Genomic DNA, 62176 nt, shown 5'->3' on the forward strand with positions numbered 1-62176 from the left:
TTGCATTGTTTTTATAGCTTTATTTTGGTGATTTAGAAAACGTTTTGGTTTAGCCATATTTGTTTGTTGTAGTACAGAGTTAGCCTGATAACTTTAATCTAAGTTGTCTTATGGTTGTTATTGTTTAACTTGCATCCCACTGGGATTTTTGCACACAGAGTTGATGCACGTTGCTTTTTCTGGAAGACTTTGCTGTTTTTTCTTGGATTTTTCTGTTGCGCGTAGTCACTTTAAGATGTTTCTAGTTCATGTTTTTGTTTGTTGCGGTTGCACCCGAGTCAAGAGCCGCATGGCTCACAGGGCTGTACCTAATAAATGAAAACTGAAAAAAAACCTGAAGAGAGGGATCACGTGGCCCACGCCTCTACACGGGACTGTATTTTGCTTTGTGATGTCGGAGACTCACGACTCAATCCTGGCCTCTCGAGTCCTCCTCGCCTGGTGGAGCAAACAACTTAACCTGCTCGCAACTCGCCAACGCGTTGCGGAATTTTGTTCCGTGTTGCGTCTCGGTGTGCGTTTGCTTGTGTTAAGCAAGGCCGTAGCCATGGAGTCAACATTGGGGGGGACCAAATCTTCCAGCGGGTCTAGGGTCCCCCCCCCCCCACCAGAAAAATATCTAAATTTGAAAACGAATTTCCTGCCTAAAATATTAAAGAATTCACTGACACATGGGATGGCGTTTTTATTTATTTTTTACAATAATGTCTAATAGTGTATTGCATTACATTGCTCTGTTTTTTATTTTTAATATTTTCTTGTTTCATTGTATGTAATGGCAGAGATGAGGGATTAATAAAATACAACCATAACCACAATCATATAAACAGAAATCTATTTTATAGCAATATATTGGGGGGGATATTTTGAGCATATTTATTATAATTACGACCTTGGTGTAAAGTAAGGCACTTCTTGTGTATCAGCTGTGTGCTTTGTCGCTGTGGCGCTGACGTTCGCACGGTATTCACGCCCCGAGTCTGCGCTCCCCGTGATGGATGTTTTGTTTCATTTAGGGGCCGTCCATAAATGACGTCACGCACCTGGGGGGGGGGGGGGGGGTCAGAGATTTGTGACGATGTGTGACGAAGGGGGAGGGTTGAGAAATGAGACGTCACATCAAAATGCCCAACTTTAAATAAACATAGACAACACGTTCTACTTAAATTTTGATTTAAAGCGTTCGTGACTGCAGGGATTCATATTCTTGGTTCTTTCGGCAAAGTCACGTAGAAGGGAAATAATAAAATAATATAAATATAAAACAATCAAAATGCTCACGACGCTTCGACTGCAACACAAGCAATCATCATCAGTTGTGAAATCCACAGCAAGAAAATTTGAAAAAAGTGAAAAAAAATTCTTGCTGTGGATTTCACACCTGATGATGATTGCTTGTGTTGCAGCCGAAACGTCGCGATAATTTTTATTGTTTTATATTTGTATTATTTTATTCTTTCTCTTCTACGTGACTTTACCGAAAGAACCAAGAATACGTTCTACTTAATTAAATATACTTTTTAATGCATGTTTTCTCCTACAACATCAGAGTGCAGCGCCACATTAAATACGCACTACAATTACAATAGTTTAAAGCGATTTGAAGCATGTTTTTGTTGGGGAGGGGCAGAGCTTTGTGACGTTATATTTGAGGGGGGGTCTGACTTTTTGTGACGCCGTGTGACGAGGAGGGGTCAAAAAATCGTCCAAAATCGCGTGACGTCATTTATGGACAGCCCCTTATTTGGGAAAATCTAGAGGGGGGTGCGTGTCTGGTTCTTGTATCGTTACTGCAGCACCGTCTAGTGGCGGACAACGCTCCTGCATCCTAGCACTGCAAAGACAAAGCTCCCCCATGTAGCCTGCACGGACTGCTGGGGCAAGTGCTCTTAGCGAGAACCTAAGAAGGCCGTGGAGATGTTTACACACCGCCGCACCAGGTACTCATTCGAGGCGGAGACGACGTAGCGGATTCGAACTCGGGCCGCCAGGGTTCGTAGCGCAGTGCACGAACCACTACCCTGCCTTGGCCTCTCTTCTTTTTTACGATCAGAAGAAACAAGACGATGCTCGGTGTAATCGGCACGTTCATCATTTCGTGTTTCTTTGTTTTTTTTCCAATGCTTTGCTTCATGTGCTCCCTCCCCCCTCTTTTTTAAATGAAATATTTCACAAAAAATTTCCTTGCGGGTGCAAGGTAGACATGAGCCAAATGGCTCACAGGGCTACATCTAATAAATGAACTTTGAACTTTGAAGATGAGAGGCAGGAGAGTGCGTGGAGGGGTAGTGGAGGGGAGTAGAGTGAGATGAGAGGGGAGGGGTAGGAGAGTGCGTGGAGGGGAGTGGAGTGAGATGAGAGGCAGGAGAGTGCGTGGTGGGGGAGTGGAGTGAGATGAGAGGGGAGAGGCAGGAGAGTGCGTGGTGGGGTAGTGGAGGGGAGTAGAGTGAGATGAGAGGGGAGGGGTAGGAGAGTGCGTGGAGGGGAGTGGAGTGAGATGAGAGGCAGGAGAGTGCGTGGTGGGGGAGTGGAGTGAGATGAGAGGCAGGAGAGTGCGTGGTGGGGGAGTGGAGTGAGATGAGAGGGGAGGGGTAGGAGAGTGCGTGGTGGGGGAGTGGAGTGAGATGAGAGGTAGGAGAGTGCGTGGTGGGGGAGTGGAGTGAGATGAGAGGGGAGAGGTAGGAGAGTGCGTGGTGGGGGAGTGGAGTGAGATGAGAGAGGAGGGGTAGGAGAGTGCGTGGAGGGGAGTGGAGTGAGATGAGAGGCAGGAGAGTGCGTGGTGGGGGAGTGGAGTGAGATGAGAGGTAGGAGAGTGCGTGGTGGGGGAGTGGAGTGAGATGAGAGGGGAGAGGTAGGAGAGTGCGTGGTGGGGGAGTGGAGTGAGATGAGAGGGGAGGGGTAGGAGAGTGCGTGGAGGGGAGTGGAGTGAGATGAGAGGTAGGAGAGTGCGTGGTGGGGGAGTGGAGTGAGATGAGAGGGGAGGGGTAGGAGAGTGCGTGGTGGGGGAGTGGAGTGAGATGAGAGGGGTAGGAGAGTGCGTGGTGGGGGAGTGGAGTGAGATGAGATGGGAGGGGTAGGAGAGTGCGTGGTGGGGGAGTGGAGTGAGATGAGAGGGGTAGGAGAGTGCGTGGTGGGGGAGTGGAGTGAGATGAGAGGTAGGAGAGTGCGTGGTGGGGGAGTGGAGTGAGATGAGAGGTAGGAGAGTGCGTGGTGGGGGAGTGGAGTGAGATGAGAGGGGAGGGGTAGGAGAGTGCGTGGTGGGGGAGTGGAGTGAGATGAGAGGGGTAGGAGAGTGCGTGGTGGGGGAGTGGAGTTAGATGAGATGGGAGGGGTAGGAGAGTGCGTGGTGGGGGAGTGGAGTGAGATGAGAGGGGTAGGAGAGTGCGTGGTGGGGGAGTGGAGTGAGATGAGAGGGGAGGGGTAGGAGAGTGCGTGGTGGGGGAGTGGAGTGAGATGAGAGGGGTAGGAGAGTGCGTGGTGGGGGAGTGGAGTGAGATGAGAGGTAGGAGAGTGCGTGGTGGGGGAGTGGAGTGAGATGAGAGGGGTAGGAGAGTGCGTGGAGGGGAGTGGAGTGAGATGAGAGGGGAGGGGTAGGAGAGTGCGTGGTGGGGGAGTGGAGTGAGATGAGAGGTAGGAGAGTGCGTGGTGGGGGAGTGGAGTGAGATGAGAGGTAGGAGAGTGCGTGGTGGGGGAGTGGAGTGAGATGAGAGGGGAGAGGTAGGAGAGTGCGTGGTGGGGGAGAGGAGTGAGATGAGAGGTAGGAGAGTGCGTGGTGGGGGAGTGGAGTGAGATGAGAGGGGAGAGGTAGGAGAGTGCGTGGTGGGGGAGTGGAGTGAGATGAGAGGGGAGAGGTAGGAGAGTGCGTGGAGGGGGAGTGGAGTGAGATGAGAGGGGCAGGAGAGTGCGTGGAGGGGAGTGGAGTGAGATGAGAGGTAGGAGAGTGCGTGGTGGGGGAGTGGAGTGAGATGAGAGGGGTAGGAGAGTGCGTGGTGGGGGAGTGGAGTGAGATGAGAGGGGTAGGAGAGTGCGTGGTGGGGGAGTGGAGTGAGATGAGATGGGAGGGGTAGGAGAGTGCGTGGTGGGGGAGTGGAGTGAGATGAGAGGGGTAGGAGAGTGCGTGGTGGGGGAGTGGAGTGAGATGAGAGGTAGGAGAGTGCGTGGTGGGGGAGTGGAGTGAGATGAGAGGTAGGAGAGTGCGTGGTGGGGGAGTGGAGTGAGATGAGAGGGGAGGGGTAGGAGAGTGCGTGGTGGGGGAGTGGAGTGAGATGAGAGGGGTAGGAGAGTGCGTGGTGGGGGAGTGGAGTTAGATGAGATGGGAGGGGTAGGAGAGTGCGTGGTGGGGGAGTGGAGTGAGATGAGAGGGGTAGGAGAGTGCGTGGTGGGGGAGTGGAGTGAGATGAGAAGGGAGGGGTAGGAGAGTGCGTGGTGGGGGAGTGGAGTGAGATGAGAGGGGTAGGAGAGTGCGTGGTGGGGGAGTGGAGTGAGATGAGAGGTAGGAGAGTGCGTGGTGGGGGAGTGGAGTGAGATGAGAGGGGTAGGAGAGTGCGTGGAGGGGAGTGGAGTGAGATGAGAGGGGAGGGGTAGGAGAGTGCGTGGTGGGGGAGTGGAGTGAGATGAGAGGTAGGAGAGTGCGTGGTGGGGGAGTGGAGTGAGATGAGAGGTAGGAGAGTGCGTGGTGGGGGAGTGGAGTGAGATGAGAGGGGAGAGGTAGGAGAGTGCGTGGTGGGGGAGAGGAGTGAGATGAGAGGTAGGAGAGTGCGTGGTGGGGGAGTGGAGTGAGATGAGAGGGGAGAGGTAGGAGAGTGCGTGGTGGGGGAGTGGAGTGAGATGAGAGGGGAGAGGTAGGAGAGTGCGTGGAGGGGGAGTGGAGTGAGATGAGAGGGGCAGGAGAGTGCGTGGAGGGGGAGTGGAGTGAGATGAGAGGGGTAGGAGAGTGCGTGGTGGGGGAGTGGAGTGAGATGAGAGGGGTAGGAGAGTGCGTGGAGGGGAGTGGAGTGAGATGAGAGGGGTAGGAGAGTGCGTGGAGGGGAGTGGAGTGAGATGAGAGGGGTAGGAGAGTGCGTGGAGGGGAGTGGGTGAGATGAGAGGGGCAGGAGAGTGCGTGGAGGGGGAGTGGAGTGAGATGAGAGGTGCAGGAGAGTGCGTGGTGGGGGAGTGGAGTGAGATGAGAGGGGTAGGAGAGTGCGTGGTGGGGGAGTGGAGTGAGATGAGAGGGGCAGGAGAGTGCGTGGTGGGGGAGTGGAGTGAGATGAGAGGTAGGAGAGTGCGTGGAGGGGGAGTGGAGTGAGATGAGAGGTAGGAGAGTGCGTGGAGGGGGAGTGGAGTGAGATGAGAGGGGTAGGAGAGTGCGTGGTGGGGGAGTGGGGTGAGATGAGAGGGGCAGGAGAGTGCGTGGTGGGGGAGTGGAGTGAGATGAGAGGTAGGAGAGTGCGTGGAGGGGGAGTGGAGTGAGATGAGAGGGGTAGGAGAGTGCGTGGTGGGGAGTGGAGTGAGATGAGAGGTAGGAGAGTGCGTGGTGGGGGAGTGGAGTGAGATGAGAGGTAGGAGAGTGCGTGGTGGGGGAGTGGAGTGAGATGAGAGGTAGGAGAGTGCGTGGAGGGGAGTGGGGTGAGATGAGAGGGGAGAGGTAGGAGAGTGCGTGGTGGGGGAGTGGAGTGAGATGAGAGGTAGGAGAGTGCGTGGAGGGGAGTGGAGTGAGATGATAGGGGAGGGGTAGGAGAGTGCGTGGAGGGGAGTGGAGTGAGATGAGAGGGGAGAGGCAGGAGAGTGCGTGGTGGGGGAGTGGAGTGAGATGAGAGGTAGGAGAGTGCGTGGAGGGGAGTGGAGTGAGATGATAGGGGAGGGGTAGGAGAGTGCGTGGAGGGGAGTGGAGTGAGATGAGAGGGGAGGGGTAGGAGAGTGCGTGGAGGGGAGTGGAGTGAGATGAGAGGGGAGGGGTAGGAGAGTGCGTGGTGGGGAGTGGAGTGAGATGAGAGGGGAGGGGTAGGAGAGTGCGTGGAGGGGAGTGGAGTGAGATGATAGGGGAGGGGTAGGAGAGTGCGTGGTGGGGGAGTGGAGTGAGATGAGAGGGGCAGGAGAGTGCGTGGTGGGGGAGTGGAGTGAGATGAGAGGTAGGAGAGTGCGTGGAGGGGGAGTGGAGTGAGATGAGAGGTAGGAGAGTGCGTGGAGGGGGAGTGGAGTGAGATGAGAGGGGTAGGAGAGTGCGTGGTGGGGGAGTGGGGTGAGATGAGAGGGGCAGGAGAGTGCGTGGTGGGGGAGTGGAGTGAGATGAGAGGTAGGAGAGTGCGTGGAGGGGGAGTGGAGTGAGATGAGAGGGGTAGGAGAGTGCGTGGTGGGGAGTGGAGTGAGATGAGAGGTAGGAGAGTGCGTGGTGGGGGAGTGGAGTGAGATGAGAGGTAGGAGAGTGCGTGGTGGGGGAGTGGAGTGAGATGAGAGGTAGGAGAGTGCGTGGAGGGGAGTGGGGTGAGATGAGAGGGGAGAGGTAGGAGAGTGCGTGGTGGGGGAGTGGAGTGAGATGAGAGGTAGGAGAGTGCGTGGAGGGGAGTGGAGTGAGATGATAGGGGAGGGGTAGGAGAGTGCGTGGAGGGGAGTGGAGTGAGATGAGAGGGGAGAGGCAGGAGAGTGCGTGGTGGGGGAGTGGAGTGAGATGAGAGGTAGGAGAGTGCGTGGAGGGGAGTGGAGTGAGATGATAGGGGAGGGGTAGGAGAGTGCGTGGAGGGGAGTGGAGTGAGATGAGAGGGGAGGGGTAGGAGAGTGCGTGGAGGGGAGTGGAGTGAGATGAGAGGGGAGGGGTAGGAGAGTGCGTGGTGGGGAGTGGAGTGAGATGAGAGGGGAGGGGTAGGAGAGTGCGTGGAGGGGAGTGGAGTGAGATGATAGGGGAGGGGTAGGAGAGTGCGTGGTGGGGAGTGGAGTGAGATGAGAGGGGAGGGGTAGGAGAGTGCGTGGAGGGGAGTGGGGTGAGATGAGAGGGGAGGGGTAGGAGAGTGCGTGGTGGAGAGTGGAGTGAGATGAGAGGGGGGGGTAGGAGAGTGCGTGGAGGGGAGTGGAGTGAGATGAGAGGGGAGGGGCAGGAGAGTGCGTGGTGGGGGAGGGGAGTGGAGTGAGATGAGAGGGGAGGGGTAGGAGAGTGCGTGGTGGGGGAGGGGAGTGGAGTGAGATGAGAGGGGAGGGGTAGGAGAGTGCGTGGTGGGGGAGGGGAGTGGAGTGAGATGAGAGGGGAGGGGTAGGAGAGTGCGTGGAGGGGGAGTGGAGTTAGATGAGAGGGGAGGGGTAGGAAAGTGCGTGGTGGGGAGTGGAGTGAGATGAGAGGTAGGAAAGTGCGTGGAGGGGAGTGGAGTGAGATGAGAGGTAGGAGAGTGCGTGGAGGGGAGTGGAGTGAGATGAGAGGTAGGAGAGTGCGTGGAGGGGAGTGAAGTGAGATGAGAGGGGAGGGGTAGGAGAGTGCGTGGAGGGGAGTGGAGTGAGATGAGAGGGGAGGGGTAGGAGAGTGCGTGGTGGGGGAGTGGAGTGAGAGGGGAGGGGTAGGAGAGTGCGTGGAGGGGAGTGGAGTGAGATGAGAGGGGAGGGGTAGGAGAGTGCGTGGTGGGGGAGTGGAGTTAGATGAGAGGTAGGAGAGTGCGTGGAGGGGAGTGGAGTGAGATGAGAGGTAGGAGAGTGCGTGGAGGGGAGTGTAGTGAGATGAGAGGTAGGAGAGTGCGTGGAGGGGAGTGGAGTGAGATGAGAGGTAGGAGAGTGCGTGGAGGGGAGTGGAGTGAGATGAGAGGTAGGAGAGTGCGTGGAGGGGAGTGGAGTGAGATGAGAGGTAGGAGAGTGCGTGGAGGGGAGTGGAGTGAGATGAGAGGTAGGAGAGTGCGTGGATGGGAGTGGAGTGAGATGAGAGGTAGGAGAGTGCGTGGAGGGGAGTGGAGTGAGATGAGAGGTAGGAGAGTGCGTGGAGGGGAGTGGGGTGAGATGAGAGGTAGGAGAGTGCGTGGAGGGGAGTGGAGTGAGATGAGAGGTAGGAGAGTGCGTGGAGGGGAGTGGGGTGAGAGGGGAGGGGTAGGAGAGTGCGTGGAGGGGAGTGGGGTGAGATTAACGTGGGCAGGGAGCCGGCAGCACGGGTGACTTGGGGGGGGGGGGCGAGTTCCCGCATATGGGGGGGGGGCAGGGAACGAGGCATTCTTTAGAAGTCCCATCTCGATGTCCCTGTTTGTTTTGCGAGTTCGTTTTCGCCAGCACTGACATTTTCTGCTCTCAACCTTTGCACCGCAGATCGCCCCTGATATCAAGACATATTTGTCTTACAAGTGCCAACCCAATTGCGATCCCAATCCTCGCCCATGGTCTACCCACTGCTGAATGGTTTCGGCGTTCAAGCGAGAGCGGTGGGTGGTGTGTGTGTATATATCGGTTCATTGTGCGTGGCGGGGAATGGTGGTGCAGTGGTTAACGCACTACAGTGCTGACCTGACTTGCATGCCACTGGGATTTTTGCACACAGCGTTGGTGTACGGTGCTTTTTCTGGAATATTTTTGCTGTTTTTTCCTGGATTTTCTGTTTGCACATAGTCACTTTAAGATGTTTTCTTGTTCATGTTTTTGTCTTTTGTTTGTTGCGGTTGCACCCGATTCAAGAGCCGAATGGCTCACAGGGTTATACCTAATAAATAAAACTGAAAAACTGAAAAAAACTGATTCCCCGATTATGGGCACTGATTGCACATGGTCGAGACTAATAACGGAGCGGCAGGCCCAAGGGATGGAACGCGTCTGACAGCACGTCCACAGGGGAGGAGATGGAGCGTTGGTGATCGCTTCGTGGGCAAGGTGGAGGAAGGAATCCGATGAGCTATGAAGCTCTTTCACAGGTGTCCCGTAGCTACATTGCGGTGCAGGATTGTGAGAGGTCTCAACTGTCAGGTTTGTTTTGTTTAACCAGGCGGGGGGGGGGAGGGGGCGATCTTGAATTACTTCATCCAGCAGTGGATTGACCATGGGCATGTGTCGGCAAACCAACGTAATGGGAAGAGCCATTTCTTAGCATTCGGTATTTAAAAAAAAAAACTCAATACAGGGTGATTAAAAAACACGTGTTAACACTTCTGAGAATTTGCAACAACACCACAAGAAGTTTGCCTCCTGGCTCTGGAGACCACCTGGAGAAGATTCCAGGCACGCGTTGACAATTATGGCGAACATGTGGGAGACTTTTCGATTTAAAGCTTTCGTGACTGCAGGGATTCATCTTCTTGGTTCTTTCGGTAAAGTCACGTGGAATGAAAATAATAAAATAATAAAATGAAACATTATAAAATAATTCTCACGACGTTTCGGCCACAACGCAAGCAGCCGTCCTCAGGTGAAGACCAGGTCTGTCGGGGAGACAGCGTCTGAATGAAACAGCACCACGCTTGGAGCGTATATTTAAGCTGGGTTGGAAGGGGGGGAAGGGCGCCTTGACAAAATAATTTGCATATCAAGAATAGTATGTAGCTGCAGTAACTAAAACCACCACGTAAAACAACTAAAATATTTTTTTCCATTCTACGTGACTTTACCGAAAGAACCAAGAAGAAGTGGGAGACTTTTAGAAGATATTAACGTCACATTTGTTATCACGTTACAGTGTAGTATTATCCGTTTCTTTTTTTCCATTAAAAAAAACGATAGTCCCGTATGAGTGTTAACTTTTTTCTTTTAAGCAGCCTGTATTTAAAGTTCCGCAATAATTAGTGACGTCACTTAGCAAGGAGCCACAGGTTGCCCCAACCCCGTGGGCCGATGTCTGTCGATGACTCTTCTTCTTCCTAGCGTTGTTCCCGCTGTGGCGCAGGGTCCGCTTTTCGGCATTGTCTTCTCCATTTGGCTCGGTCCATGGCATCTTCGGGGGATGCGTTGACCGTCTTCATGTCTTCCTTTATTCGATCCATCCATCGCTTCTTCGGACGTCCGCGTGGACGGCGGCCCTCTGGCTCAATACGCATGGCAGTCTTGGCCACTGATGACTCTTCACTTCGCATCACGTGGCCGTACCACCGAAGCCTTGCCTCAAGCATCTTGTCCGCAATGGGGGCCACACCAAGTCGCTTCCGAACGTCTTCGTTCATGACACGATCCCATCGAGTGAGTCCGAGGCTCAATCTGAGCATCCTCATCTCCATGGTGTGGAGAGCTTGTTCGTGTACAGTTGTGGCTGGCCACAACTGTAGACTAGGGCCTTCAAAAGTCTCAAATGTGTGCACGTACTCGCAGTGCCGGATTATCCTAAGAGCAAAAGTAGCTACATATGATTTCGATGTAAAGCTTCTTTCGTGACTGCAGGGATTCATATTCTTGGTTCTTTCGGTAAAGTCACGTAGAAGGGAAATAATAAAATAATGAAAATTAAACATAATACAATTATCACGACGTTTCGGCCACAACGCAAGCAGCCGTCCTCAGGTGAAGAACAGAGTTGTCGGAAAGACAGCATCCTAATGAACACTGCTAAGACAATTTGAAAAAAAACGCCACTTTTTTCAAATGTTCTTGCTGTGGTGTTCACACCTGATGATGATTGCTTGTGTTGCAGTCGAAACGTGGTGAGTATTTTATTGCTTTATTTTTTATTATTTTATTATTTCCCTTCTACGTGACTTTACCGAAAGAACAAAGCATATATCTACATATGCTGCATGCCCATAACCGCGTTTACCCTTTAAGGTCGATAGGTGGCACCCTGTCATTGCATATGTTATAAAGGGCACTAAATACAAAAAAAACACGGAAATATTAAAACACATAAACTCTTAACTTGCACAGTAAAGTAATTGTATTTTTTAAATTTGCTATACAGCCAGATAATACGAAAAATCGCTAACCTTGAACACCCAGTCGTTCATAAAAGTTGAAGGCGGTATAGTACTATGGTAATAGAGCAAGTGCAGCATCACTGAAACGGAATTGATAGCTTGAAAGTGCGGGGCCCGTAGCTGCATATGTAGCAGCTACTTTTGCAATGCGGATAATCTGACACGGGATACAACGCTTGATGGAGAATAACTATTTTCTATTGAACTATTTTTATTTTACCAGGTAAGGCGCGCTGAGCTATACAGTAGCTTTTCTTTCAGAAGCGACCTTGCTATCACAAACGATAGCTCAACGAAGTGGGCGGGCTTACCGTGTGGACGTGTCTGGTAGTAGTCAAAATACTTTGAAACGCACTTTGATTCTAAAATCGTGGAGGCGGAAAAATATTCCATCGCGAGCAATTGGAATAAATTAACAAACAACACAAAACTCAACACATTCGTCAATATCAACACTATTCTGTGTGTGTGCGCTGGCGTGGCCTTAAAATGTAAAAAAAAAATTACAGGCGACGTTTCGGACCAACGGCCTTCTTCACAGGAGATATATTTAAGTCTATTTAACGTGGGCCTCTTTAGCTCGGTCGCTTGCCCCTGATTCTGTTTGCTTTTTGTTTCCTGCTTTTCAAGCATTGCGCATTGGGAAACCCTCGGATGGAATGCCGCATTAGACATCTCAATGATGAATTATCATCATCATCATAGGGGGCTGGGTGGATGCCACCGTTTTGCAGTCTATGCACGAATCTCAATGCGTCTCGTCGGCCCCAACCCTCCAACCCCCCCTCCCAAGCCCCGCCCCTCACGTGAGGTGGGGGGGGGAGTGTGGGGGGCGTGGCAGCAGCGCGCGGCGGTGTCTCCTGACGCGCGCCCATTGGCCGCCTCCGCCTCGCGCCATCGCACGGTGCCGTGGCGAGCCCCGCCGCAATTGGCTAAGCGCGCGTGACGTCACGGGATATCCCCTCCCCCCCCTCACACGTGTGAGCGCGCGGGAGAAACCACGTGGTGGTGGTAGGGGAAGTTGGGGGTGGTGGTCACCTCACCGTCAGTCTCCCTCAGCCACTCCGCCCTCACTCCTCACGGCGCTGGGCCCAGTCCCCCCCGCGCTCTTAGTGAAGTCGCCGGTCCTGTGCAGTGACAAGAGAGACGCGGGTTGGTTGCGGCGGTGCTGGTGGAAGTTACAAGAAGCCCAAAGGCAGTCGACTGGGTATCCCTCAGTGTGAAGACGAAGAGGCTGTTGGCTCATCATCATCATCCTCCTCATCATCCTCCTCATCCTCCCTCAAGCCGCCTCGCCGCCCTAGCAGGTAAACACAAATCTCCGAGCGCGGTCGTCTCCCTCTGTCTGTGCGGCGGTCCGCGTTCGCAGGCCCTGTGAAGGGATTTACACAGGCGGCAATTATTTCTGAGGTGATTTTAAAAAAAAAATTGGTTTACATTTATAAGGCGTCCCTTATAAGAATCATGGAGGCTGGGGGGTGGGTTTTCAAACCTTTTGGGGGATTTTGCCCAAGGGTCTTTTGGGGGTCGCAGTCCCGTTAGATGCGCGTGGGGGTTAAGGGCTTCAATGGGGGTGTGTGGGGGAGAGAGAGGTCGTAACTAGGGCGGGGGTCGTTGAGAGGACCTGGGATCTGGGGGTCGTTGAGGGGACCTGGGGATCATTGAGGGGATCTGGGGGTCGTTGAGAGGACCTGGGACCTGGGGGTCGTTGAGGGGACCTGGGGATCATTGAGGGGATCTGGGGATCATTGAGGGGATCTGGGACCTGGGGGTCGTTGAGGGGACCTGGGGATCATTGAGGGGACCTGGGGATCATTGAGGGGACCTGGGGATCATTGAGGGGACCTGGGGATCATTGAGGGGACCTGGGGATCATTGAGGGGACCTGGGGATCATTGAGGGGACCTGGGGATCATTGAGGGGACCTGGGGATCATTGAGGGGACCTGGGGATCATTGAGGGGACCTGGGGATCATTGAGGGGACCTGGGGATCATTGAGGGGACCTGGGGATCATTGAGGGGACCTGGGGATCATTGAGGGGACCTGGGAACTGGGGGCCGTTGAGGGGACCTGGATCTGGGGGTCGTTGAGGGGACCTGGGGGTCGTTGAGGGGACCTGGGACGTGGGGGTCGTTGAGGGGACCTGGGAACTGGGGGTCGTTGAGGGGACCTGGGAACTGGGGGTCGTTGAGGGGACCTGGGAACTGGGGGTCGTTGAGGGGACCTGGGACGTGGGGGTCGTTGAGGGGACCTGGGAACTGGGGGTCGTTGAGGGGACCTGGGAACTGGGGGTCGTTGAGGGGACCTGGGACGTGGGGGTCGTTGAGGGGACCTGGGAACTGGGGTCGTTGAGGGGACCTGGGAACTGGGGGTCGTTGAGGGGACCTGGGAACTGGGGATCGTTGAGGGGACCTGGGAACTGGGGTTCATTGAGGGGACCTGGGAACTGGAAGTCGTTGAGGGGACCTGGGGGTCGTTGAGGGGACCTGGGGGTCGTTGAGGGGACCTGGGGGTCGTTGAGGGGACCTGGGACCTGGGGGTCGTTGAGGGGACCTGGGGGTCGTTGAGGGGACCTGGGGGTCGTTGAGGGGACCTGGGGGTCGTTGAGGGGACCTGGGATCTGGGGGGGGGGGGGGTCCCGTGACCTGTGTCAGGGATTGGGGTGTCGCTGGGGAGTTGGCGGTTATGACTGGGATCACCTCGGGTGCCTGTGGTCAGGCATTGCGGGTCTGAGCTCATTGCTGGCGTTATTATTGGAGGTATTCGATGAGCAATAAAGCTATTTTTTATTCACAGATGTGCTGCCGTGGATGATGCTGATAGCATGCGGGGAAACCTTCATCCGGGAGTGGATAGACCGTGGGTGCATTGTTTAGAGTGACTTGCGCTCCGCAAACGAATGTCAAATTTGAAACCCTCACCGAGTCTCAAGTCTCCTTGCGCACGAGGGCCCTGCCACTTTGGGATGTTTGGGCCAGAATCCCGTGAATAATGCGACGAGTCGTTTGGCTTCGTGTGGGAGGAAAACGGAGAACCTGGAGAAAACCCCGTAACGTACACACAAAACCATTGCTCAGAATCAGAATATATTTATTTTCTATTTAGCCTCGAGGAGGAATCCGATGAGTTACGAAGCTTTTTTTTTCAGAAGATGTCCAGTATGGGCGCGTCAGCGAGTCACAGCGGCGAACAATGCACAATACACAATCGCAGTGCACGGTAGGGGAAATGGCAAGTCGCTAAATAATGCACGATCCGAGCCCTCGCGTGAGTGCCTCGTCCAGTCTTGTCAGATCTCGGAAAGCTAAGCACGTTTGAGCCCGGTTAGTGACCGGATGAGTAGCTGCGGATGCTCGCCAGCTATTGGTCAGTGGTGGTGGCGGCTACTCTGCACGTGTGCTGCAGTCCAGCATCGTGGAGGCAGCTAGGTTAGGGGTGGTGGATCGCAAACAGATGGCGGCACAGCAAAGATGCGGACTCCCACCTGTTTCGTCCGTATGGGTATTGAAGCAGAGGTCGGACTGCACTTGTTGTTGGTACGGCTCATCGCGTGGCTGCTGCCTTCCCCGCTCGTCTTGTGGCTCATCCCCTGAGTCGCGCGCTCTCTGTGCAGCGGCGCCGGCTGCCAGCGCGTCACGGGTTAAAATGACTGCAGGCGTTGGGCTCTTGAGGCCTGTGCGAGGTAACAGGAGATGACAGCACAGCCAATGGGTGTGGTTCACAGGTAGATTTCCACTCGCTGAATTGTACGTACGAATGTTGAGCTTCTTTCGCGCACCGCACGTAGCCAATCGGAGGGATTGAATCGCATCTATGTGGAGCTTTGAGTGTCGCTGTCGTATTACGATGTGGTGGGGATTCCTGGAAAAGCCAAAATCCCATTCGTGCCATTTGCCACACATCCAAATGTAGCAGGATCCTCTTGAGATTCCCCGGATAATTTTGGGTGACTTAGTATTTAGCTCACCGCGCTGTGAATCCAGCGTGCTCGATTCGATTCCCGCCCATGGCTAACATTGGTGGCTAAGCGATATCCGAATCGGTCTCGGGTGCACCTCCTCCTCCTCCCACTTTTTCACCGACACACGATGGCCAGCACGGTGAAGTATGGTCATATGGCCCGCACGACCCGCATGCCGTAGAAAGTCCCCTCATTCATCTATCCGCGCGGTAACGAGAAGACTAAAACGCACGTGTGACTAAATCGTCGCTCCTCCCCCACCCCTTCCCGTCTCTAATCTCCTCCATTACCGCCCGCCCGTTTGCTGTCGCCGCGTCAGCATGCCCAGCACGATGGAGACCGGAGCACAGGGAGGGGGCAGCTGGCCCCGGGACGTCGGCATCCTGGCGCTGGAGGTGTACCTGCCGGCGCAGTGCGTGGACCAGGCGGAGCTGGAGAGCTACGACGGGGTGCCGGCCGGCAAGTACACGGTGGGCCTGGGCCAGACGCGAATGGGCTTCTGCACCGACCGCGAGGACATCAACTCGCTGTGCCTCACGGTGACGCAGCGGCTCATGGAGCGCGCGGGCCTCAGCTACGGCAGCATCGGCCGGCTCGAGGTGACGTGCGCGCACACACAATGACGTGTGTTTGTGTGCACGTACACAAGCACTTATGTACGCGTGCACAAGCATGTACACACGCCCGCGTGCACACATACACAAGCACGTACACAAGCATGTACAGAGGCATACGCACATACACACAAGCGTGCGCAGATATACATACGAGCTCGCACAACCCGTAAGGCTCGCAGAAACCCACAGATGCGCATGGCGACCCGTAGACTTACAGAGACAGCCACAGACTTGCAGAGATCCACAGTCGTACAGATTCATATCGAGACCCATAGATAGAGACCCCATGGACTCGCATAGAGACGCGTGTACGCAAGAGGGGAGAGGTAGGAGGGCGGGCACGGGGAATCGGTGAGAGAAGGTGGGAGAGGTAGGTAGTGACGGGGGTGGTGGGGGCAGTGAGTGACGGGGGTGGTGGGGGCAGTGAGTGACGGGGGTGGTGGGGGCAGTGAGTGACGGGGGTGGTGGAGGCAGTGAGTGACGGGGGTGGTGGGGGCAGTGAGTGACGGGGGTGGTGGAGGCAGTGAGTGACGGGGGTGGTGGAGGCAGTGAGTGACGGGGGTGGTGGGGGCAGTGAGTGACGGGGGTGGTGGGGGCAGTGAGTGACGGGGTTGGTGGAGGCAGTGAGTGACGGGGGTGGTGGGGGCAGTGAGTGACGGGGGTGGTGGGGGCAGTGAGTGACGGGGGTGGTGGGGGCAGTGAGTGACGGGGGTGGTGGAGGCAGTGAGTGACGGGGGTGGTGGGGGCAGTGAGTGACGGGGGTGGTGGGGGCAGTGAGTGACGGGGGTGGTGGGGGCAGTGAGTGACGGGGGTGGTGGAGGCAGTGAGTGACGGGGGTGGTGGAGGCAGTGAGTGACGGGGGTGGTGGGGGCAGTGAGTGACGGGGGTGGTGGGGGCAGTGAGTGACGGGGTTGGTGGAGGCAGTGAGTGACGGGGGTGGTGGGGGCAGTGAGTGACGGGGGTGGTGGGGGCAGTGAGTGACGGGGGTGGTGGAGGCAGTGAGTGACGGGGGTGGTGGGGGCAGTGAGTGACGGGGGTGGTGGGGGCAGTGAGTGACGGGGGTGGTGGGGGCAGTGAGTGACGGGGGTGGTGGGGGCAGTGAGTGACGGGGGTGGTGGGGGCAGTGAGTGACGGGGGTGGTGGGGGCAGTGAGTGACGGGGGTGGTGGGGGCAGTGAGTGACGGTAGGTGGTGGGGGCAGTGAGTGACGGGGGTGGTGGGGGCAGTGAGTGACGGGGGTGGTGGGGGCAGTGAGTGACGGGGGTGGTGGGGGCAGTGAGTGACGGGGGTGGTGGGGGCAGTGAGTGACGGGGTGGTGGGGGCAGTGAGTGACGGGGGTGGTTGGGGCAGTGAGTGACGGGGGTGGTGGGGGCAGTGAGTGACGGGGGTGGTGGGGGCAGTGAGTGACGGGGGTGGTGGGGGCAGTGAGTGACGGGGGTGGTGGGGGCTGCGAGTGACGACGGCGTGCGGTCATGCCGGCGGCGCAGGTGGGCACGGAGACGCTGGTCGACAAGTCCAAGTCGGTGAAGACCGTTCTCATGCAGCTCTTCGAGGAGTCGGGCAACACCGACGTGGAGGGCATCGACACGACCAACGCTTGCTATGGCGGCACAGCCGCCCTCTTCAACGCCGCCAACTGGGTCGAATCCAGCGCCTGGGATGGTAAGGGGCGCGTACCCCCCCCCCCCGTCCCCATATTTACCTATTGTATGCAGCCCCCCCAATCGCCACTTTAAATTCCTAAAAAAAACACACACACAAGTTACTGATTTCCTGCGCGAATGGAACATTGGAAGCAGAGGGCATTTACTCAGCGAGTGGAGGAAAGTCCACGTTGCTATGACGGGGGCGGGGGGGGGATGAGATGCGTGGGAAGTCCCACGCATGTCATCAAGTACAACCACTCGCTGTTGAATTCTCCACAAAGTGGTACTCGCTCTTCACTTTACTGACACCGGAGGGATGATGGCCCTTATCGACACCCTAACCGGGATTTGAACTTGCAACCTTCTGATTGCGAGCCACTCCCTCTACGGCTGAGGTCAAATTTCAACCTGGGAGGCTCAACTGGGACGCATGGTGAGCTTGGCATAGTCCCGTCCGTGCATCCACGAGCACCGCCCACTCGACCACTAGCACCGCCCTCTGCTCTGCTGGCCCCGCCCACTGCTCAGGTAGCCCCGCCTACTCAGTCGCTATCTCCTCCCTCTGCCAGCAACATGGGTTCAACATGAGGCCAGAACGTTTTAAACTGGAGACAAAATCCCAATTGACAGTCAAAGTTCCCGGGGGGTTGGGGCGGGGTGACACCGGGACAGGCTTTCTGAAACTTCTGGGGACTGTCCCGGCCTAAACCCGGGACTGTTTGGCAGCCTCAACCTTGAAACCCACCGCCCACCCCCAGCCAGGGTCACTGGGGGGGGTAGGGGTGACATGGGGATATGGAGAGGAGCAGGGTCCGGGTGGGTCCGGTTGCTGTCGCGTGCGTTGCGATGTTGGTCGGGGTGATTGAAGAGGTGGTTGTGTGCGTGCCGGAAAATTATCACCGCCGGGCAGTCGTGTGTGCGGTGGTATGCGGTGTTGGGTGGTGGTGGTGCGAGACTTTGAGCGGTGGGAGCGTCGAGGTTGAGTGGTTGGTATTGAGTGGTTGGTGTTCAGTGGTGTTGAGCGGTGTGCAGTGTTGTCGAGTGATGGTGGGCACTATGCACGGATAGATGTACACCCTCGCCCAACAGATGGACCAATTGTCTTGAATCCAGATCACGAGTCTTGCGTTGACCCGACGCCCGTGCACCGCAGGTCGCTTTGCCCTGGTGGTGGCCGGAGACATCGCAGTGTACGCGACGGGCAGCGCACGCCCCACCGGCGGCGCCGGCGCTGTCGCCATGCTGGTGGGCCCCAATGCCCCGCTGGTCATCGAGAGAGGTGAGGAGCGCCGCGCCTCCACTCACGTCGTAACGAATGTCACGGTGACCCTAACGAGCGTCACGGTCAGCAAAAGGCCACTCTGTGAATATCGGTCTCTGTGTGAGTCTATGTGACTGTGGGTCTCTGTGAGTCTGTGTGACTATGGGTCTCTGTGCGAGTCTGTGGGTCTCTGTGTCTGGGTTTGTATTTCTAAAAATCACAACAAAGACAAAATCTTCGATGTAGCCTCAACAGACGTTTGGTGCAAGTGCTGATAGCGAGCACCAATTAAGGCCGGTACTGCACACGAGGGGGTGGGTGACCAACACCATGCCCGATCACCTTTGTCTCCCCAGTGGCAATGTTTACACGCCACACCAGATACTTATTTGAAACGGAGTTGATCTAGAGGAGGCCCAGGACCGATTCAGATAATCATCACTGCTGTTGCCGTGAGCCTGAATTCAGCTTATGCAGCACGCTCACCGCAACACTACCGCTCCCCACAAAGGCACTCAAATAGACGCTTAATTTAATTACCTCTAATCAGAATCTAAATCTCCTCCCCAGCACCCCCTGTCCACCCACCCAGTGGGACAAACGGCTCGTCATGTGTTGCGGGTGGGGTCAAGTGTGGGTAACACTGTCAGGCCTGGGCACGTCGCATGTACAGCACGCACAGCGCGCGCACGGCTCGCGATGACGCCACTTGCCGCCAACAGTGTTGTGAAGGTTCGGATGTGGAACCTTTGACCCGTGTTGTTGCGTCTCTTCACTCCCGCGTCCCCCTCTCCGTCGTCCTCGTGACGGCGCCGCCAGGCCTGCGCGCGACGCACATGCAGCACGCGTACGACTTCTACAAGCCGGACATGCTGTCCGAGTACCCGGTGGTGGACGGCAAGCTGTCCATCCAGTGCTACCTCAACGCCCTAGACCGCTGCTACCACACGTACCGCCGCAAGGCGCAGGCGCAGTGGCAGAAAGGTGAGAACCCCTCCCTGCCCCCCACTCCTTGCCCTCCATGCCACCCCCCCCCCCCCCGGTTCTGGCCGCCTTCCCACACACAGAGCGAACCTGCGCACGCGACGAACGATCCCGGCAGCGATTTGAGACGAGGGCGCCACGGTGGCCGGGAGATGTTATCTCCCTGGCCGGGTATGCAGGAAGTTGCGGATTCAATCCCGACCCTGACGCCTGCTGCTGTATATTTGGAGTTTGCGTGTCTCTCTCTCATCATCATCACGGTGGCTAGGAGATGTTAACTACCTCGCCTGGTGTACAGGAGGTCGTGGGTTCGATCCCGACCCTGACGCCTGTTGCTGTATATTTGGAGGTTGTGTGTCACTCTCTCTGCCCATGGTCGCGTGGCGTTTTCTTCGGGTCCTCCGATTTTTCCCTCCACATTTAGACTCAACGTCACGCGTTTCGAGTATTTTGGCTGCTATATATTTCCACACGAAAGGCCACTTCGTTGAGCTACATAGCTCAATGGGGCCTTACGTGGTAAAATAGAAATGGTTCGTAGTTTAGTTGAAAGTTTTATCGTCGTCGTTGTTTTGTCTCCGTGGGCCGCAAGACGGGGAAGAACGGCACTTCACTCTGGCCGACTTTGACCACATGGTGTTCCACTCGCCCTACTGCAAGCTCGTGCAGAAGTCGGTCGCTCGCCTCGCCCTCAACGACTTCCTGTCGGAGCCGAGCTCCGACATGGAGCAGGGCCCGTACGCCGGCCTCGACGCCTTCAGGTGGATGCCCCCACGGTAGCCGGGAAATGTTAACTACCTCGCCTGGTATACAGGAGGTCGTGGGTTTGATCCCAACCCTGACGCCTGCTGCTGTATATTTAGAGTTTACGTCTCTCTCTAATCATCATCATCACGGTAGCCGGGAGATGTTAACTACCTCGCCTGGACGGCAGGAGGTCGTGGGTTCGATCCCGACCCTGACGCCTGCTGTATATTTGAAGTTTGCGTGTCTCTCTCATCATCATCACGGTGGCCGGGAAATGTTAACTACCTCACCTGGAATGCAGGAGGTCGTGGGTTCGATCCCAACCCTGACGCCTGCTGCTGTATATTTGGAGTTTGCGTCTCTCTCTCATCATTATCACGGTAGCCGGGAAATGTTAACTACCTCACCTGGTATACAGGAGGTCGTGGGTTCGATCCCGACCCTGACGCCTGCTGTATATTTGGAGTTTGCGTCTCTCTCTCTCTAATCATCATCATCACGGTAGCCGGAAATGTTAACTACCTCGCCTGGTATGCAGGAGGTCGTGGGTTCGATCCCGACCCTAACGCCTGCTGTATATTTGGAGTTTGCGTGTTCTCCCCGTGGTCGCGTGGATTTTTATCCTGGTCCTCCGGTTTTTCTCTCCACATTTAGAATCAACATAATGCATTTAGAACATTTGGCCGCTGAAAATTTCCACGTGATAAGCCACTTCGTTGATTATATTGTTTGTGGTCATCAGGTCGCTTATGAATAAGAAGCTAATAGCTCAGTGGGCTTTACCTGGTAAAATACAAAAATAGTGAAATTATTTTTGTGATTTGCTTACCTTTTGTATACTTTGCACTCCGATTGTGTTTTTGAATTGTTTGTTATTGTTCATTTTTGACCCGCACCTACTGGACATGTGTGAAACAGAGCTTCATAGCTCACCCATGTCTCCTCACCAATGTCTCCTCGGCCTGCAATCTCACCCGTGTCTCTTTCTCACCCTCTCTTCGCTCTCCCGCGTCTCTCCACCTCCGTGCCGGCAGGACGGTGAAGCTGGAGGACACGTACTTCGACCGCGACGTTGAGAAGGCCTTCATGAAGGCCAGCTCCGAGACGTTTGTCCAGAAGACGCAGCCTTCGCTGCTTGTCTCCAACCTCAACGGGAACATGTACACGCCCTCCGTCTACGGGTGCCTGGCCTCGCTGCTAGCGCAGTACGTTCCGTGACCATCGCCGTCACCATCATCACCATTGTCATCGTCATCATTACCATCGTTACCGTCGTCATCACCATCATCATCACCATCGTCATCACCATCGTCATCACCATAGTCATCATCATAATCGTTGTCATCTTCACCACCCCCTAACACCACCTCATCCCCCGCACCCCCCAACCCAGAAATTGGTCGGGCGATCTCTTGTTGTTTAACTTCATTTGTTTTGTTTGAAGGGACAGATACGTGAAGGAGGCATCTTGTCCGCTTGTTCATTCGGTTACTTCTTCTCGTGTTTAGTTAGTTGTCCTTCCCCCGCACCTCCGATTAGCACGGGTGGCTACGTGCGGTGTGAAAGAAGTTCAAAATATATACATACATCATCATCACCATCATCAAGTAACACAGTCGTCAGCCGGGCAGTGGTGGCGCACGCACGACTGTGATCCAGGCGAGGGTTGGTGGATCACCGCGCAGGTTCTATGAAACTCCCCTCGGTGTGGGGGGACGTCAGGCAAACTGCAGGGGGGCGACACCTTGACCCGCGTCTTCACAGTCCAACGCAAATACTCGCCAACGCAAATACTCGCCAACGCAAATACTCCAGTGCAAATACTCGTCAACGAATCGACGCTTCGCGAACAATAATGCCGCCACACACGCCTTACGATTGGTTAACGGCGGATGCCGGCGGGGGTTGGCAGAGAGTGGGGTAGGTGGTGGGGGGGGGGGGGCGTTGAAGGGTATTGAGCGGTGGTGCAGTGGTTGGCGCGCAACGCCACGAAACCCAAAAGTTAGATTCCCGCTCGCGGCCACCAACATCGGCGACGAATTCCTGAACCGGTCCTGGGCCTCCCCTAGGTCGACCCGGCCTTCATTGCGTACCCGGTGCGGTGTGCGTAATAGCAATGGAGAGAGACAAAGGCGGCCGGGCGTGGTGCTGGCCACCCACCCCCTCGTGTGCTGTGCCTGCCTTGTTGTTAGGTGCCACTCGCTAACAGCACTTGCCCCAACAGAGGCTACACGGGCGGGGGGGGTGGGAGGGGGACCTTTGTCTTTGTGCGACGTACGTGGCAGATATCCGATGCTGTGCCAGGAAGAATGAAAAAAAACAACAAAAAATCGCGAGCACCCTTTCACCTAATTCTCCCAGACCGCGGGCAGATTAGCGAGAAAGGAAAACGTAAACCACCGGCACCACATGCATTGCACAACTTGGGCCGCCCCCCCCCCCCCATCGGCTTGTTGTTGCAGTAACCTGATGCGTGGGAGAACCTCAAAAATTGGCGGGGGGGGGGGTAGTTGGGAGGATGCCCCCCACGCCGTCTCCAAGTGCAGCAGCTTAGGCAGGATCGCTCCGGGTCGATATTAACGAGGGGGGGCCCGCCCCCCCCCACCCCGTCCCACCGCGTGGAAACTATTTGGCGCCGCCGCGTTTGTTGCAGGAGGCTCGCGGTTCGGATCAAGGCGGGCCGCCCCGGTTATTACCGCGGCGTGTGCGCGCTTATTAGCCTTCTCTGGATGGCGTACGCGGACGATGATGAGCACGCGACGTCGCCGGATGTCCGTTCTGAAAGTGGGGAGCGGTGGCGGCTAAGTGGTCAGCGCCGCGCTTCGAATCCGACGACCCGAGTTCGCTTCCCGCTCTCGGACCAATAACAGTGTGATGGCTAATGTCTGGGCCTCCCCTAGGTCGACTCAAATCGGTGCGGTGGTGTGTAAACGTCCCCATTGGGGAGACAAAGGTGGCCGGGCGTGGTGCCAACCACGCCACTCCCTTGTGCGCCGTGCCGACTTTCATCAGTGCTGCTCGCTGACAGCACTTGTCTGAACGGTCTGTTAAAGGCTACACGGGGGATCTTTGTCTTTGGTGGCGGCAGGAACTGTGCGCAGGCGTTGGCGGGGTCTCGTGTGGGCGTCTTCTCCTACGGATCCGGCCTCGCCGCCTCCATGTACTCGCTGCGAGTATCGTCGGATGCCACGCCAGGTACCGCCAGCACCGCCACCACGACCACCGCACAACCGCTACCACCACCAAAGCACCGCCGCCACGCTCACACAAACACCACTCGCGATCTTGCCACCGCGGCGATCACACAAACACTACCACCGCCGCACAACCATCGCCGCCACCACCACCAGCAAAAGTACCGCTGCCAGTCGCACAAACACCACTGTCTTAGTACCGCAACTATCACACAAACACCACCACCACCGCACAACCGCCACCACCATCACAGTCACGTTCACGTTGCCACGGGCACACAAATACCACTACGTTCACGGTCACACAACCATGACCATACAACCACACCACCTCCCACCATCACCGAGATCACACCCCCATCACACCCCCATCACGACCGCCGTACCGCCATCACCACACGACTATGATCACACAACCAACACAACCACCACTACACAACCATACAACCACCACAGCCACCAGAACCACCCCACTCCTACCACACCACCACCACCAGGCTTGCCCACACCACCTTCACGCGACAGAGACGTTCGCAGTTCGAGCCCAGCGGCCACCCTGGTTAATAGCGCGGAGTCTGTGAGGGAGTAGGTCAGAGCCAAGCTCACAGCCAATGGGTGTGCTTGTGTACTTACTCAAACACGCACACGTATGTTGGGGCGTACTCGCTCGCTCACGCGCAACTGCGTTGGTGTGTACTCGCTCACGTGCACGTGTGTGTGTGTGTACTGTACGGGGAGCAGTAGTGTATCAGTTCCGAACCAGGCGACCCATGTTCGATACACGCTCACGGTCACCAACGCCAGAGACGATTATCTGAAACGGTCTTGGGCCTCACCGAGGCCGATTTGGCCTCAAATGAGTACTTCAAATGAGTGCGATGTGGAAAACCTCGCCACTGGCCGGACGTGGTGCCGGCCACCCCAGCCCCCCTCGTGTGCCGTGCCGTGCTGGCCCTTACAGCCGCTGCTCGTTAACAGCCCTTGCTCACCAACAGTCTGTTGAAAGGCAACACGGGGGATCTGTGTGTGTGGTGGTGGTGGTGGTGGTGCAGGCTCGAGTCTGGAGCGCCTGCTGTGCTCCCTGTCGGACCTGCCCGCGCGCCTCTCCGCGCGCACCTGCGTGCCACCCCAGGACTTCGCTTCCGCCATGAAGCTCCGCGAGGAGACGCACCACCTGGGTAAGCGAACTCGCGCACACAAACACAAAGCTCCCCACCCCCCCCCTTGCCACCGGCACCGGGGCAAGTGCCGTTCACGAACACCGACGAAGGCCCAACAACACGGCACTGATGCCGGTCCGTGCAAATTTGTGAAGGTGGGGGGGGGTGGGGGGGGTGGGAGGGCGAGGGGGGTGGCGGGGGGTGGAGGACAGAACTCGTTTCAATGCAGCGAGCCAACTGATGTAAGTTGCTGCGTCTGGGAAATCAACTCGGGTCACTGGGATCATAGCGCAGTGCACTAACCGCCGTGCCAGTTACCACTCAAAAGACAAAGACCCCCCCCCCCCATATAGCCTTAACAGACTATAGGAGCAAGTGCTGTTTGCGAGCACCTATGAAGGCCGGCACCGGTACACGATGGGGTGGGAGGGCAGGACTATGCCTGGGACTACGCCTGGCCACCTTTGTCTCCCCGGTGGTGATGATTACACGCCACGCAAGGTACCCATTTAAGGCCGAGTCGATCTATGGGAGGCCCAGGATAATTGGTAATAATAACCGCTGATTTGAAACGTTCCCGGGATCTTTTTCTTTGTGCTTTTTTGTGTTAGTAACAAAACCAACCCAACACGTTCGTCAGTAACTCTGCGTGTGGCCTTACAAAGATAGAAGTAGACAATAGGCGACAATTCAGGCAATGGCCCTTCAGAGCAAACAGGGAGGCGTAGAGTCTGGCAGCGGCAGCAGCAGCAATAGCCGAGTAATTTGTGGTTGGCGTAATTAGGGTGTTTACAATCGTTCAATTTACAAAACCGGTTTGCCGCACATGTGGAAAAGTTTATAGCAGTAAACGTCTCCAGTTTAGTTTTTGGTTATTATCATTGTCACAACTCCAGCTCCGCTCGTTTCGCTGGGAGAGGTCACTCGCCGAGTCTCTCGATGAGCGGAGGGAGGTGTGGAGCCTGGGACAAACGCGGGCGGGGAGTGGGCAGCACGGATCGCTGGATGAGGATGGTATTGACGAGTGCACGGAGGGGAGTAGAGTGAGATGAGGGGTAGGAGAGTGCGTGGAGGGGAGTAGAGTGAGATGAGAGGGGAGAGGTAGGAGAGTGCGTGGAGGGGAGTAGAGTGAGATGAGAGGGGAGAGGTAGGAGAGTGCGTGGAGGGGAGTAGAGTGAGATGAGAGGTAGGAGAGTGCATGGAGGGGAGTAGTGAGATGAGAGGGGAGAGGTAGGAGAGTGCGTGGAGGGGAGTGGAGTGAGATGAGAGGGGAGAGGTAGGAGAGTGCGTGGAGGGGAGTGGAGTGAGATGAGAGATGAGAGGTAGGAGAGTGCGTGGAGGGGAGTGGAGTGAGATGAGAGAGGAGAGGCAGGAGAGTGCGTGGAGTGGAGTGAGATGAGAGGGGAGAGGTAGGAGAGTGCGTGGAGGGGAGTGGAGTGAGATGGGAGGGGAGAGGTAGGAGAGTGCGTGGAGGGGAGTAGAGTGAGATGAGAGGTAGGAGAGTGCATGGAGGGGAGTAGAGTGAGATGAGAGGGGAGAGGTAGGAGAGTGCGTGGAGGGGAGTAGAGTGAGATGAGAGGTAGGAGAGTGCGTGGAGGGGAGTAGAGTGAGATGAGAGGTAGGAGAGTGCGTGGAGGGGAGTAGAGTGAGATGAGAGGTAGGAGAGTGCATGGAGGGGAGTAGTGAGATGAGAGGGGAGAGGTAGGAGAGTGCGTGGAGGGGAGTGGAGTGAGATGAGAGGGGAGAGGTAGGAGAGTGCGTGGAGGGGAGTGGAGTGAGATGGGAGGGGAGAGGTAGGAGAGTGCGTGGAGGGGAGTGGAGTGAGATGAGAGGGGAGAGGTAGGAGAGTGCGTGGAGGGGAGTGGAGTGAGATGATAGGGGAGGGGTAGGAGAGTGCGTGGAGGGGAGTGGAGTGAGATGAGAGGGGAGAGGTAGGAGAGTGCGTGGAGGGGAGTGGAGTGAGATGAGAGGGGAGAGGTAGGAGAGTGCGTGGAGGGGAGTGGAGTGAGATGGGAGGGGAGAGGTAGGAGAGTGCGTGGAGGGGAGTGGAGTGAGATGATAGGGGAGGGGTAGGAGAGTGCGTGGAGGGGAGTGGAGTGAGATGAGAGGGGAGAGGTAGGAGAGTGCGTGGAGGGGAGTGGAGTGAGATGAGAGGGGAGAGGTAGGATAGTGCGTGGAGGGGAGTGGAGTGAGATGAGAGGGGAGAGGTAGGAGAGTGCGTGGAGTGAGATGAGAGGGGAGAGGTAGGAGAGTGCGTGGAGGGGAGTGGAGTGAGATGGGAGGGGAGAGGTAGGAGAGTGCGTGGAGGGGAGTGGAGTGAGATGATAGGGGAGGGGTAGGAGAGTGCGTGGAGGGGAGTGGAGTGAGATGAGAGGGGAGAGGTAGGAGAGTGCGTGGAGGGGAGTGGAGTGAGATGAGAGGGGAGAGGTAGGAGAGTGCGTGGAGGGGAGTGGAGTGAGATGAGAGGGGAGAGGTAGGAGAGTGCGTGGAGGGGAGTGGAGTGAGATGAGAGGGGATAGGTAGGAGAGTGCGTAGTGGGGGGGGGGCCGCCCCCGCTGGTGGGGGGGGGGCCGCCCCCGCTGGTGGGGGGGGGGACACGTGAGTTGTGCGCTGTAGGTGGCGCCCAGCGCCGCTGCGCTGTAAACTCCGCAAACCATCTGTCGTCAGCGATATCTTATCCTCCAATCGCGTCCTTCACAAACCTCCTCCACACACCCTCTGGCACACACACGCGCGCGTCACCAACCCCCGTCACCAACCCCCCCCGTCCGCCCTCGTCGTCCCTCCCCCCAGCCCCCTACACCCCCCAGGGCGCGCAGGAGGGGCTCTTCCCCGGCACGTGGTTCCTGGTGTACGTGGACGACAAGCACCGGCGGCGGTACGAGCGGCGGGCGCTCGCCCAGGACGGGCCCCTCGACCTGTCGCCCGTCGCCAGCGCCACGCCCGTGCCGCCCGAGGTGCGGGGGGGGGGGTGTGTCAGTGAGTCGGTCAACCGATGGCACCTGAGTCTGTCTCGTCACCTCCTGCCAGCGAGCATTCGACACTTGACGTGGCCTTAAAGTGCACCTGGCCTGGCACGGGTGCCGTGGTGACATCGCCGTCGCTTGGTGACGAATGGCGGGTATTGGTTTTGGTGTGGAGCGGCGGTGTCGCGGTTAGTGCCCTGCGCTATGAACCCGGCGACCCGAATTCGATTCCCGTTCACGGTCACCAACACCAGTGGCGATTATCTGAGCCGCTGCGGGGCCTCCCCTTGGTCGACTCGGCCTCAAATGAGTACCTGGTGCGGTGTGTAAACATCGCCACTGGTGAGACAAAGGTTGCCGGGCGTGGTGTTGGCCACCCCGCCCACTTTTCAGTGCTCACGAACAGCACTTCCCCCAACCGGTTTTAAGGCTACACTGGGGATACCTTGTCTTTGCGCGGGGTAGTGCGAGTGAGAGCGTGAGAGCGTGTGTCTGGGAGAGTATGTGTGTGTAGCTGTGTGTGTAGCTGTGTGACGTCACCCGGCTGTCGGTGCGTGTGTGCGGCAGTGGTCTGTGCGCCACGCCTCGGACCCAGTGAGCCGAGATCAACGCCCCCCCCCCCCCCCCCCGTGTCGCATGGTGGAGCAGGTGTCCAGCAGTCCGCTCAAGAAGGTCCCGCGCACGCCGAGCGCCGGAGGCGAGGGAGCCGCAGTGGAGAGCAACGGAGAGCACTAAGGGGGGCGAGTAGAACGGCGAACTCCCCTCGCTCACCGATCTCCGCTCGCCTCGCCCTGTCCAATCGCTTCACCTGTACGTGTCGCGTTAGGCCTGTAACAATTCCCCACCCTCCCGCCCCCCCCCACCCTCCCGCCCGGGTTCGTGTGTTTTAACGTCGTCGCGCGACGGGTCGCGGCCCGGTATTTACACGGCAAGCCGGTCGAGCCTCGAACTGCAAGTCGGTTTGAAATCGACCGCCCGGTCCGCTCCGTCTCCTGACCCCCGCCGCCTTTCTTTCCCCACTCTTCCCTTGCCTGCGTCATCTACTCCCCCACCACCTCACCCCTACCCCCCCTCGTCATCTTTCACCCCGTCCCCTCACCCGCTCGCCTCTCTGCTTATCTGCCATGGTCGCCCTGCTGCTGCTTGTTTAGAGAAACCCACGTTCCCGCCGTCCCGTGCGGTTTACCCCGCTGCCCGCTGCTGATGCCAGGCCCCGTCAAAAAACAAAAAGGCCAGGCTGTGACTGCAGGCGGTGCAGACGCACGTGCCCAGTCATCACGGATCAATTGCTACCGAGGTTAGAGAGGGGGGGAAAAGAGCGCTTTTACCGTTGGAAGCATGAAGCTGCATTTCATTTGTACTGTATAGCACAAACGTATCTTGTGATTACCACGCGCACGTGATGAACTTGTATATATTATAATAGTAGTAATATCTCTTTGGTTGCTGTTGATGTGCGTGCCGATTGCCACCACCCCCCCCCCGTCCTGTGTTTGTGACGTCTCTCCCGACTGTTCCTCTGCCCCGGAGAGTGCGGCGCGTGGTACTGTCGGCTGCGGATAGCAAAGTCTGGTCCACCACAGTAAAATCCCATTTACTCTCGATCTGAGCTGCCTCTGTGTGATGTGTCCCCTGTGTGTGTGGCTCCCCTGTGTGTGTGTGGGGCGTCCATGTGTGTGTGTGGGGCGTCCTTGTGTGTGTGTGGGGCGTCCGTGTGTGGGGAGGGTTGCTGGCTACACCACCCCCTCGTGCGCCATGCCGGCCTTTACAGCTGCCGATGCTCTCTACAACACGGCCTGTGGCAAGGCTGCACGGGGGGGGGGGGGGGTGGGAAATATTTTTGTGCGTGGGGAGTGGTGGCGATATAACATGCCGCGCGACAAATCCCAGGCAGCCACAGTTCAATTCCCGCTCGTGCCCAATAAGTGGCGAATATTTCAAATGTGTAACTGGTGGTGGTGTGCAAACATCTGCCCCTCCTGTGCCCTGCCGGCCTTCACAGGGTGCTGGCCAACAGCACTTGGTCCAACAGCCTGCGCAGGCTACACAGGGGACCTTAGTCTTTGTCGTGTAAACCACACAGACTTTACACCGTAACACGAAAAAATCAAGCGGCACTGATACAGCAAAATCCTATCGATATGTTTATTTACGGTTACAACTTTGCACAAAAAATGGTGGGGTGCGGGGGGTGGATGCCCCCGCTCCAAAGGAGTGGATTTGGTGGCTTGCTGTACAGATGGTGCTTTTATGGGTGGAAGGGGGCGGGGGGTCATCTCCAGAGTCATGTCGCGTGTGTAAATGTACAACGGGGGGGTGGGTTGACGTGTGACGTCACAACTAAACCGTGCACCCAACGCGACACGGAGCAGCGGCTGCTGCATGAGCCACGCGGCGCGTGCCAAACTATGATAAATGCTGCGCCACGAGTGGGGGGAGGGTGATATTGCTCACTACTTTGATTAAAAGAGTAGTATTATTAATAAGTCGGACGTCCACCACCACCGGCAGCCGCGAGATTTCGCGGGCGGACGCGAAAATGTGCTCTCGGCGAGCGGAGAAACTGGCGGAACGCCGAGCAGTTATTACTAAAATCGATATCCCGCCGTTACATTTTGCATAATATATCCTGCAATACGATCTCGGTTTCACTTCACAGGGTGGTTAGTGCACCCGATTTCTACATATACGGGCTTGTGCGTGCGTGTGTGTGTGCGCGTGTGTACGACACGACCGCCTACAGCAGTATAAAAGCGTAACACCTTGAGCGGTAATTCACATTGAGAGAAAGCGCTCGCGCGGATACAGCGGCTGCCACCTCCGAATAATACGCACAAAAAAACACACGGACGGTAAGAAGACTGATGATCCTCTCTCGGTGCCCAGCAGAGAGGAATCCCGAACAACCGGCGGTGTGCCGGTCGTAGGCACCACAGACAAAACACCAGGGACACGGTCAACATACATCGGAAGACTTCGGGACAGATTTCCCCCCACGGGACAGCTGCCGCGGGCAGAAGAGGATCCTGGGAAAACCAAAGGATGGGTGGCAACCTGACTGCTCGCCGCTGCTGCTTTGACAGGAATGCCGGCGTGCGAGCCGAAGCCACACGATCGAGCGTGGCAGCGGGGTTTCGGAGCACACCGGCGTGGCACACCGCGGCGTGTGATTAAAAGTTTTACCATAAAAAAAGGTGATGCACCCCCCCTGTAACTGGCTCATGGAAAAGCACCTACCCCACGCCCCCTCCGCCGACTCTGCAGTTTTTTTGGGAGGGGGGTTGTGGGGTAGGTCTATGGTAACGCTGCGTCCATGACCGCGACCCCGGTTTGATGTGCCGCGTGGGCGGCTGCGTGTGGCTCCTCATGGCTCCTCACACCTGCTGCATGGGCTTCAGGTCCGGAGAAACCTGTGCAAGGGGAGGGGACGACGTCCGTTAGCAACCGAACCACCCGACGCAATGACGACGATGCGGAGTTGTTGTTTTTTGTTCATTTTTTTTTGCACGAGGCCACGTAACCGTCTGGTCGGATCGATCGTATACGAGAGCCCTCCACCACCCGACGTTGGGTTACGTCAGGCGGTGGAGGGTCGGCCAGAAAGCGGTGCCAACAATTGCCCGACGCTCTGCGTTCCTATATTGGCTGGACGTTTGGCCGACTCCACAGGAACATCGTAGGAGCACCGCTGCCCCGGCCGCTTCCAAACTCAATATTCACGGTCGTTCAAATCCGAGTCATTAAAGTGCAAAAATAAAGTGGCCAATCGGACAATCCCGTTGCATCGACATGGCGCGCCGCCAAAGTTTTTGAGACGCGTTGGGCACAACGGCACCACGGGTGTCCGCGCCACGAGCTTCTTTGCACCGACGTTGAACAACATCCCCTTCACTCTGGCGCCCTCTAGGAACAAACACGTTCCTTCGCAGTGGGCAGGTAGGAACTTGGTTGGACAGCGCATTCGTGCGATCAGTGTCACGCGGCGCAAGCTGCGTGGGGCGGCGCGTCACGTGGTGCTGAGCCCGCCCGAAGCGCTCTATGAAATACAAATCGAGGGCGTGGCTGTGCACGACAGACAGACAGACAAATAATCCCTGGCGGGCAGTGTGGAACTGTTGTTCCTACCTGTAAAACTAAAACGTAACCTGGAAATCAATCGTTTGTGCAAGTTCAGGCAAAGGCAACCACTCACGCCCCCCCTACGACGCCTCGGGAACCGCCCCCTGCTCGACGGTGTCTACGGGTCGTGCCACGCGCCGCTGAACACGATGTCCAAAGACGTTTCGCTATCGCGGTGGGCCGAGCCAGCTTTCTGCAAAATCGGATCCTGAAGATGGTCTCCGAGTCACGGCGTGAAACGTCGGGTGCCAGGGCGACAAGATGTGACCTACCTCGCCTGGTATACAGGAGGTTGTGGGTTCAATCCCGACCCTGACGCCTGCTGTATATTGGGAGTTTGCGTGTCTCTCTCCCTGTGGTCGCGTGGATTTGTCTCCGGGTCCTCCGGTTTTTCCCTCCACATTTAGAATCAACATGCATTTAGAGTATTTGGCTGCTGTACATTTCCACGTGAAAAGCCCCCTTCGTTGAGCTATCGTTTGTGATAGCCAGGTCGCTTCTGAATAAGAGTTACATAGCTCAGTGGGCCTTACCTGCTAACATTTTAATGAAAAGTTTTAGTAATTGTGCCCAACCGAATGCTGCTGATCAACCACAGCCCCCGCTTCTCCCACCCACTGCTCCCACCCACCGCTTCCACCCACCGCTCCCACCCACCGCTCCGCCAAAGCACACCGCAACGCTACGAGAAAGCATCCTTTTTATCCGTGACCGCCAGGAACAATCCTCGGGGTGACACGTGTCGCGTGTCTCGTGTAAATGGCTGCCACCGCTGCTTCTGTTACGCGACGTTACATGGACGTTACACAATGCTATCGTGACGAGCGACGACGCCCGCCTGCCAAGTCAACAGGCAGCTGGGGAGGTGAGCCCAACGTTGCGTTCAAATCCGAGCGCCGGGGTTTCTTTTCAGGGATGGTGGAGATAGGGAGAGGTGGGTGGGGGGGTGATTAATGGAACTCCTCTACCGGTGTAATCTGGCACTGATGCCTCTGCTGTCGTGTAGCTGCACAAGCGAGTCGTGGTGATGGGGAGCGGTGGTGTAGCGGTTAGCGCGCCGCGGTGCGAACCCGGCAACCCGTGTTCGAGTCCCGCTCACGGCCAACACCAGTGATGATTATCTGAACCGGTCCTGGGCCTCCCCTAGGTCGACTCGGCTTCAAATTAGTACCTGGTGCGGTGTGTAAACATCGCCACTAGGGAGACAAAGGCGTGTCCGGCCTTCATAGGTGCTTGCTAAACAGCACTTGCCCCAACAGGCTGTTAAGGCTATACAGGGGATCTTTGTCTTTGGTGGTTGTTTTTGTCTGGTAGTGGGTGACTCAACAGGAATGCAATTGCGGCAGCCAAGTCGGGCCACACCAGTGAGCATTTCATGAACGCTGTCCAACTAAGGTTGAAAGCGTTCGTGTATTAGCTGTGTCCGTCTGTAACGTGGGGGGAGGGGGTGGCGTGGGGGGAGGGGGGTACGATGTCTCCATCCGAAACCGTAATAGAAACTTCGTGTTGCCATTTGGAACTCGCCCGACAGAAAACCGGCCACGTTAATCGTAGAGTGTATAAAAATAAGAGTGTACACTTCTGAAGCGCTTTTCACCCATAGCTCACAAGGCGCCGTACAAAACACGCACGCACGCACACACGCAGGCTCACACAAATCGGATCCAACCCCAAAACGAGCGGGGTATCAACGCGAGTCACCCGCTTGTTCCCCGTTGGGAAAGCCGCTATCTGACGCCCAACGTCTCACGGCGACCTACAGTCGGTACTGCTCCAGAACTACGCCCCGTGACCTCCCGTCCAGCGACATATATTTACACGGATGACCTCGTCGCGTGGCCGTAGGCAGGGGTGGGGGGGTGGGAGAGGGACGGGGTTGGGGGAGGGCAACTGACCTGGAAGCCGCTGCCAGTGCAGGCCTTGATGTCCTCGACGGAGAAGCCATTCCACACCTCGGTCAGAGTCAGGCCCTGGTCCTTGTCCACGTCAAACACCGCCTGGGGCAGCCGCAGCAGGAACAGCGTCGCATCGTGAAGAGGGGCAGCACAACAATGACGACAACAAGAGGTGTGTTGCTGCTGCACCAGGAGCACATCCGAGCACGAGATGCTTAGCTTCCGGGATGCGGTGGAGACTCGAGGGCATTCTGGGCCTCGACTCACAGATGCACCTACAACAACCATAAGTGGCGGTGACGTCACCATGTCGCGTGTGGCAGGCTAGGTGCACGTTGAGGCCACGTGGATAGATGCACAACCAGACTCGCTCGCAGCGACAGCCAAACGGACACCCAACGGGGCGTCCCCCACGCAGCACAAACCTCCGTCACACGTCCGTCACACAAACGTCATTACGCGTCACCAGTGCATCATCACTCATCACTACACCTCATCACTAATTACCGTACGCCGTCACACGTCACAGGTACATGCGGTGGTCACCTTCTCCGTGATGATGCGGTCCACGCAGTTCTTGCCAGTCAGGGGCAACTTGCACTCCTCCAGGATCTTGAAACCACCACCCTGCAAAGAATAAAAGATCCCCCGTGTCGCCTTAACAGGCTTGCCAGACCCATTCAGCCGTTTGTCATAACTTGAGACCGGCCTCCATTGCTCGAGCGGCTCACCGGTCAATAATTCAGTGGACACGCCACGCACACAAACACACAAAGCCTCGATAGCAAACAAGCGGCTGTGCTTACGATCGAGGCCGCTCACAAACGAGCAGGCGAGCGGGTGGCGGGCCGCACGACGGGCCAACTTCTACACTCGCCGGCCAATGGCCTGGCCCCCAGCGGACCGGACAACGCACGGTCCATTGCAGAGGTCTTTACCAACGGGCTTTGTCGCCCCGCACCCCAAAACGGCTGTTGACCGACCAGGGCCGACTCTTTTCGTCCAAGTCATTTGCAGGGCGCGTGCCAATATGCCGCTCGCTGGAACAAAAGGCCATCGATCGCCGTGTACAACATCACCCGCAAGGCAGGCGGAACGGGTGGAGCGGCAGAACCAGCACCGTCACGCCGTGCTGCGTCACGCCACGGAGAACGAGTGCCCGGCATCGAGGGGGGGGGGGGGGGGGAGGGACTACGGCTGGTGGGCGACTCGTGGCGACGCGGAGCAGCTTTTGCGGTTCCCAGGATATCGGCACACAACTTCCAAGGACTTCCTGAGCAACACGGCCACCCCTGCCACCGCCCCCCCCCACCGCCCCCGTCTTCCCCCCCCCCCACCCCGCCCCACCCTGCCCCCCCACCCCGCCCCACCCTGCCCCCCCACCCCGCCCCACCCTGCCCCCCCACCCCGCCCCACCCTGCCCCCCCACCCCGCCCCACCCTGCCCCCCCCACCACCGTGGAGGTGGAGGAGGATAATGATGCTGCTTGTGTGTTTTTATGGAGTTTCCGAATGAAAGGCCCAGTGATAACACCTTGTGCCGGGCACACAGCTCGGATTTACACGGGGCATACGTACGGCGCACGCGCGTGTGTGTGTGTGTGTGTGCGTATGTGCGCGTGCGTGTGCGTTCTCGTGTGTGTGTGCTCATGCGTGTGTGTGTGCGCACCTGTGAATGTGTGATTATCTGTGTGTTGAATGACATAGGGTGGCCCTACCTTGGCGTTGTGTTCCATCGTGATGACCACCTTTGTGCCAGCGCTGGCCACCAGATCCATAGCACCACCCATGCCCTTCACCATTTTACCCTGCACAAATACAAAGACCACCCATATAGCCTTCACATACTGTTGGGGCAAGTGCCGTTAGAGAGTGCCACTTATGAAGGCCGGCATGGCACACAATGGGGTGGGGGTGGCCAGCTCTATGCCCAGCCACCTTTGTCTCCCTAGTGGCGATGTTTACACATCGAGTCAAGGGAGGCCCAGGACCAGTTCAGATAATCGTCACTGGTATTGGCCACGAGCGGGAATCAAACTCGGGTCGCCGGGTTCAGAGTGCAGTGCGCTAACCGCTCCGCTAACGTTCCCACACTCGTACAGACAAAGGCAAAACTTCCCCCACCCTTGACGCAAGCCACACGTAGCATCGTACATTTATTTTCGTAACCCCCGAACAAAGCCAAGCAGAGAGGCAGAGCCCATCCCTCGCAGCCAGTCCCCCAACAGCGCTTGGCAACTTCCTTCATTTCTCAAAACCGAATGAAGCTGCCTGGGTTGTGGAGCGGCGTGTCGGGCGTCTAGGCGAGCGACGCCTTGCGGCACGGCCAAACAGCGCGTCGGACAGATGCGCAACCCTCCCTACTCTCCCCCTAATGAAGTGGCTGCTCCTGCTTGTGTGTGTGTGCGTGCGTGCGTTGATGCAAGGCGGCACAGCTCCAGCTCCTACCGGAATCATCCAGTTTGCCAGGTCACCGTACCGCGACACCTGCATGGCGCCCAGCATCGTGAGGTTCACGTGGCCCCTGCGGTCCGCACACGCCGGCATGTCAACGCCCCGCACAGCACACAAGGGCTCCTCCCCTTGACCCTGCTTAGCCTTTCGCAAGGGGTATTGGGGGCAGGAGGGGGGGGCGAGTGCTGTTCGCGAGCACCTATTAAAAGGCGGGAGCGGCGTGCGCGTGGTTTATACTGTTAAACTAAACCGTTTCTCCACGCAGAATAAACGGATTTTTGATTTCTCCCCTCTACTTAACATCTGCCGACATCGTCCCAAGCAATGTCCCCTGCATCCCCCCCCCCCTATTTTGTCACGTGACTTCATTTAACCCCCCCCCCCCACCACACAACTTGGAGGGGTGGTAGTAGTAGGTGGGGGGCGCGGCACGTTCCACGAGAACTGACCCGCGGATCATGGCGAAGGACTCGTCGCTGGAGAAGTAGGACGACCCGGGGATGACAGTCACCGTCTCCTTGCCTGGGGAACCGCGACACACACACACCGCAGGGTCAAGGTCAAGGTCACGGCGCCGTTGCACCGAGGTGGGAGAGAGCTCCAGAGAGCAGGGAGTGTCCCACCGGCAACAGCGAGCGATACGACATCGAAATAAAGTACGGCAATGAAGAAAATAGCAATCGGAGCAACAGCAAAACACAACCGAATAGAGATTCTCACTCGCCAACACTTGGTCCTGCCCACTGCTCAGGTAGTTCCAGCTGCACCCCCACTCGTTAGCACTGGAGAGGGTACAGCCAGTGCCGGATTAAGCTAGTGCGAGGCCTGTAGCATATGTTATAAAGGGGCCCGAAATAATAAAAACATGTAAATATTAAAATACAAATTGTTCACTTGAACAGTAAAGTTATTGTATTTTGTCATTTGCTTTACAGCCAGATAATACGACAAATCGCTAACCTTAAACACCCAGTCGTTCATAAAAGTTGAAGGCGGTGTAGTACTATGGTAATAGAGCAAGTGCAGAATCACTGAACCGGAATTGATAGCTTGAAAGCATTTAGCGCGGGGCCCTTGAAAGTGCGGGGCCCGTAGCATTTGAAGCTACTTTTGCTACTAGGATAATCCGGCACTGGGTACAGCTGGTGGTGCATACCCCAGTCAGCCAACCCATGGCACCTGCTGGGTCTGTCCAGTGACCTCCTGTCAGCGAGCCTTCGACATTTCACGTGGCCTCAAAGTGCACCAGGCCTGGCACAGGCGCTGTGATGACGTCACCGCCACTTCGTGGACGAATGGTGGGTCTTGGAATTGGTAGTCCCACCCACTACCCAAGCGGCCTCGCCCATTTATCAGGTAGCCCCACCCACTATTTACCCATCGTTCAGTTAACTCCGCCCATTGTTCTGGCAGCTCCGCCCACTACTCCAGTAGCCCCGCCCACTGCCCACATCACGAGGCCAGAACCATTTTTGAAAACCCAACCGAACCCAGCGGCTCCGTTCCCCCGTCCCTCCACCGCGACGGCATCGCACGCGTTGCCACCGCATTTCCAGGTCCTCCTTCTCCAGATGGCAAGGGCAGGTGCTCGCGATCGCCCTCCATATACGGGAGTCAGAGAACGCACGCGTGGTCACCGTTCGTCTGACTTGTCTCTAGCAATGTGCGTGTGCGGCTTGGCTGAGGGTGTCGTACCTGCATTGATGAGGTCAGGGTCCTGCTCCCCCTCCAGCGGGTACGGGCCCTGCACCGGACAACGGCGACAACATCAACACCCTCTCTCCCTACACCCGCGGCAAGTTCTGTACGTGCGTGTACGTTGAACGTCTTTGGCACCGTACGTAGCCAGCCGTGCTAATCGGAGGTTCTGTAACCAATGTTCAGGGGCCGCAACTAATGGCCTCCAGGGGCCTCCAGTGGCCCACGGGCCTTGCAAGGAAGAACACTGCCCGATATGGTTGCCATCACGTGGCCTCAAACGGCACCAAGCATGGCACAAGCGCCGTGGCGACGTCACCGCCACTCGGTGGCGAACGACTGTTGTTGTGCGAGTGTGTGCGTCTAAAGTGTGGCGAGCGGTGGGCTAGCGTGCAGAGTTCGATTCTCGCTCACGGCCACCGACACCAGTGACGATTATCTGAGCCGGTCCTGGGCCTCCTCTAGGTTGGCGTGAGCGTGCGTGTGTGAGCGTGCGTGTGAGCGTGCGAGCGTGTGAGCGTGCGTGCGAGCGAGTGTACGAGACAGTGTGTGTGCGAGCATGTGTGAAGGCGCGAGCACGCGCGTGCGGTGCTCACAAGTCCCAGCACGCCATTCTCGCTCTGCAAGTTGACCGTGATGTTGGCGGGGATGTAGTTGCTGGCGAGCATGGGGATGCCGATCCCCAGGTTGGCTGGGCGGCAGCAGGGCGGGCGGCGCCACCGTCGTCAAGGCCCATCAACGCTCGCTCCCACGCCACGCGACGATTTCACGCGGAACGCAAAAAAAACCGCCCGCGCCGAGTAACGGAACCGCCACAAACACCGGCGGCCCCCCCACCCCACCCACTCCACCCCCCCCCCCCCACCGAATTCGATTGCCGATTGTGATCGCCAAACGTCGGTGGCGGATATCTGAAACCCGTCGCAGCAACCCGAGTTGCATTCTCAATATCGGTGGCGAGTGGTATCCCAATTTCTGAACCGATCCTGACCGGCTTGGCCCAGCGGCTGAGCGAGCCCGCTCAGCCCGCTCAGCCCCCTTTAAAAGTGTGTGGCCTCCCTAACATCTTCCCCCACGCGATCACCCCTCTGAAGGTGAGAAACCCCCCCCCCCCCCCCCAAGGGGACCCAGGCCCAGCGAGACACGGCCGACGACGCAGATGACGTCACCAATCCCCGTCCAAGGGCACACACACGTGGGGACGGAGGTGACACCGATTCCCCCCCCCCCCCCCGCCAGGTATTTCCGCGTTACCCAATTCCTCGCCGAGCAATCGAACCGATAATCGGTGGGGGTAATTGATCGAAACACAGATAATTAATCGGATCGCAGCTCAGCTGTACACTGAAGCCAACGGCATTTTTGCAGGAAATCTTCAAAACTGCTTTCTGTGTTAAGTTTGTTGTCCTTCCCCCCGCACCTCCGATTAGCATGGTTGGCTACGCACAGTGAGAAAGAAGGTCACTCACATTCATTCATTACTCTCGTGGGTCGGGCAACCTAGCCTGGCGCGGTGAGGATACCGTACATGCCGTCCTCAAACTCCAGTGCGGCACGACGGATGATTCGCTCGCGGATGATGTCGGCTTCCTTGGTGGGGCGGGGAGAATCCTCCCCTTTTTTCCGCAGGGTCAGCCGCTGTGTGGGGGGGGGGGGCCGGGGAGAGAGCGGGGGGGCAGGGGATCAACGTAGCAGGTGGTGTCAGCCCGGTCAGTCACCAATGGACTCGCACCGAGATCCAGAGACCCAAAGATTCACGCGGAGGCCACGGACTCGCGGAGACTCAATTGTGATTAGAAGCCGGGTTCCCGTGCGTAGCGAGTCGCTGGTCTGGTCACCAACGACTGCACGCACTAAACAAACAAACAAAAAAATCCATCGCTAAATTCCATCTCTGAGTAGTTATAATATCGGTTTGACTACTTTGTGGGCCGGTCACTAAAAGAAAAAATACATTTTAGAAGTGGCTCAACAATATCCGCTTCTGCGGGCCGTTCCCCAACACGCCGCTGCGCCCGGGTTCCCGCTGGATTTTTTCGCCAGCAGCAGCACAGTCGCGGCGAAAGAAGATTTACAATTTTTGTCTCAAGTGGGGCGGCGCTTCACGCCTGCCTGCCTGCCTGCCCCCTCAAATGTAAATATAGCAATGAGGCAAACAGAAGCCCTGCCCACCATTACCCTCCAAAGAGCAGTCACGCACGTGGAAAACTTTAAATTTAGCCCGGTAGCATTTCTTTGCAACGTCCTTCCCCCGAATCGTTCGTCAGGGCCACCGCGCTGACGGCCACCACGGATTAGCCGGGCAACCCGGAGCAGCCATGCGGTGGAGCGTTGTGGTGCAGAGGTCAGCACGCCGAACTCTGAACCTAGCCACCCGAGTTGCATTCTAGGTCACGGCTCCACGTCGGTGGCAAGCGATGTCCGACTATATCCGAACCGGCCCTGGCCGGGCTGCCGTAGCGGTAGAGCGGGCGGGCTCCTCGCGACCGGAAGTCGAGAGTTCAAATCCTCGTCGGGGTGGGGCATTGACTTAGCCCCATCATCCCTCCAGGGTCGATACAACTGCATTTGCAAATGTCATTTTGTATCTAATCACCCTTACCCCGTGCAGCGATTGTTCAATGTTAAATGTGCAATTTTATTGAGGGAGTGTGTGTGTGTGTTGTTGTCGTGGTGTGGTCTGGGACTGTTCTTGCTGTTGTTTTGCTGGCTTGCCCAAGCTTGGGAATTGGTGGTGTACCTTATGCAATTTGAACTTATATACTTTATCTATTTTACGTATTTATTTTTAGCGATTCGCTTACCATTCCTATACTTTGCACTCCTAGAATTGTTAGTATTGTTTATTATTGTGACTTTCTGACCCGTGCCCCTACTGGAAAAATGCGACATAAAGAACTTCATAGCTCATCGGATTCCTCCTGCAGTCTAAATAAACATTCTGATTCTGAAAATTCGTACTCTACCACTTTGCGGTGAAATCAACCGTGGGGGGATGTCATTCGAACAGACTCGCCCCCGCCATAGCAACGTGAAGTTTCCACCACTCGCTCTGCGGGGCTGTGAACAGGAGGGCGAGCGCCAACCGTTGCCTCAACGCCAACCGGAGGAAGAAAATCGATTCCATTTCACCAAACCCGCAACCGACCAGCGTGGTGAAGTACGGTCAAACGCAACCCACCCCCCCCCCGCCCCCACAGCCGGCACGGCGTGTGGGAGGCTTCCGTCAAGCGGGGGACCGACACAGGCCGTGCCAATCGCCGGGGGAGTTTTACTTCACCGTTAAGCAATTGACGAGTTTGGGAAATGCGCGCACAAGGCAACCCGCGCGCCCGTCCCCACCACCCCGTCTCTGCGTGGTTGTGCAAAGGATCCCGCTACTTGTATATTCTGTTCTCGAATTACCATGGGCAGAGAAATGCCCCGCATATATCGGTGGGGAGGAGGGGAGGAGGGGGGGGGGCTTTTGCTTGAGTTGGGGGAGGGCTCCTGAAAGAATATTATAAACTATACTAAGTATGAAAAAATAAGAATAGGGTTTAATCTTTCTGGCAATGGTGGTCAGATGTTCAAACACCAAACAGACACCTTTTTAAAGGACTCAAGCCCGCATTAACCACAGACAGCAGCTGTGGTGAACATGTTGGGGGTGAGGTGGTGTTGGTGAGGGGTGGGCAGTGCGGTGGGATGAGGTGGTGTTGGTGGGGGGGGGGGCGGTGCGGGGGATGAAGTGGTGTTGGTGGGGGGGGGGGGGCAGTGCGGGGGATGAAGTGGTGTTGGTGGGGGGGGGGCGGTGCGGGGGATGAGGTGGTGTTGGTGGGGGGGGGGCGGTGCGGGGGATGAGGTGGTGTTGGTGGGGGGGGGGCGGTGCGGGGGATGAAGTGGTGTTGGTGGGGGGGGGGGGCGGTGCGGGGATAAGGTGGTGTTGGTGTGGGGGGGGGCGGTGTGGGGGATGAGGTAGTGTTGGTGTGGGGGGGGGGCGGTGTGGGGGATGAGGTGGTGTTAGGGGGGGCACCTCAATCCTCTTCTGGTACGATTTTCCCTTGATGACGCGCTTGACGAAGATGCCGGGAATGTGGACGTCCTCGGGGACAAAGGATCCCACGTCGACGATCTCCTCCACCTGGTGACCGCCCACAGTGGGGGGGGGGGGGGGGGGGGGGGTGAGGTGAGTGGGGGGCACAGCCCCAGAGGTTCACACAGCAGCAGCTCGGGAACGGAACCCCCCCCCCCCACGCCAAGGCCGTCGCTCGCGACGAGGCCGTCAAAACGGGGGCAAGTGGAAGGATGCAGAGCTGCTCGTGGTGACTATACATCCGCAGTAGATTTCTGGGTTTGGCAAAGCGACGATCTGGCCACATTTCTGGACAGCGGCGTGCGACCGCGGGTCTTCAATCATCCCGGCCACCACCAATCCCCCTCCCCCCCCCCCCCCCCCCGATTGAAACGCGACGACGCAACAACCGTAGAGGGCGGTCGTCACCTCGGCGATGGTGCACTTGGCAGCCTTGCACATGGGCTGGTTGAAGTTTCTGGCCGTCTTCCTGCAACACAAATGAATGGAAAAATGTAAACACGTAGAAAAGTGATGACACACTCGCAAATGCACGCGCGGATCGCGTCGTCGTTACGCCCGTAGCAGAGACCACACAGGCCGGGCAGTCTAGTCACCGATCTGTGTGCAGATTTCAGTTTTAACCCCCCACCCTCCCCACCCTCGTTTAATAGCGTAGTAGGTTTTATCAGGGTTCTCCGGTTTCCTCGCAGACCAGACCAAACCAAACTCTCACTACTCATGGAATTCTTGGCCAAACATCCCAATGTAGCGGCACCTTCCAGAAACACAGCCTGATCAGAGCCCTGCAGTGCAGTTTCCAACTATTCACTCCATCCCTGGGTGTCTGTGCGTGCGTGTGTGCATGTCAGTTGTGTGTGTGTCCGCGTGTGCGTGCGGTAATGTAACGGTCAGCGCGCTGCGTCACGAACCCGGCGACCCGGGTTTGACTCCTGCTCAAGGCCAACCAGTCCTGGGCCTCCCCTTGCTCAATTGAACTGAGTACCTGGTGCAGTGTGTAAACATCGCCACTAGGCGGTCGGGCGTGGTGCTTGCCACCCCCCCCCCCCGTTCCGGCCTTCATAGGTGCTCGCTAACAGCACTTGCCCCAACAGTCTGTTGAAGGCTATTCGGGGAATCATTGTCTATGTATGTCAGGTATATGCGTGCGCGTGTGAGGGCCCGACCGGAAGATAAGGTTGCCAGCACGGTCGGCCTTCCACGCCTTGACCAGCGCGTAGTCGCCGACGATCGATTTCTCCAGGATGTAGTTCCTTCCGTTGAACTGGGCAGCCTGCGCGCGGAGAGGGAACGTGAGAACTTTAGTTCGGTGGGAGAAGTAAAAATCACCGAATGATCACGCGCACGCATTTCACTGCCGACAATAACGACGACAATTCCACCACTCGACTATTGGTGGAGCCGGATCACCGCCTGGCTGGATTCCTTTCCTCTTCCTGCCTCCAAGTCTCCCTCCCTCCCTCCCTGGCTCCCTCCCTGGCTCCCTCCACCGTTGTTTTGTGCCCAATCGTCCCCCACCCACTCCCCCCCCCCCCACAACTCAACCAACGGTGCCTCTCGTGACGACAGCAAAATTAATTCCACTCGAGTAGTTTGACGCGAGCGTGTCGATGACCCGCTGGGTCAGCCACTTAGGGGGTATCCAGGGGGGAGGGGCCACTTACAGTGAGGTAGGCACTTCACGCGCGTTGCCGAGCAACCGCGGGCCACTTGACCGTGATGCTGGCTGTGCTTACGGTGGATTCGCGTCGTTACCCACACCGCACGGTTAATCCGTTTCGACGCTAACTAAATGGTCGCATATCTCTCATCGCCGCTTCCATCCGATACACGCGGCGCGAGGTGCTGTAGCAGCATCGGTGTAATGGTCAGGCTGGCACCTGTGTGGTACCGGTGTTAACGCTGGAGCTAGTGTGGGTACTTGTGTTGCGGCTGGAGCTAGTGTCAGTACTGGTGTTACAGCCGTCACTGTTGTGAATGCTAAGGCTGGCGCTAGTGTCAGTACTGGTGTTACAGCCGTCACTGTTGTGAATGCTAAGGCTGGCGCTAGTGCGGCTGCTGGTGTTGCAGTTGGAGCTAGTGTCAGTACTGATGTTACAGCTGTCACTGTTGTGAATGCTAAGGCTGGCGCTAGTGTCAGTACTGGTGTTGCGGCTGGAGCTAGTGTCAGTACTGATGTTACAGCTGTCACTGTTGTGAATGCTAAGGCTGGCGCTAGTGTCAGTACTGATGTTACAGCTGTCACTGTTGTGAATGCTAAGGCTGGCGCTAGTGTCAGCACTGGTGTTACAGCCGTCACTGTTGTGAATGCTAAGGCTGGCGCTAGTGCGGGTACTTGTGTTGCGGCTGGCGCCGGTGGTGTGGCGCGGTACCGGGCGCGGCTCGCTGGCGATGGCGACGGTGCCGTCGGCGCGGTACTTGATGGGCGCGCCGCCCTGGTGGAGCAGCGTGCCGTAGCCCGTGGCCGTGTAGAACGCCGGGATGCCGGCGCCGCCGGCGCGGATTCGCTCCGCGAGCGTGCCCTGGACACAAAAGACAAAGGTCCCCCGTGTAGCCTCTTAATGCGTCAAACAACCCCCACGACCGACACGGGGGAGGGAAGAGGGCCTTCATCCGCCCAGCAGTGGATTGACAAAGCGGGACCGATGCCGTTGTATGATGTACAAGTCCGCCACCAGCAGTCTCAACAGACTGAGAAATGTTCCTACGTTGAACTTCTTTTGCACCGTACGTAGCCAAACTGTGCTAATTCGGAGTCTGTTGGTCCAAGGAGTAAATACCTCTGCGCTTTGTGCAGGTTTCTTCTCTGCTAGGGTCACTTCCGGCCTTACTTATGGCGCACCAACAACACAAATATCCTCTCATCCACGCTGTTTTAGATCCTCGACAAAGTATCCGCAGTAAATTCCAAAGAGTTTGCAAATTCAGAGTCCCCGTACCTGACCAGCAAAGCCACAAAGTAGACGGAGGGGAGATGATCGGGAGACTCGGAAACAGAGAGAGAGAGACAGATATAGAGTGAGAAAGACAACAAGATAGACACGTGGAGAAAGAAACCCAGAGACACACAGGCTAGACAGACATTTAAAGACAAAGATCCCCCGTGTAGCCTTAACAAACTGTTGTGGCAAATGCTGTTAGAGAGACACACCTATGAAGGCCGTCACGGCACACGAGGGGGTGGGTGGCCAACACCACGCACGGCCGCCTTTGTCTCCCCAGCGGCGATGTTTACGCATGACACCAGGTACTCATTTAAGGCTGAGTCGACCTAGGGGAGACCCAGGACCGGTTCAAATAATTGTCACTGGTGTTGGCCATGAGCGGGAATCGAACTCGGGTTGCCGGGTTCGTAGTGCAGCACGCTAACCACTACACTACCGCTCCCCACTACACATAAAGACAAACACAAAGATCCCCTGTGTAGCCTTAACAGACTGTTGTGGCAAGTGCTTTTAGTGAGTAGCACCTATGAACGCCGGCACGACACACAAGGGGGCGAGTGGCCAACACTACGCACGGCCGACAAAGACCCACCCACACACACACTCCCTCCCCCCTATCTTCTTCCAGTCTCACGACCTCTCACCTTGTTTTTTTTTTACTTTAGATCTTGGATAGGGGGGAGTAGGTGGTTGGCGGGGGGGTGGGGGGGTGGAGGGGTGGAGGCGGCGAGTTACCTGGGGGGTGAGCTCCACCTCCAGCTCTCCAGACAGGTACTGGCGCTCAAACTCGGCGTTCTCGCCCACGTACGAGGACACCATCCGCTTGATCTGCCGCGTGTTCAGCAGCTTCCCCAGCCCAAATCCATCCACTCTGGAGGGGGGCGGCGGGGGGGGGGGGGGAGAGGGGGGGGGGGCACAATGTTAATTCTGTGCCTTTTGGCGTCATCTGGTCGAACACCATATGAGACTAGGCTCTAAAGAAAGCTGTCTCTGGTGTGGACCAATCAGTTTCAAAGACAATGCATAAATTATCAGAGTATTGTGTTTTGTTTGCATTTGACTGCAAGTATTGTGGTTAAACATTATTCCTTGCAAAAGGTGTCAGTTTTGTTGCCAGAAAAAAGGGGAAAAACCCTATTAGTAATGTTAATTCTGTTGCACGAAACCAGTTGGCGAAGGCGTTTTGCCAAAAATCTCATCGCGAGTACGTTTGGTATTTGCGCCGTCCCATTCTTATCGCGACGTTTTCACAGGCGGGTTTCAGTCTGCCGCGGTGGTTTCGCAGTAAGGGGGTGGATGCTATTGCACGCCTTTACCCAATTTAGTAATTTGCAAGTTAAACATATTTTTTTTGCGTGGTCAATTTGGAAGCAAGCTGGCCGAATGTTTTACGATTAACTCTGCAGGATTTTTGACGTCCACTTTGTAGCAGACGCAGACTGCGAATGGTTCACAAATCCGCATTGTTCACCAGCGCCAAGTGCAATCATCGTATTTTAGTCGACCATGACTGCAGCTGCTGCCCACCAATACCACCACCACCACAACTTTCCCTCACAGCAACATCTAACAACCAAACAGCGTCCGCCTGCATGTGCGACAGCTCCAGCCGCGTAGACTGAGGGGGCAACTGCGCGAGACATCCACACACCGAAAATCGACTGGAAAAACCACAGGCCGTCGTCAACTGGGTCAAAGACCACGGTGCCGGGTTACAGGCAGGCGGGCGCTGGCAGTACAGAAAGTGGGTTCATTTGACATCCGTACGACGGGGAGTGAGCGTTACACCCCACCCCCCCTCCGCCCTTCACCACGCACACGTGGGTTTTCGCCGGCTACTCTGGTTTCCTTCCTACATGTCTAAAAACCACTCAATGAAATTGTGCCAAACATCCCAAAATAGGATGGCAGAGCTTGGGCAACTGTGGGCGGTGCCGGTTCCAGGCGCCCCGGCTCTCATCTGTGTCCCCCCCCCCCCCCCCCGTGCAAACCGCACCGCCGTGTAGCACGGTTGGCTAGGCGCGGTGCGAAAGAAGTTGAACACACGTACGTACACAAAAACATTGCCGCGTTACGAACTCTACAGCAGGAGTCTTGAGATCCAAATCGATTCCTTTTCGCTCGCGAATAAGTCCACGATGAAGTGAGCTGCCGTGATCATCGGCCTGCCGACATATTATTATTGTCGACCGACTGGCCATTATGACGGCCACGATCCATCATCATCAGCCGTGATCGATCTGCTGCTGGATCAATCACGACTGACGATGACGATGACAGACGGTTGATGATAGATTTAAACGAGCGCTCAATTTCAGCTAAAACAGCCCGGCCGTCGACTAAACTCAGCGTTCCAGAAAACAACTCGTGAGAAATTAATCCCCGACTCAAAACTGAGCAGTGCCCAGGAGATTAAACGCCCCACAAGCAAACTTGGCCGCTTCTCATAGCCCAACGCTGGCGCGGTTGCTTGCAAGCGGCGTAGTCAATGATTTGCCCAACTCCCACTCGGGGAGGTTATCTGGATTGCACTGCTACCGGAGGCACTGTTGGCAAAGTCGTCACACTCGGGTTCACAAAAATAAAAACACATGAATGTAAACAGAGCCTATATCAAACTCCAGTTTGTCTACTTTTATTGCCAATCACCGCTGCCAAGTGCCCCCGGCAGCCGGAAGCAATAACCAAATGGATTGGTTCATCGTCGTAAATTCCCCATTTTTTTGTTGTCAATTTACACAAGTGATGTAATCCAGATTCGCATCGTCAACCCGTCCGTCATCGTTATCGTCAGCCGTGATTGATCCGGCAGTAGATCGATCACGGCTGATGATGATGTTGATGGATCGTGGCCGTCATAATGGGCAGTCGGTCGACAATAATACGTCGGCAGGTCGATGATCACGGCAGCGAACTTTATGCCGGACTTATTCGCGAGCGGAAAGGAATCAATAAAAAAAATGAAGGACGCTGCGGTTGGCCAGTGGTCGTGCACGCGCTGATAAATCGACAGCCTCCGTCTAATCTTTGCCACTGTTACTTCCTTACAGTGCGGGAACGATGCGACGGCGGCGAATAACATTTTTGCCAAAACTTTCAAGAGAATTCGATTTTCCATTCAATTTTGGGCGGGGAAGGTGGGGGTGGGGGAGGGGACGCAGCCGATTCCAGTGGCTGTAGGGGGGAGATCACACGAACCCCACCGAACATCCCTACCCTTCGTAGCACATCACCAGCGCTCCTATCGTGTGCCACGAAGCAGATCGCGTGCAATGTGCGAGTGCCATCGCCCCAAAACGTCGCCTGTTATGGATTTGTTTTCTCTCGCCAATTTTAAGGCCGCACATTGTTGTTGTTGTTGTTGACGAACGTGTCGAATAACTAATAGGGGTTTTCCCCTTTTTTCTGGCAACAAACCTGACACCTTTTGCAAGGAATAATGTTTAACCACAATACTTGCAGTCAAATGCAAACAAAAAACAATCTCTGATAATTTATGCATTGTCCTTGAAACTGCGTTGTCTTTGAACTGTGCTCCTTTTGGCGTCATCTGGTCGAACACCATATGAGACTAGGCTCTAAAGAAAGCTGTCTCTGGTGTAGACCAATCAGTTTCAAGGACAGTGCATAAATTATCAGAGTATTTTGTTTGGATTTGACTGCAAGTATTGTGGTTAACATTAACATGATTCCTTGCAAAAGGTGTCAGTTTTGTTGCCAGAAAAAAGGGGGAAAACCCTATTAGTATATTTTGGTACTGGCAAAGGAGGTCCCATGATGTGTCGAAGAACGTTGCCCAATTGCGCTTGTGCACCGCCACTGCCAATGCGTCAGCAGCAGTGTCACCAAATAACTTATCTCATTCAGGGCAAGGTCGGGGGAGCGGGAGCAGAGGGGATGGGGGGGGGTCATGCTGCTGCGAGGCATCGCGAAAGGCGCCGAGGTAATTCATAATTGACCCCCGGCCGCATGCCACATCGTGTCGTCGCCAATTTGTCGGGTGCGTCTTAACGAGTGCATCAGCTAATCGGCAGGATTAGCCGATGCGCCTCCTGCTGATTAGCCGATGCGCGTCTCCTCCCGGAGCCGAAATTCAAACCGTGAACGCCTCAAACCAGACGAAGCAGCGGACACGGAAGACAAGCAGAGCTCCGTCCCGTGTCTCCACGTACGAATAATAATAAAAAACAAAAAGTTTTAGTCCATCGGCCTACGGTAGTGGCTTTCCAGGAGCAGCGTTATCCAGCAGCGTTTTAAGAGAGAAAACTCTGGACCGGTTTCGACATTCTGGGTCTCATCAGCAGAGCGAGGATTATAAAACAAACGCTGCTGGACGACCAGACTGTTCTTGACAAGAGTATTCCATGTAAAAAAGATTGGGTACCTTATCAAGGCAAGCCAACAGGATGATGGGATACAAACAGAACTTATGTTTTCTTATATCCATGGTGCTTTAAGCCATCACAACATGAGTTTGCGTACGCGGTATTGCTTTAACACGAAGGCTTTCCCGGCCAATATTACCCATAATCGAGGTTTTTTGGGTTAGATCGCGTAAATCTACGTGTCAATTTGTAACGAATTGGCATGTTCTGTTTACGTGACAACCCTCGCTAATTGGCTGCGTCGGGTGGTGGCGGGTTTAACGACACATTTATATTTACGCGATCTAACCCAAAACACCTCTATTATGGTGTTGCTTTGAAGGGACGAACAGGATGGGGGGGGGGGCATGGTTTATACAGCTGCGTTTGTTTGACAAGCCCAACTGTTGTTGAGGCCAAGGTTTCTTAAACTCGCGCTGCTTGATGTTGGTTCTGGAAAGCCAATCGGTTGCCGACGGACAGAAACAAATGTTGTTATTTCTCTGTGGAAACACAGAATGTAACGGGATCCGACACGGAACCAAGTGGAAGGACAGGAGGTACCCCCCCCACACCACTTGCTTCATCATTAACTACAACCATCGGAGAGAGAGTCCTTTAGCTCGTTAATTATTTGCGTCGTTTAGAGAGCATTCAAGCAGACAATTACACAAGGCTCCGTTTGATATCGGCTGCCAAGACGCATGCGATCGGCCCAAGCTCGTTGGCGCGAATCGGTTAATTAGCCAAATTAGGGTTCAATTAAAATACCTGGAACTGAATAAATGGACACACGTGTACGCACACACACACACACGGCGAGACAGATTAACCCAGTCACCCACAGCCTGCTGGGAGACCCGTCACTGAAAACGCAGCAGTCCAGACTAAAGCTTATTATATTTCGATTTAAAGCTTTCGTGACGGCACGGAATCATCTTCTTGGTTCTTTCGGTAAAGTCACGTAGAAGGGAAATAATAAAATAATAAAAATAAAACATAATAAAATAATTCTCACGACGTTTCGGAGGCGACACAAGCTTCCGTCTTCAGGTGGAACCGTCACAGCACGATAGCTGTATCTTACTTGATTATTTTATTATTTCCCTTCTACGTGACTTTACCGAAAGAACCAAGAAGATGAAGCTTATTAGTTTTAGATTAATTTTTTGCATTATTGATAACCAGTTTTGTGGTCCTGTGAGGTCATGATGTGTAACTTAGAAACCGTGTCACCTCCACCACCTCCACCACCATCACCTCCAACACCACCAACACCAGCACCCGTGCGTGCTCACCCGGCGTTGTTGCTGACGGCAGTGATGTTCTTGACGCCTGACTGCACGAGCGCCTCCAGCAGGTTCTCGGGAATCCCGCACAGGCCGAAGCCTGTGGGTGTCAAAAACGCAGAGAAACGCCCCGTTAAGACGCACGCACGCCATGGGTGGGACCACACGTGATGGCACCTGCGTGACAGCTGGTGGTGTCACAGCTGGTGGCATCACAGCTGGTGGCATCACAGCCATGGACAGGACACATGACCCGTCTTTAGTGTGTTGTCATTCCCCCGCACTCCCGATTAGCACGGTTCGCTACGTACGGTGCAAAAGTTCAACATACAGTAGTTACATGACCTGGCATGACAGTGGCTCTCCAATGCTATGCCGCCCCCCCCCACACCCCACTCATGGAGGGGCAGCAGCGTAGTGGTCAGCGCACTGCGCTACATACAGACTCGAGTTCAATCCCTACCCACGACCAATGGCAGCGGTGAATGTTTGAACCGCTCATGGGCCTCCCCCCGGTAGACTCAGCCTCAAATGAGTACCTGGTGCGATGTGCAAACATCAGCACCGGGGAGACAAAGACGGCCGGGCGTGGTGCTGGCCACCCAACCACCTCGTGTACCGTGCCGGCCTTTATAGGTGCTACTCGCTAACAGCGCTTACCCCAAGAGTCTGTTACAGGCTACACGGGCGATCTTTGTGGCACATGGTGGTGCAGTGGGGAGCACAGGCGATGCATCTGCCAGTCATCTAGAGTCAGTCACACGTGTGTCCCATGGCCTCCTGCCAGCAAGCCTTCCACACTTCTCATGAAGGCATCAAAGTATGCACCTAGCCTGGCACAAGCATGCCCCCCCCCCCATTTCAGAAATTTCGTGCTACAAAGTGTAACTCAGAAACACGTGCACTGACAAATAAAATGGACCGAAAAGTGAAAATTACCGAAACAGTTATACGGGGGGGGGGGGGGGGAGATGACTGCAATTACACTGAGAGACAGGAAGTGGAATCTATGGATGAGACAACACAGGCAATTTCGAGATATTGTAAACTAATATTAATAATAACTTAGCAGGCGCGCGCCTTCCACTCTCACTGCCGTCCCCTCCGCGCCCCGTTTCCATTTTCGCTCGGCCGCCGGCGCTCTATAAATACCCGCGCCGTAGGAAAAAGCGACAAGAATATTCGTCCGGCCACCAAGCCGACCGGACTTGGGGACGATGTTTCCCCATGCGGCCCGGGAGAGCGCGGAGGCGCGGGCGCCACTGCGCTCTCGACGCACTTTGCCCCCTTCCCGCCGCCGCCGCCTCTCTGCAAACGCTCGAGGGTGCACGCGAGGACACGACCGGGGACACGCAGTGGCGGCGGCGGCGCGCGCTACGTGCCGCGGAACACGTTGCGTCGCGCCGAGAGAGTTTCGGGTGGCACGTGCTGCTGCTGCTGTAGTGGGGGGGGGTGGAGGGGACACGTCGCCTGTAGGGGAAGTGAGGAGGTGGTGGGGGCGGGGCATGGCGGGCGGGCGGGGTGGGGAGTGGTTTGGAGAGTTTTGCGGTGAGCGGTGGCGTTAGCTGTGAAGTGGCGCAGGCGTGGCGATTGCACCGAGGAACCGTGGCTGGAGGCCCCTCCATGCCGTGATATCAGGGCCCAATGTCAAGCAACGCTTACGCCACTTGGCCCACGTGCAACTCGCATAAAAACCCGCAGGCTTACCCGGAGAACGCCCCGTAGGCTCGCATGGAGAGCAATGCAACACAACGCGGACTGCGCAGTTGTTGACGTGGTTGTTGAGGTGCTACCCGGGTTGCAAGCGCATTTCAGATACTCAGACTAACAGAGAGATGCTAAAGTCACATATAGATGTATAGACACACCGATAGACCCATAGACTCACCACATAGAGACCCATAGACTCACCACACGGAAACCCATAGACTCACACAGAGCGTGCAGGCATTGTAACTGCACTAGAGCCCACGGGCAGAAGTGGGGTGCGGTGGTGCAGGCGTTGGGACTACGAAAGGTTGGCAGAAATTCAACAGAGGGGCCCCTCCGCATCTCTTCCCTTGCACGGGGGTGGGGAGGGGGGCCGTGGCAACCCCCACGGTGCACCACTGCTGGAAAGCTCCGTTTGTGTCGTGCGGAGGGACGAGTGGGGGCGGCAGGAGGCTGTGGAAGCGAGGGGCGGTGGGTGCGGTAGAGGGAGGAGGGAAGTTGTAAATTCAGCTCCCGTGTTCTTGTTATCAAAGTGAATGATCGTGGTGGTGGCGGCGGTGGTGGCGGGGGCATTGCGCCGTTTTTTGTTTTGTTAACACGGCCGCTGGCTCGCTGCCTACTGTATACAACGCGGGCAGCGCTCAATCCGCACCGTGCAAACTTTCCGGTGCGACGCCAGCGAAACCCGACAACGCAGCGGACTACGGCGCTTAACGCGGAAACAGAGTCATCCAGCCCGGCTCGCGTTTCTGATTTTCATTAAACCCCCCCCCACCACGCGATCGTTAGCGAGTGCGTCGACGGCGTGCTATTTGCGGCGGCGTCACTGCTCGTCACGTGCTGGTGTGGCAAGGTGTTCCAGGCTTGGTGTGGAAAGGTGTGCCAGGGTGTGACAGGGATATTGTGTCAAGGTATGCCAGATTTGGTGTGTCAAGGTGTACCAGGCTTGGTGTATCAAAGTGATGGTGGCCGTCATGGTGGCAGTGATGGTGGTGGTGATGGGGGCAGTGGTAGTGGCAGGGATGGTTGGCGGTCACGGTGATGGTGGCGCTGATGATGGCGGTGATGGTGTTTGTGGTAGTAATGGTGCCGGTGGTAGTGGTGGTGGCCATGATGGTGATGGTGGTAGTGGTGGCGATGGTTGGTGGTGGCAGTAGTGGCGTCGGTGGAAGTAATGGTGTAAGTGGTCATAGTGGTGGCGGTGATGGTGGTAGTGGTGGTGGTAGTGATGGCGGTGATGGTGGTAGTGGTAGTGATGGTGGTAGTGGTGGCGGTGATGGTGGTAGTGGTGGTGGTAGTGATGGCGGTGATGGTGGTAGTGGTAGTGATGGTGGTAGTGGTCGTGGCGGATGTGGCGGCGCGCACCCCCCACGAGGATGGTGGCCCCGTCGGGGATGTCCTTCACGGCTTCTTCGGGGGTGTTGAAGAACTGGGCGTCGCGCGACGACGTCACCGAAAAGGCCTGCGGGTGACACAACACGCCACAGCGTCAACCGCCAACCCCTGTTTTCGCCACGGAGTCCGACGGTTCGCCCCACGCGCCGGGGGCTTCTTCGGGGAGGGGGCGAGGCGCGTTAGGACGCACGCACCTCGACGGCACAAACGGAGAGCGACGCAACGCTGCGCTGTGACCTTGCGTAAAGGGACGGCGTGCACTCCAGGGGAGGGGAGGTTGGTGGGAGCACGAAACGGTCATTGTTAAACAAAACCTTAGACTCGCTTTAAACTGTAAACGGAATGATTAACAACGTGAGCTGCTTGTGTCTATCGTGCGTTCTGCTCTGGTGCTAACCCCCCACCCCCTCACAAACGCCATGCGTAGGAGGAAAGGCTTAATTCCACTCATGTTTGTATCAACATTCATATTTAGACTTGACGATAACAATTTAGTGGGTGTGGGTGGGGGGGAGGGAGGGGGTGTGGGGACGGGGCCCCCCCGAGCCTTCAGCAAGGGGGGCTGTGCCCCCCGCCACCCCGGACGTTAGGTGGGGGAGGGGAGGGGGGAGTGCTCGCGAGTACGAGACCCCATTCAGCAAGAAGCCCACATCTCCTTGAAACAAAACGAAACTCGCCCTTCAGTAAAAACAAAAACTGGTCACATGCTGCTCTGGTGGGGGGTGTGGTAGCGGCGGACAGTCACGTGTGGCAGCTTACCGCCTCCCCAGGCCACCGCCGCCACTACCACCACCACCACAACCCCCATCATCACACACCCTCTACCTGAGCCAGCACTGTATCAGCAGCGCATGTTTTCTCAAGGTTAGGGCAAGAACTGGCTAAACTGTAGGGCAAACACGCGCAACGCGCACGCGCGTGCGGGAACGCACAGCCAGTCGGCCAAGTTCAGCAGGGGGTAAGGAGGCTGAATGCGGCCAGAGCTCGCTGGCCCCGACTCGCCCCTCGAGTGGGTGGGTGGGTGGGCAGGGGCCAGCGATGGCCAGACAGCATGATGGGTCAAGGGCGACAGGAACAGGCGCGGTGGAGGTCAGCGACGGGGGCGGCGGCGGTGGTGGCGCGATGGGGTTAGAGGGCACAGATTGTCCCCGATAGTTCAGGACAGGCGGCGTGGTGTGGTGTGTGACGTGATGTGTGGTGGTGGTGGTGGTGCAATGCGCACGCTCTCGCGCGGCACGCCACACCGCAGGCACGCGCCGCACCGAGCGCAGCGAATCGCATGGCACAGACGGCCCAGCTGGCAGTCAATCATACACGGTGCAATGCGCCGTACACCACACCGCATCACACGGCATAGCGCACAGCACAAAAGCAGGTCACACAGCACTGTACATATAGACCGTTTAGAAATACGTACAGGCATTCTCAAGCTAGCAATGGATGAGAGTCTGACCACACCATGCCGGACATGGCAGTTTTTTTTTTACCATACTTCACCACGCTGGTTCGTGCTGATTGGGGAAGGTGGGGGGCAAGTGTGGGGGGAAGGGTGGGGGGGGGCGAGGTGGGGGGCAGGTAGAGGACAGGACTGGTTCCAATGTCACTCGCAACTGATGTTAGGTGTGTCCAGGAAATGAACTCGGGATCACTGGGTTCATAGCCCAGTGCAATAACCGCCGTGCCAGTAACCACTCAATCCACTGCACCGTACGCCATGCGGTACACCACACAGGACAACATTGGGCACAGCACAGGGCACAGGACACCGGACAGCGCACACCACATCACACACCACATCACACACCACAACACAGAACGCACTGCACAACACACATCAACCACGACACAGAAACACGTCACGCTGCATCAATGACCAAGGGGGATATCCAATCTGTGCGGTACGGCTGTTAAGACGATACGGTGATGTAAACAGCGGATTAGCGTGGCCATGGCACGGAGTTGAGCACGCCGTGCCACGAACCCAATAACCTCTCCTCAGCTACCAAGTAAGTAAGAACATTTGTGATTGCGCACTCTTATGAGTCCAGTCCATCACAAATGCCGCGTTGATCACACGTTGACCACACGTCTATGGCCAGTGGTGAACGATAGCTGAACCTGTCCTGAGTCTCCTCCTTCACCCCCCAACCCACCCACCCCAGACCCCGACCTGTACCAACATCGCGCTGACCAGTGCGGTAAAGTACGGTCAAAGAACCCCCATTGACTTGTATGGGTGTGGGGGAGCGGCGGGGGTAGGCCTTCATCCAGTAGTGGATCGACCAAGCGGCTACAAGTGATCATAGCTACTGCTGCTGCTGCTTCTGTGAAGTGGTGGGTGCGCTACCAAGACGCGGGGCCTGCGCCACTGGTCTTTTGGCCGAGATAGAGAGAGACGGACCGTGCCCTGCGAAGAAAGAAAAAACAAATCCGCTGGAATTTCCGTCACTGGCTGAACGCCAGCAGTAGGGGAGAGCAGCCATCGTGGTAGCGGCGTATTTGGGCCAGAGGTTACGGTGACACTGACAGGGCAAACCAGGCCATGGTCCGGGATCAGGGGGGCTGTCAACCCTGACACATGGACAACCCTGACACATGGACATACATGGCCCTGACACAACCCAAAAGCATGACAAAGACAAAGATCCCCCCCCCCCGTATAGCCTGAACAGACTGTTGGGGCAAGTACTGTTAGCGAGGAGCCCCCTATGAAGGCTGGCACGGCACACGAGGAGGTGGGTGGCCAACAGCACGCCCGGCCGCCTTTGTCTCCCCAGTGGCGATGTTTACACATCGCACCAGGTACTCATTTGAGGCTCAGTCGACCTAGGGGAGGCCCAGGACCGGTTCTGTTAATCGTCACTGGTGTTGGCCGTGAGCGGGAATGGAACTTGGGGCACCTGGTTTGTAGTGCAGCGCACTAACCCCTACACTACCGCACTACACACGAATGACACACACGCACACACACGCAACCTTCACACTCACACAACCCTGACACACACACATACGGTCACACACATGTACGGCCCTCACACGAAGATTGCCCGAATACCCATAGCTGAGGCACACGAACACGCGCGCCAGCTGTATACAGATACAATCCTATCAGACACACACACACGCAGCTGTGACACCGACACAACCCTGACACTACATATAGTCATGATACACAACATTTCTAACACACACACAGCCCTAACACGGAGATTGCCCTAATTCCATAGCTGAGGCACACAACACACTATGTTCTGGCACACACACACAGCCCTGACACACAGCCCTAATACACAGAAAGTCAAGAGAGACACAATACCCTGAGACACACACACAGCCCAGAGACACACACTGCCCTGACATACACACGGACAGCCCTGAGACACACACACACACAGCCCTGAGACACACACATAGTCCTGACACACACACTGCCATTGCACACAGACAGCCCTGAGACACACACAAAGCCTTGACATATACACACACAGGCCTGGGACACACACACAGGCCTGAGACACACACACAGTCCTGACACACACACAGCCCTGAGACACACAAAGACCTGAGACACACAAAGACCTGAGACACACACACAGGCCTGAGACACACACATCCTTGACACACACAACCCTGAGACACACACACACACCCTTGACACACACAGCACCCGTCCCCTCCTGACCCTGCATTCTCCACCCCATAAAAGCCAGAGGCGATGCGAACTGGGCGAGCTGAGAGAGATCGAGGGAATAAAGGAGCGCGGGCAGTGGGCAGGGAGAAGGGAGGGGAGAGCGAGGGGAGAGCGAGGGGAGAGTGTCAGTGAGGGCATATGGCTGTGTGATCAGCAGTCCTGGGCACAGGCAGAACCAACAACTTCGTCATCATCGTTCTCATCAGCAGCAGCAGCAACAGGCTGCGGAAATAGCAGCAACGTTGGCGGTGGTTAGCAACAGCAGCTGCCCACGGCACTATGCCGGGGACAAGTCCATTCTGCACAGGAGTGGCAGGTTGGCGTCTTCACAATGAAAGGTTGTTTACGTTTCGCGACGCGTGTTAAGGGGCGCGCGCGTGTGTTTGTGTACGCAGTGGAGAGTACACGTGTCTATGCAACGCGTGTTGTGAACACGTGGGTGTGCTAACGTGCGTGTACAGTATTCACAACAACGAGCGGAGCGCCGGGCCGATAAATACAGCAAGTTGGCACAGTAGGGGGGTCTGTCCCGAAATATCCTGCACCTAGCCTGGCACAGTAGGGGGTACAGCTGGTAGTGCATCTACCGGTCATCTCAGTCAGTCAACCCATGGCACCTGCTGGGTCTGTCCCGTGACCTTCCCATCAGCAGCGGCGCCTTCCGACACTTCACGGGGCAGCCTCAAGGTGCACCTAGCCTGGCACAAGCGCCGTGGCGACGTCACCGTCACTTCGTGGCGAAAATCGATTATTGGTGTCGGTACAGTATTCATTAGGTGTTAGCGAAGAGCAGCTTGCCCCAAAAGCTACGTTGAGGCCATACGGGTGAGCTTTGTCTTTGCATTACAATATTGCTGTGTACGGGGAGCGGTGGCACTGTGGTTTGGGGCACTGCGCTACGAACCCGGCGACCCGAGTTCGATTCCCGCTCACGACCAACACCGGTGACGATTTTCTGAACGGGTGCTGGGCCTCGTCTGGGTCTACTCGGCCTCAAATGGGGAGACAAAGGCGGTCGTTCGTGTTGCTAGCCACCCCCCCCCCCTCGTGTGCCTTGCCTAACATTGTGAGATGCTACTGGTTACCAGCGATGTGCACGAGATCTGCGTTGCGTGTGGACTGTGTACACGTGCGGCACATTTGTCAATCCACTGCTGGATGAGAGGTCTCCCCAACAAGCTGCGGGGGTCATACTTCACCATCACGGCAGCGACAAACTGCAGTTCTACTAAACTATACGAATACACAACAGCAACATTCGCCTCAACTTCACATTGTTTTTTGTGTTTTACACATCCCAATCAGCCACGCGGGTTCCCAGAGCGTGCATTAATTAAAACAGCATCATCGATTATGCAAGGCAAGCCAGGCGCTTTGCTTCAACCAAACGCTGGCGAACGGCCAAACGCTCAAGAGGTAACGAAGTGGAAGCCTCTCCTCCCCTTCACTCTCAAGACAATGGGGGGGCTCCCCCCTTGATGGTTCCACGCAAAAACGACGCAACGCACGGACGCAGCGGCGGCAGGCGGTCACGTAAAGGGCCTTCATACAGCAGTGGGTAGAGCAGGGCGCGCATGCGCAGTGGGGTGGACCACTCACCCGAGTCCATGGCACTCGGCCCGTGCCGCTGAGGCGAGTCGCCCCCGACAGGACGTGGCGGACGGAGAACATCTTCGCCTGCTGCTGCTGCTGATGATGATTTAGCTGCTGCTGCTGATGATGATGAGGAGCGAGTGGCGGTAAGAGCGCGCGCAAAGCCACGTCTATAAGGCGCGCGCCACCACGTCTAGCCCCGCCCCCTACCCACCACACACAGTCTAGCCCCGCCCCTACCCCCCTCCACACACAGTCTAGCCCCGCCCCCTACCCCCCACTCACGTCTAAATACGCCCCCTACCCCCACACACAGTCTAGCCCCGCCCCCTAACCCCCCCCACACAGTCTAGCCCCGCCCCTACCCCCCCACTCACGTCTAGCCCCGCCCCCTAACCCCCCCACACAGTCTAGCCCCGCCCCTACCCCCCCACTCACGTCTAGCCCCGCCCCCGTCTAGCCCCGCCCCCTACCCCCCACACACAGTCTAGCCCCGCCCCCTACCCCCCAAACAGTCTAGCCCCGCCCCCTACCCCCCACACAAGTCTAGCCCCGCCCCCTACCCCCCACACACAGCCTAGCCCCGCCCCCTACCCCCCACACAGTCTAGCCCCGCCCCCTACCCCCCACACACAGCCTAGCCCCGCCCCCTACCCCCCACACACAGCCTAGCCCCGCCCCCTACCCCCCACACAGCCTAGCCCCGCCCCCTACCCCCCACACACAGCCTAGCCCCGCCCCCTACCCCCCCACACAGTCTAGCCCCGCCCCCTACCCCCCCCACACACAGTCTAGCCCCGCCCCCACAAGTTCTCGCCCCACCCTTCGTGCAGTCTAGCCCCGCCCCTCACGACCTATCGCCCCGCCCCCTGCCCCCAAGGAGCATGGCCACGCCCATTGATGGGGGGAGGTTCTTTCGCCCCGCCCACAACTCAAAGCCTAGCCCCGCCCATCAGGTAATTAAACAAATTACACAAATCACGTGGTGGTGCTGCTGCTCCTGCGATGAAAGTGGTGCACAAGCACAATTAACAGCACAACGACAACAGTGCGTGTGGCCTTCAAAGTGAAACTATATAATAGGCGACGTTTCAAGCAATCATCCTATAGCACACACAAAGACATCTTACGCATTGGGGGGCAGCGTCTCTTCTTCATAGCGCGTGGAGTGTGTGCATGTTTACACATCTCACCGTATATGGCAGTCATTCTTCTTCTGAGCCTGGGGTGCGAGACATTGGCCAGATTTTGTTGAGAAGGTAAATCATCGAAAAAAAATTAAGCACGGGCACATAAGTTACAACTTCCTTTGTTTCATTAAACCTGTGTATTTATCAAGGCCGTAATTATATATATACATTGGGGGGGACACCCCCTCCCCCCATATATATTATAATTGCGGGACACATCCCCCCAAATATTCAAATATGCTCAAAATGCCCCCCCCCTCCCCCAATATATTGCTATAAAATGTATTTCTGTTTATATGATTGTGGTTATGGTTGTACTTTATTAATCCCTCATCTCTGCCATTACATACAATGAAACAAGAAAAAAGGTAAAAAAAAGAAAAAAACAGATAAATGTAATAAAATACACTATTAGACATTATTGTAAAAAATAAATAAAAAGCCCATTTTATGTGTTAGTGAATTTTTAAAAATATTTTAGGCAGGAAATGGCACGAAATTCGTTTTCAAATTTAGATGTTTTTTTTCTTGGGGGGGGACCACCAGACCCCCTGGACGATTTGGTCCCAACCACTGTTGACTCCATGGCTACGGCCTTGGTATCTATGAACATTATTACATTTTTTAACGATTGAGAACCAAAAGGGATGCAAGGCTGCAGCAAAGCTTATAAGGACCACCGCCTTATGGCGGTCTCACGTGGTAATCAGCCCCTCCCACCGCGCTACCAGCCCCTCCCACATCGCTACCAGCCCCTCCCACCGCACTACCAGCCCCTCCCACAACGCTACCAGCCCCTCCCACCGCACTACCAGCCCCTCCCACATCGCTACCAGCCCCTCCCACCGCACTACCAGCCCCTCCCACCGCACTACCAGCCCCTCCCACAACGCTACCAGCCCCTCCCACAACGCTACCAGCCCCTCCCACAACGCTACCAGCCCCTCCCACAACGCTACCAGCCCCTCCCACCGCACTACCAGCCCCTCCCACAACGCTACCAGCCCCTCCCACCACGCTACCAGCCCCTCCCACAACGCTACCAGCCCCTTCCACCGCACTACCAGCCCCTCCCACCGCGCTACCAGCCCCTCCCACAACGCTACCAGCCCCTCCCACAACGCTACCAACCCCTCCCACAACACTACCAGCCCCTCCCACCGCGCTACCAGCCCCTCCCACCGCGCTAGCAGCCCCTCCCACCGCGCTACCAGCCCCTCCCACAACACTACCAGCCCCTCCCACCGCACTACCAGCCCCTCCCACCGCGCTACCAGCCCCTCCCACCACGCTACCAGCCCCTCCCACAACGCTGCCAGCCCCTCCCACCGCCTGACGTCACCAGCGAGGCACGCGTCAGTCCACGTCTCCTGCACGCCACTCAGCCAGCGGGCAGGTCCCACGTGGCGCTACCGGTCACGCCTGGCCCAGGTGACCCCCCCCCATCCCCCACTGACCCCCCCCCCCTCCCACTTTGTCTACCGAGGCCCCTCCCCCTGGCACTTTGATTTTTCCATCAGCCGCATGCAAAATGAAATTGGTCGATGGGTCAAAAGGTCAGGCGACAAGCAACAATCAGCACCACCACAGCTGTGACAGGTTAACGTTTCTAGATTTGAAGTTTTCGTGACTGCAGGAATCCATACTCTTTGGTTCTTTCGGTAAAGTCGCGTAGATAAAAAATAAAAATAATAAATAAAAATGTGTCCATCTTCTCGGTTGAGGTTGCGTCTATGTTGATATATCTGGATGGCTTTCCCACTTCAGCAAAACAAAAACTTGTTTCTTGCTGTGGGTTTCCCACCTGATGATGATTGCTTGTGTTGCAATCGAAACGTCGTGATTTTATTTACTTTTATTTATTTTTAATTTCTATTTTTATTTTTTACCTACGTGACCTTTACCGAAAGAATCAAAGAGTAGGTGAGAGTTGAACGCGTTCCGTAAAAATCGAGCAGGATTGTTATGAGAGCTTGGAAAGGAGCTTCTTGGCTTTGGTCGGGAAATAAACTTTCGATTCTGATTAACAAGAGAAGGTGGTGGAGCAGTGCAACGGATAGAGGCAGGCGGAGAGGTGCTTGTGACCTGCAGTGTGGTGGAGTGGGTGGGTGAGATAGTCATCTCGGTCATCTCGGTCAGTCGACCCGTGGCACCTGCTGGGTCTGCCCCGTGACCTCCTGCCAGCGGGCGTTCGACACTTCACGTGGCCTCAAGGTGCACTTGGCCTGGCACAAGCGTCGTGGTGACGTCACCGCCACTTAGTGGCGAATGGCGATTGTTGTTGTTGTTGTTGGGTGAGATAGTGAGTGGGTGACTGAGCGAGCGGATGAGTGGGTGCGTGAATGGGTGAGATGGGTGAGTGTGTTGTTGTGACGACAAATACTGTTGGCGAG

The 62176-nt window shown here is 56.4% G+C and overlaps 2 protein-coding genes across 2 annotated transcripts; one reads left to right on the plus strand and one right to left on the minus strand.

Moving 5' to 3' along the window:
- Positions 1-11848: 11848 nt before the first annotated feature.
- On the plus strand, positions 11849-28970 carry LOC144947633 (hydroxymethylglutaryl-CoA synthase, cytoplasmic-like). The gene is made up of 11 exons (XM_078876851.1): positions 11849-12136; positions 15112-15391; positions 16896-17070; positions 18208-18333; positions 19135-19299; positions 19892-20060; positions 21081-21251; positions 23135-23241; positions 24293-24418; positions 27194-27357; positions 28015-28970. Exons 2-11 carry the CDS (start codon positions 15113-15115, stop codon positions 28099-28101), a joined length of 1569 nt encoding a protein of 522 aa, XP_078732977.1. The 5' UTR covers positions 11849-12136; position 15112; the 3' UTR covers positions 28102-28970.
- A 527-nt stretch (positions 28971-29497) lies between these two features.
- On the minus strand, positions 29498-58774 carry LOC144947635 (succinyl-CoA:3-ketoacid coenzyme A transferase 1, mitochondrial-like). The gene is made up of 17 exons (XM_078876852.1): positions 58600-58774; positions 53280-53376; positions 50214-50304; positions 45287-45422; positions 43979-44128; positions 42773-42879; positions 42015-42075; positions 41547-41654; positions 39055-39169; positions 38128-38222; positions 37529-37577; positions 36283-36355; positions 35828-35903; positions 35098-35187; positions 33927-34007; positions 33381-33482; positions 29498-30776 (listed from the first exon to the last, which is right to left on the minus strand). The coding sequence occupies exons 1-17, from the start codon at positions 58669-58671 to the stop codon at positions 30741-30743; spliced, it is 1539 nt and encodes a 512-aa protein (XP_078732978.1). The 5' UTR covers positions 58672-58774; the 3' UTR covers positions 29498-30740.
- Between the last annotated feature and the right edge of the window lie 3402 nt (positions 58775-62176).

The sequence above is a fragment of the Lampetra fluviatilis genome, chromosome 46 (assembly GCF_964198595.1).
Source record: "Lampetra fluviatilis chromosome 46, kcLamFluv1.1, whole genome shotgun sequence".
NCBI classification, from domain to species: Eukaryota; Metazoa; Chordata; class Hyperoartia; order Petromyzontiformes; family Petromyzontidae; genus Lampetra; species Lampetra fluviatilis.

Excerpts from the sequence above, each read along its gene's own strand:
- LOC144947633 (XM_078876851.1), top strand. The coding sequence starts at position 15,113 with ATGCCCAGCACGATGGAGACCGGAGCACAGGGAGGGGGCAGCTGGCCC. Across the intron at positions 15,392-16,895 it reads GCAGCATCGGCCGGCTCGAG|GTGGGCACGGAGACGCTGGT; the intron begins GTGACGTGCGCG and ends CCGGCGGCGCAG. Across the intron at positions 23,242-24,292 it reads ATCGTCGGATGCCACGCCAG|GCTCGAGTCTGGAGCGCCTG; the intron begins GTACCGCCAGCA and ends GTGGTGGTGCAG.
- LOC144947635 (XM_078876852.1), bottom strand. The coding sequence starts at position 58,671 with ATGTTCTCCGTCCGCCACGTCCTGTCGGGGGCGACTCGCCTCAGCGGC. Across the intron at positions 34,008-35,097 it reads CGATGGAACACAACGCCAAG|GGTGGTGGTTTCAAGATCCT; the intron begins GTAGGGCCACCC and ends TATTCTTTGCAG. Across the intron at positions 33,483-33,926 it reads ACCGCATCATCACGGAGAAG|GCGGTGTTTGACGTGGACAA; the intron begins GTGACCACCGCA and ends CGGCTGCCCCAG.